The sequence below is a fragment of the Hyalella azteca genome, unplaced genomic scaffold, assembly GCF_000764305.2.
Source record: "Hyalella azteca isolate HAZT.00-mixed unplaced genomic scaffold, Hazt_2.0.2 contig12164, whole genome shotgun sequence".
NCBI classification, from domain to species: domain Eukaryota; kingdom Metazoa; phylum Arthropoda; class Malacostraca; order Amphipoda; family Hyalellidae; genus Hyalella; species Hyalella azteca.
The window spans coordinates 566,028-638,116 of NW_025942128.1; the positions used below are offsets into that span (position 1 = coordinate 566,028).

Consider the following 72,089-nt stretch of genomic DNA (forward strand, 5'->3'; position numbering starts at 1 on the left):
AGCGGTAGCGGTAGCGCCCGTTACAATCTAGTGGGTGTAGCGGTAGCGGTAGCGTGCGCTACATTTAGAGCATGTAGCGGTAGCGGTAGCGCCGTTACATTTCCAAGTAATGCTGCCCAGCTCTGCTCGTAAGACCAAGTGGACTGAAATGTCGCGTTTAAATTTTTTTTTCAATAAACAATTTTCAATATACTAAACTCATCTTTAACCCACTTAGTCACCATATTAACAAGAAACTACCGAAAAAAAATTTTTTGCTTGCTTTAAAAAATGTGGTCCATAAAGGGTTAAAGTTGGTGCGGGGAGATGACTCGGTTACCTACAGCTTCTTGGGCGTGAGCTGAGTTTAGTTATTGTATTTTAGGGTGGGCGTTGGCGCTAGGGCTTGTTTACGAGCTAAATTTGTGGTGCAGGGCTGCCCTCCCATGTATTTCTATGATCTTCCTATCAGCCTGTTTATCAATTTTTTTTTGTTTGAATGAATACCATGTGAACTCAATGAATACCGTGGGAATTTTGAATGCATACCGCGTGAATTTTGAATGAATACTGTGTGCGTGTTTGTTCATTTTTTGTTCTATTAAATTCATTTATCAAATCTCCTGGGACATACTAGTTTAAAGTTTAAACTTTAAAACGTACAATTTCCAATCTAATTTCATTCCAATTTAATATTTCCAATTTAAATGGTAGTTTAAAGTGAGGTATATAACATAATTGTTTTCCATAAGTCATTGACATTAATTCGTAATTTAAGTCTTTTATATCTCAATTTCTTAAGCAGCAAAGCCTACATCTTCCAAAATGGAAATTTTTTTCTATTTTTACAACACTTCTCTTTAACTTCACTTCTTGTCTGTTTGTTTGTTTGTTTGTTTGTCTGTCTGTCTGTCTGTCTGTCTGCTACAAATCTTGTAATCCAAATTTAATACACTTCTACTTATCCTATCGATCTGAAATTTTGCCCACTTGTGTAAAGTTGGAGACAATGCATGAATCAAATGTCAAAATAAATGATTTTAGAAATTAAAAAAATTCTTTTCAATATTAAAAAAATTGTAGCTGACAAAAATAATGATTTTGTCAGCTACAAATCTTATAACTGATATTTGACACACTTTTACCTGTCTAATTGATCTGAAATTTTGCACACTTGTGTGAAGTCAGAGGCAATGCACGAATCAATTAACAGAATAAATAATTTAAAAAAATTATATATTAAAAAAAGTTATATATATTTAAAAAATTTAAAAGGTATTTTTTTAAATTTTCGAAAATTAGATGAGAAATTCATTGTACATCTGTACGATTGGATTGGGTTCTTTGGGAGTGCTGTTTTTAAAAAGTAGTTTTTAAACGTATAGTATTACAACACTTCTCTTTAACTTCACTTCTTGTTGTTTGTCTGTCTGCTACAAATCTTATAATCGATATTTAACACGCTTCTACCTGTCCAATCGATCTGAAATTTTGCACACTTGCGTAAAGTTGGAGACAAAGCATGAATCAATTGACAGAATAAGTAATTTTATAAATTAAATTTTTTTTTCATCATTAAAAAAAGTTAAAAATAATTTCGTCTGCTACAAATCTTATAATCCATATATGACACAATTTGACCTGTCCAATCGATTTGAAATTTTGCACAATTGCATAAAGTCAGAGACAATACATGAATCAGTTGACAGAATAAATAATTGTGATAATTTACAAAAATTTTGATATCTGAAAAAATTTTGAGAAATAATTTTTTCAATATTTAAAAAATAAACAAATTTTGAAATATAATTTTTATCAATATTTTAAAATAAAATTAGAAATTCATTGTACATGTGTAACATCCAAGACACTGGATTGTTCAGAAGTGTTGTCTTTGAAAATTAATTTTTAAACGCATATTATTTTACAACACTTCTCTTTAACATCACTTCTTGTCTGTCTGTCTGTCTGCTACAAATCTTATAATCAAAATTAACACACTTCTACTTATCATATCGATCTGAAATTTTGCATACTTGCGTAAAGTTGGAGACAATACATGAATCAAATAACAAAATAAATGATATTATAAATTATTTTTTTTCCAATATTAAAAAAATGGAAAAAATAATTTTTTCACCTACAAATCTTCTAACTGATATTTGACACACTTTTACCTGTCCAATTGATCTGAAATTTTGCACACTTGTGTGAAGTCAAAGGCAATGCACGAGTCAATTGACAGAATAAATAATTTTGAAAGAAAATTTTATACCAAAAAAATTCGAAAAATTAATTTTTTTAATATTCGAAAATAAAATGAGAAATTCTTTGTACATCTTTAACATTGGAGACACTGGAGTCTTTAGAAATGTTGTCTTTAAAAAGTAATTTTTAAACGTATATTATTCTAGTCCAACTTCTCACTCCTCAAACTGATTTCCACTATTTTCTTCAAATTATCCTAAACCAAAAGTGTTTAACCACCATGGGCTTAAATTTACGGGTTTGTGCTTTTTTACTGAAATTATCCCGTATATTTGTTGTCTAATATCTGATTATTTAACCCATAAGAAATATATCTGTTTTTAATTTAAATCCATTTCTTCTCCTGTATCCTGTCATCCTGCTGTGTATACTGGCTTTCTCAACTTCTTAATTTCACCGCATAGATACACCTTATTATCTAGACAAGATATCAACCTCCGACATGCAACATTTTTGGACGTTTCGTGTGCATTCTAATTAGCATTCGGCTGTTGAAACGAAACATTTTTTTAAAGCATTTGAAAATACTTCAATCTGCCTTACCCCTATACCGCCAATCTCGCTGATCAAATTCCAAAACTTTGTGAATTTAAATTGAAATGAAAGATGCCATTGAATTCCTATTTCTATAACCTTACGATTGTGCGAAATTCAGCGGAGATTGTAAAAGCGTGATTACTAATTAACTATCGACTTGCTCGTGCTTTGCAAGTGTGCTCTGTATGAGAATTGCATGTATCAATCACATCAGTTGAAGAATTTCACCATGAAGCACTTCACTTCAAGCATTAACATTACCCTTCTTCATCAGAGTGTCCACCCTACTCATGACGCTATATACTTTTTAGAATACAAAGATGTAACTGATGAGATATAATTCAAATATGATCCGGAGAATAATTAATAGATATTAATATATATGTATATAATTTTCATTTTCTTGCCCATTTTAAATGCTCTCATTCATGTTTAAATTGCTCTTCTGAACTAAGGAAACCTCGGGAATACACTTCTTTCTGCATATATGAATTCGATAATACTAAGGTGGAAGGATCAAAAGAATCATTTGCAGTAAATATATTATATTTGAGGATCAGGCAGAATTAAATAAGATAAAAAGCAATAATCAGTACTTTAACAAAGTGAACTGAGGTAACAGAACGTGGAATTGAGAAATTTACATTGCAAGACAGCGTAACGCTTTATATTGATACAAACACAAATGTAATCAGCAGGCGTTCATGAAGACACGTTGGTCTTTTAATATAACCCTGCTTTGCCTGCTAAAGTAGAACTAAAACAAACAGACAGACTACGTCACTTTGGTTACGGTCAAGTTACGTACTAAGTAGTAAACGTTGCGTTAAGTCAAGGCATATTCAAATTAAACTTTATTAAGTAGATTAGATAAAATATGCTCGGAGGAACAGCTGGTAAGTAGAATACGTCGATATTTAACGATAAGTTTTCCTGCAACAATTTTGATCGCTATAAATAAGTCTCAAAAGAAGAAATAAAATAATATATTAAAATGAGAACAGAACTAAACAAAAGGCAACTACCTGATCAACTCATACAATGTCTACTCTAACGAAATCATCATGCATCAGACTGCACCTCAACAACATCGCTGAAAATGAGACTCATTTTCAAAAGGCGTATGCATCGTAAAGTGGGTTTACAGAGAAAATCTGCAGTATTTTCAAAAATTGATTGCATAGGAGGCCCTGTGGAAATTTTCATTAATTATTTCAAAGATTAATTATGATTTCCATTTTTTTAATAATATCATAGTTGATCATGCGATATGAAATAAGTTGAAAATGAGCCCAAAGAAAGATATTTGCTAGTGATTTGAATTCAAAACTGAAACCATTAAATTTCATCTGAAGAAATTTCGGTAGTTGTAAACCATTAATAACCGGAAAAACTAAGATGATTTTCTCTCTGCCGTTGACCAAGTAAAGACTGCGACTCAGAAATAATAATATACTCCCTTCAAAGATCAATTTCCTTCAGGTTTACGATTCGGCTCGATCGATTGCATCAGTTAGCCTACCCAACGAGCACCTACGTACGACATACATGCAATGTCGTATATATCCATGGGGTATCTACCCTGAAACGTGTACACAGATCTGCTACTAACTCATGAGACGGCATCCTATTTAAGCCTCTATAGAAAACTTGGGATTATTATGGACGACCTCTAGGGACTGTCACATCAGCCAGGTTGCTCCACCGAGTGGCAGGGCAGAGGCTTCGTTTGGGTGTAAGGCAAAACAGGTTTGGACAATCCTAAGAAGGGCACTTAATGATAATAATAATAATAATTATTATAATGATAACATACCGAGAATAGAAAGTTGAACATTGCCACAAAGTCTAACAGCATATGCAATATAAACTATCTCTAGTCTTAATGGCTATGCTCCCTAACGGCTATTGTAGGGTCGTCAGTTGAAACATTTAGATATATCGTCTCCTATGAATACACTTTCTGCAACAGACCACAAAAGCCTTGTAAGGGGCTAAAAAACTCAATATTTTATTAATCCAAACAATTTGAACAAAAGTTCGAGTCGCGACAGCAATTTGCCCTAAAGCGAGTCTCGTCCGAAGAATAAAGTGTGTGGACATCATAAAGGTGCCGAGGACATAGATTCGCCCTCTTGGTCCACAGCTTCAATTAAGGTAGTAGATATTCGTTAGTTTGCAGTAAGCAACACACTCACCTAAGTTTTATCTCATCTATGATATGCACTACAGGGAACCGATCTGTTGAGCGCTGCTACTTAGAGATTCAAAAATGGACGGAGAAACACAGAGCGGCTACCCAGGAGAATCAATTCATCGTGTTGAATTACAACTTCGAATTCAACTTGGTACGGTTGAGCGCAAACTGGGACGGAAAGTTCGAATGTCTGTTAAGATATTCAAGCATTTCTTGAAACAACTGAAGAACAGTTTATAATTAGGTTTGATTTTAGGTCGTTTGTCTGCTCTAGTTAGACGTCTTCACAATCATTTAGACCAACCGGAGAATTATGCATTTCATTTTAAAAACCTATGAATTTAAAGTGAAAAATGAAACAGGACGTTTCAATAGAATACAGAGTTATTTTAAGGCATTGTTGATTACACGTAATTGGCAAGGGAATTCGTGTTCCAAATAGATTGGTTTTAATTTATAATTAATGGTATTCAACCGTCCAGGAATTGATTCTCCTCGAGCGCTCCACCATTTAATTCTAAGTTTGTTGCTGACGTTTGGAAAGTAGGTATCCTCGAAATGGATTTCACCAAAGTTATTTGCTACACATGTTTTGCAAATACCAAGAAAAAATCATTATATTTTCGTTTTACACATTAAATTTCGTATTATTCCAACAAGGTATATGGTCAAATTTCCAAACGTCGGCAACACATGATATCGTAAATTAAAATTATTACACATAAATACATAGGATATGACCAAACAGATATGTATTGTACAAGCTAATATAACACAGAACCAACACTCAAGCGGGACAATTGTCATGAATTCTTTTATACTTTCACGACTCATCGACCAACCAACCAACCAGTCGATAACCTAAGTTATTTCTCAACACATCTTCGGGCTTGGGCAACGTCAGGAAGTTTGATGTAGAAGGTGACAACTACCATCAAATTGTATGTTAAGACAAACTCTAAGTTTCTTATTAACATGAATAAAATTAAGTGTAATCAAATTTTATGACATTATCTTACACTCTGTTGAGCTAAATTTTACCTCTATTTGCGCAACTTCCTTCGGTGAAAGTTACAACTCTGACACCCATCCCTCAAAGATGGCGGCCACTACCCTCGAGGGCCCTTACAAAAAAAATAAAACCTGGCGGTATCACCTTCCACAACAAACTTTCTTGGGTGAACTAGAACTTTTGAAAGGCTCCTGTGTGATCCGAACTCCCAGATTCGGCGTTTATTGCTCTCAATGACCGTGTCTTCAACAGTACTGAACTGTTATTGATATGATAATGTTAAGGTCTACTCCTTAGGCTTAGTCTTATGCTGGGTGTCTTCGTATGTATAAATGGTGACGAAAACCTTCGAGGCAGCGCGTCTATAGCGATTGACGTCATTTTACCCCACTGGACGATATTGATTAGAATGAGCAATACAATAAAACATTGAGCTCTTTTTCCAGAGCTGTTAATTGGTTAGGCGTGTGATTTGCAGCACAAATTCTAAATTTTAACGCATTGCCTTTCATTTAGCATGAAAAATTGAACCTTAATTGAGTTACCAATCAGTTTGAAATTCTGTCATAAGATATTGAGTTTAAGACTTTTACCTCTAGATGGAATGATTTGTGAAATTCAACTTTGATTTGAAAGTTAACATTTTGAATTCATTTTGAACATTCGCGGCATCAGATGAACTCTTCCTGCAATCAGCGTATTAAATGGACATCTCCTACAGACATGATAACAGACTGACACCTCCAACACTCAGTTATCAATATACACCTTAGGGAAGGTATCAGATTGACAGCTCCTAAAGTTCTCAATGTCTTTTCAAAGCTTTGCACTTCCTAATGATAAGAAGTCGAGAGTTCTAGGCACAATGCTTGTAGAAAAAAAGTTCTTTCTAATACGAACGACAATGGAAATTCACCAGCAGACCAATAACCACCTTAAAATAAGCTCAATTGACAACTGTCTGGCTATCACTACACGCGTACATCACAATATTGAAGCATTAAACTGTCTTTTCTCAATGGTATGCATCATACCAGTTATTTTAATGAAAACTTAGTGTGTATCAAGTTCTAGAACTCAATCCTCCAACCACAAATTAATAATAAACTAATATAGTTATAATATTAAATAATAATTGTGTATAATATATCAAGCCGCATATATCAAAGTATTACGTTTATCATTAGAACCTTGTTCTTTAATTTGAAAGCCACCAAACTAGCCTTGAAAAAATGTGCGGTCAATAATGTGTCATTGATTAATTTGGGAATCGTCGTTCATCAAATCAACCTGAAATTAACTTGGACGCAGTTTTTTTTAATCGACCATATCTCTAAGTCAACAGACCGGAATGTTCAATAATGGAATGCCTTGTCTAATTGGTTTGTCACTAGTCAATTCGATAACTCCTTGACTTTTCTCTCTAGCTCATCAACGTAAGTTACAGTCAGCCAGAGCGACGGCGAGGTAACAAAAGTTCTACGTACTTAATGTAATGCATTAATATCAGAGATTGAGTTTACATTTTAGAATAATATACAGACACGAATTTTCATATGTCCTTGTTTTTATACTGACGATGTAGAAATTTTAACCATTTAAATAAAATATATAAATTTCATTGATATTTTAAGTCCCAATTTAAGCCGTTTAATTGATAAAACTAATCTTAATAAAGGAGTCAATTTTAAGGATAGATCGAGCTAGGAGTCGAAGCTCGTGATTCAGCCCCGTACAGACTATCTAATCAGCCAGTTTTAACTTCAAACTTATCTTTAGTTTACTTTATCAGTTTCATTTCGTTGACGTCCAAACCCTACAACAATGAAGGTGGGTATACAAAGCGACTTTTTCAGCAGGATGAAGGGACACTTCGACGAAAAGCACAATTTAAACAAGCCAACCACAAACACAATTCTAATCCGTTGCTGTTTTAAAATAATTTTTTACTCCTTCCAACCGGCGCGTAGGTGATCTTTACCGTAGGTGCATTCCTGATCCTAAGGTTGCAGTAATTTTGACTCATTCCAACCGGCGCGTGGGTGATTTTTACCGTAGGTGCATTCCTGATCCTAAGGTTGCTGTAAATTTGACTCATTCCAACCGGCGCGTGGGTGATTTTTATCGTAGGTGCATTTTTGATCCTAAGGTTGCTGTAAATTTGACTCATTCCAACCGGCGCGTGGGTGATTTTTATCGTAGGTGCATTCCTGATCCTAAGGTCGCAGTAATTTTGACTCATTCCAACCGGCGCGTGGGTGATTTTTACCGTAGGTGCATTCCTGATCCTAAGGTTGCTGTAAATTTGACTCTTCCAAACGGCGCGTGGGTGATCTTTACCGTAGGTGCATTCCTGATCCTAAGGTTGCTGTAAATTTGACTCCTTCCGCACAGTGCGAGGATGATTTTGTTGTAGGTGAATATCTTGTTCTTAAGTTGCAATGCGCTCGATGTGCGGGCCGGGGCGCTGCTCGATCAACTTAATTCTCGTGTCCCTGTAATAACAACAAACCTATTAGTTCTACTTAAACAATTAAAAAACATGTGATCCAAGTGTAGACTAAATAACAACCTGTTAGTTCTACTTAAATAGTTAAAGAACATGTGATCCAATTATATATTATAAACTGTTGGTCAATTTCATTTTTAGCAGTTCACAAATTTACTAATAAATGTTATATTTAGATAATTCAAAGAATTTATAGCCAGATTTATAATAAAATTTATATCAATTTTTCAACCAAAGAATAATCACAATTTTGATAATGTTTGAATTCGCACTATTCAGAGATCTGTGCGTTCGTTTTGCATTAAAACAATTCGCATCTATTAATTGATCTGTTTCAGTATTCAATCAAATTAACGATATAATCGTTAGAATTTTATTATAGTAAATTCCTACGCCCAAATTTTCCACCCTTGGTACATTTGTTGCGCAAGTCTTTACTCAGTTGGTCGATATCATTAGATTGTTTTCCGTTGATTCATTTTCAAAAATTCATGTCATCCAATGATAAATTTGACATTTTGAATGAATGAATAATAAAAATGCATAATAAAAAATATTAGGCGAAGGAAAAAAGTTCACCATTAACATCAAATGAAGATTTTTTTTTTTTGGACTGAGAATTACATAAATAAATTATTTGGTGATTCCTCGCGAGTACTTCAGTTGAGAATTCAGAAATTATATACATGCTGATGAATGCGTACAATATTTCACAATGAACACTGTAATATTTTCTGCAATATAATGGCAATCTTCAAAATACCTGTAAAGAAAATTATTACTCGTGCGACAATTTGCGTAAAATGTGCCTAAAACGCAAATAACCGTTGAATAAAAGAAATATGTGATCAAAATTCAGTCATTTTCAGTGCATAGAATATTTGGGAGCCTCCTTCACACGTTCATAATCACACCAACTCGGAAAATAGGCAATTTTTGTAATACTTTCTCAAGTTTTCAGGAGGATCAGCGTGAATCTCAGACCAGATCCTCAAAAATAGTTACTCCGTTCTTGACTCCTACACCGATCTTATATTCGAGCTTGTGATCTGCGACTGACTTGAAAGTTGTTTAAACATATATTTTCATATCGGCATTTGTTTGAATCGCGTTACTAGTTTTTGAGAATCAAGTCTGAGGTATCCAACATTCTTCAGTAAGGTATCCCAGTGATATAATGGATTGAATGATTAATAAGTGCACTGAAATTTCATCAGAGTGCACACCCGAGAACCGTGCAAAAAGGAAGCCAACGTGTGAAAATAAGCTCGGCCGAACCTGGGATTTAGCTGAGCCCTTGCGATGCCAGAATACATTTATCTCCTGAAATGTTAATAGAGAAGCATCCGCTGGTTTATAAAATGCATCTACATCTACTCTCATGAGGGAGAATTTCTAGATGGAAGAAATCCATTTCAAGTTTTCTCTCATTTATTCAATAATAAAGAAGCTTTATCACCTCGATCAAGGTGCCATGTGCCTAAATGGTTTATTGAAGGAAATAAATAATATTAATGAATTTATGACAAATATGACAACATTCCAATGTTTCAGTGCATTATTCATCGTCATGCAAGGAAAAGAGGCGGCTGGTTAGCATGCGTCCCTGTAGAATGTTGAAATCATATTTCATATACCACCCTAAGACTATAGATAAAGAATTATGCACTCCAAATTTAACGATTTTACGAAATGTTGTTGTTCATTTGAGGAGAAGAAACACCGTGTACAAAGAAAGCGTGGCTCACGTCTAAAGCTTCGAAAAATGTTATTTGAAGAACAGCGACTCTGTGTTAGCAAATCAAGCCTGGCCTTCTGTGTTGAAACGCATCAAACGGTAAATTTTCGTGAGAGAAACTACGCAATACAGACCTCAATTTCAGAAATTTGGATGAAATCGCCGAAAATTGTAGAGTTGTTAGTGGAAGTTGGTTGTGGCTTTCCCTGAAAAGCGATTATGGCATTAGCCGTTTGAGGCAGATGTAGAAAACTGTATATAGGCTGCGCCAGACTTCCTTCTAGGCATGCATATTCGTGCGTTACCAAGGATGCTAAGGCAAGCAACTAGCAAGGACTCAAAATGATTTGCTACAAATGATATAAGCCTATCCCCTGATAGTGAGGCCTAATTTGGGTCTGAGAGTTAGGCCTGATGATGGTCAAACGTGCGATAAAAATTTTTCCTGCGTGTATCTGAATAAATTTTTAGCTCATTTTACCATTTTTGGAAAAATTGATTGATTGACTCGTCATGTCCGACCGTCCGTCTGTCTGTTTGCCCATCTGTCCCTCTGTTTGTCCTTCCGTGACTTCACGTTTTCGTCGACGAGAAAATGCGCTCTCTGTCACTCACTGCAGTGAGTACTGAGTTATATTTTAGCGCATTTTCTCATTTATAAAAAAAATACACTATTTTGCTCGCCATGTCCGTCTGTCCGTCCGTCTGTCCGTCTGTCTGTCCGTCTGTGTGTCCGTCCGTGACTTCATGTTTTCGTCGACGAGAAAATGCGCTCTCGGTCACTCACTGCAGTGAGTACTGAGTTATATTTTTTCAGCTTATGGGTGACTTGGTAGTGAACTTGGTGTTGCTACATGTATCCCGGAAATCCCACTGGATATCAGGTTTCGTGTGTATTTATAAATTTATATTATCTTATACCGTTTGTAAAATAAAATTGTTGAGAAGAAATGGACAAATCAGTGACGAACAAGCCAAAATTAAGTCATGAATGATAACATGATATTTCTGAAACATAAAATCCTATTGATGTCACCGCAAAATCATATAATAATATTCAATAATGTTTTCATGTTTCTAAGTGCATAAACGACAATTTAATGCGGATGTAAGTAAACGAACCTTCTATGCAAATTAGTAGATGAAAAATTAAACATTCATAAATTAGCGGAATCTAAATATGAATAAATCAGATTCGTGATGGCATGAGAAACTTCATTATCTCCCTTTTGTTAACGCAATTATTTAAATATAAGTTTACAAATTTACACAATTACATCAGAAAGTATGAAGAACTAGATACAACATTTGATAACCAAACAACTGTAGTGATGAGCGAAAAACGTGTACACTGTACACGTTTGTAACACGGTAACAACAAAATGAGCGAAATATTTTAATGTTGAACTAAGTTTCCCAATGTGTTATACTGAGAGCTCAAAGCTAGATTTATTTGAACAGTTTTAGTTTTTATATCTGCAGTGTATTAAGAAATTGAATTTTTTCTCGTTTAGAGAACATATTTTGTTGATATTCAATGAAATTTTATTAAATAGAAATATATAGAATCAATCTTTACGTTGATTCTTAAATCCTCAACACTTTTCCTATTGGCTATAACACAGATTGGAGGCTGGATGTGTGGATATAACGCCTGGTGCAAACACGGCTAATTTCTATGGATACCCAAGTGGACGATCCATTTTTTCACTAAATTTCAAAACCCATTTTTCAATGATCCGTTGGTATTGCGAAAGATATTAAGAGAAACGTGCATTAGTAAACATCGATTTTTGGTGAGCAGGCAATTATATATTATTAAATCTACGAGGCATCAAGTGATAAGCGAAAGGCAATAGAGAAAAAACATTGAATTGATAGTTAAACCAAAATGTACTCGTACAATAACTGGCCCTTGCAGATCATTCATGTCAGGCGGGCGTTAAAAATTCAAAGGACATTCCTCTCTGTGACTTACAAAAAAAAATTAATTGGCTAAAGATGGGCCTTCACATATAGTGAAAAAATATATTTATAATTCATTGCAAAGGAATTTGAAATGAAATTAATAAAATAATTAAGTGCTTAAGGACGACATGCAGAGTGCGTATAGGATGACAACCTGAAGGATAAACGTTAAAAGCTGATAAAGGGACGAAGAATACGTACATGCATTATCACTATTCTAATCTTGTCGCTTAACACAACAAGATTAAAACTAGAACAATTAAATTTGTATTCGTGATCTTGTTTATTTCATTTAACACACACACTTGAAATACAAAATTTGTTTTAGTCTCACCGTGAGAAGATGTCCTTGAGGTCATGTTCTGCCACGCTGGGCCCGAGGTTGGCTATGAAGAGCGTAGAGCACGGCTGGCTTGGGACGGCTTGATGATGATGGTGGTGATGATGCGAGGGCGCTTGGTGACCTGAAGCCGGCGATCCTGCCGGCGTACCCAAGGCTGTGGATGGCATGATGGCTTGGGCGGCGTGCGACACAAGCTGACCGTGCGCTAGCTGCATATGGGGCTGTTGAAATCAAACCCAACGACGTCATTGCAAATTCCGGATACGAACGCGCCAAACCAAGGGAAAATGTCTTCGGGAAATCACAAGGAGGAGTCGGAGACCCAGTGGATGTCATCATAAAGTCGGGAGACGGACCGTGTATTCCCATTGATTGTTTAGGAAATTCAGCAGTCATTGTTGTAAGCACATGCGACGTCTTGGTGAAGTCGGATGCCGAGGACGATGAGCTCATCGGTGGCATGGTGTAGTCGGTAGCCGTCGTAGGCAAACCCAGCGACGTCTTGTTAAATTCACAAGCAATTGGAGGTGGGGCCAGTGTCGTCACGTTCATTTAAAAAGGCGATTTTTTTGTGTGTTTCCAGTGTTGTTGTAGAGGATCGTATGAAATTAATTCAGCATCAGGAACAGTTTTAATGTGGGGTGTAATATGGGATAGTATAATTTTTTGCATTCGTTCCAACCCATCAACAGGATGAGTTGATGTTGTTTAGAATAACAGGTGAAGAGTTGTAATTGGGATTGCCGAATTGTTAGAAGTGAGTGAAATAGATACGTTGAAAGTGTCATGAAAGAGGTCGTAGCAATGATGATATAAGCGCCGTTGAACATTAGGAGCAGTGGTGCAGTGGAACAAAAAGAAAATATTATTAGTTGGGTCGTCTTAATTTGATCGGTTTGAACACAACTAAAAACTTACATAGAAGTGCACTATTAGCAAGTATATGGTGACATTCAAGAAGATAAAATCATGAGTATTAATTAAGATGAATTTAAGTTAAAAATTTTCACGACAGAGGTGAAAAATTAAAAATCTGAAATAATTTTGAGCCGAAATTTGAGCAAAATTAACGCACAAGAAACTTGCATCCTACGTACAACTGAATGTTGCTCTAGAAGCAATCATTGTTTCTCATTAAATGACTGTCAATTTCGAATTGGATCATTAAATTTACAATACATGAATTTCAAAATTTTTTTTAATTTTTCATTTAGTATCCTTCCAAATTTGGCTGAAAAGTTTAGGTTGTCTGTATAACTGAGCAACCGGTCACTATTTATTATTTAAGTGTTCAGATGCAAACACAATGCAACACATTTGTGCTAAAGTAAACATGGAGCACACGAATATTAAAATATAGACACATATATAAAAAATTAGCTTAGAAATTGTGAAAGCCTGAAATTTAAAAATGAACAACAAAACATTTTTACTACAGTCACATAGGTATATATAATTAAATGAACAAAAATGTGCTCAAATTGTAGAAACGAGGTTGATAGTAAAGAATGAATTACGGAAAGAAAGTATCTGTAATATTTCAACTTGGACAGCGTGCTGAAAATTGGATTTGTTATTCAAAAATTATTAAGAAGAATAAAAAGGCAACCCATTCAGGAAGTTTCACATAAATTGTAATGTGTATGTTTCATTAATTTTGTATTCATATACTTGAAGCAAACACACTGAAATAAAAGTTAGATTTTTGTGAGGTTTTAACATCAATAATCTAACCTACAATTTATCAGCATATCATCGACTGGTTCAAAACCGGATTACATCTCCCGCAGAACAAATTATGCCTATTAAGTTTTCAGAATAAGACTTTTATTAGACTTTCAGATGTACATCTTCGATCGTACTTCTACTCGTTACAAGAGAAACATGGCCTCTTGCTCGCTCTTCGCCTTCTCCTTCAACAACCCAAGCAGCCGTGGCAGTCATGTCAGTTGATCGTCCTTCATGATAATTAGTTTTCGAATTTATTTTTAGTGCATTTTCTCATTTATGGAAAAAATGCACTATTGTGCTCGCCATGTCCGTCTGTCTGTCTGTCTGTCCGTCCGTGACCTCAAGTTTTCGTCGACGAGAAAATGCGCTCTCTGTCACTCACTGCAGTGAGTACTGAGTTGTATTTTTTCAATTATTGGTCTTCGAACTAATTCAGGAGCGACCTCTAATGCATAAGATTTTATGCTCTCAATTATGAGTGCATCGAAAATACTACAACCAAGTAAATCTTGATCGAAATAAGTATTCAGTAAAATTTAATTAATTAAGCTTTGGAACGTTTTAGAGCTTTCCACTCTAAAAAGCTTTCGATGACACCAAAATTTTCGTAAATTCCGAAGAAAGGGAGCCCGTGTGGCCAATCAGACAAAAATATAATTAATTGGCATCAATCATTTGATCAAAGAATTTGAATTTCTTAAACTGATTTCGTAATGAATAATTATTTTCATTGAACTCAAAACTGTTTTTAGCTCGTTTGAAAGTTTGCAATTTTTCGTGAATTAGTGTAGGACGAGAAATTCTTAAAACATCTTGTTCACGGTTTGAATGAACCTCAAATAAATGTTTTTAATTAGAGTAATCCAGGAATCCTATCAAAAAAAAAGAACTTTTGGTCAATTCGTAGGATGGAGAAAAATTTTGCCACAACTTAATTAAAGATTGAGATAAGCAATTACGCAAGTAACGAAAATAACTAAAATTTTAAATGAAATCTTCTCAAGGAAAATAAAGAGTGAAGTGCTTGAGACATGGAATCGTGGTTTTGACAGTGCACTTTAAATTATTGATTCCGAAGAAGGAACGGATAGGAATAGCAAATCACATCTAGACTAGCGTGATATCAAAGAGCGAGAAATTCTTGTCAGATGTAAACGATGAAATATTTTAATTAACTCGTATTTTAAATGAAAATTTCTACGTGTGCGTGCCTAATAGTAAGAAAAGTGTCGTGTCACATCAGCGTGCCAGGAGAATTTGTCTGATAGCGTTTTAAACACGCTACTTTTTTTGTTAATTGATCTGAAATTCGCACTGAAAGGCGAAAATTATCTGAGTATGCTGATCCATCATAATGACTTCAAGATAATTTAGTCTTTGCTAAGCAAAAAATATGGCTTATTTTTTAGCAAAGCCAATTGTTTGTGAGATGTATGAGGATAGTTATAATAAAAGAGCACGAGAAGCAAGTCAAAAGATACGTAAAACTGCAACAAACTACAGTCATTCGGCACTGCCGTTAATAAATAAGCAAATTTATGAGCACAGAAGATGCATTAACTTAGGGAGATAAAAGTGCTTTCATTTAGCCAGCCACATGAATATCGAAGCAACTAACGTGTACTTTGCTGTGAGCCTGAGCTATCAGTTGAATGGAGTGAATTAGGTCTCGATTGTGAAGGAGCGAAGCTTCTCCAAGCAGAGACTGACGTGGCTGCTGACTGTCTTGGGTTGGAAGGAGATTGGATGGCTCTGAGGGCGTCATTGGCGAAATCAAAGGCAAATTCGCTTCCTCTTTTGAATCGCAGAGCTTGACTTTGGTGACAGAAGCTAAGCTGGGAGTGGGAAGTGAAATCATTGGGTTGTAAGTTAAGTGGATGTCGCAATGTTTTTCGAAGGCTTGGGTTAAAGGTAGTCAGAGGTAGGAACGTACAGGCACTTGTGCCGCAGCTGCGTGATGTGCAGCCTGCAGAGCTGGGAACAAGGCGTGGTGATGTTGCAAACCCGCGGCACCCGGTAAGTCCGCGGGTGTGTACGCAAAAGGGTGCGGTGGCCAAACGTCGGGTGCACCCGGAAAAAATGCCGGGTTAAGTTCCACTGCTCGAAGAAATCCAACTGGTGAGCGTTTAAATAACGTCAAAGCAAATAAAATTGTCGTACAAATGTCATATAATTAATATATCGGATAAAAATTCAAATAGAATATATATTTCACTATTTCAAAATCCAACGAATTCAAGACAAGTGTTTCGGTATCATTTCAATGTATTCAGAAACAGCAACCAAAAATATATAATAAGCCTTATAACTACTAATTATTATTCATGCATATTACGCATTAATATTCATCATATATTACAAACATAGATATGCGGTACAAAAAATTTACTTACGTCCAGGAAATGGGTGCATCATATGCAAATTACGCATTATTATTCATCATATATTACAAACATAGATATACGGTACAAAAAAATTGACTTACGTCCAGGAAATGGGTGCATCATAGTTGGGTGCGGGGCAGCGGCTGGAGGAAGCTGTTGCTTCGGCTTGCTCACTTTAGTGTTGCTCTTTGCAAACTCAAGACGGATGGTCTGCGGCATGTCTGGATCGAACCTCACTCCTTGCTGTAAAAATCAAACAAATGCACTTTGAAATTTACCATGAAGTTATTCTTACCTTCAATGCACAAACAAAATCCCAGATCGTAGTCATTGTCCAAGTGAGGAACAAACTTTCGGAAAGGTAGAAAGTTTTTTTGTGGAAATTTGTTTACCTTTTGACTCTACTGCTTGTTTGATCATTGGATTATAGTCTGCTCTAATTCATGTATGATCAGACTGGCGCTCGACCATATTTATGTGGGTCTAGGATTCATAACTTTGTGTAGGATTCAGAAGATCAGGGAATGGAAAATAAGAGAAAATGATGGATGATACATGGAAATTATTTTCAGATAATAATGAATGGCAATATGATAATGAGTGTGGAGAGAAACTTTTGATGAAAAATACGTGTAAAATATTCACTAAATAACTAGAAAATCAAGAAACTTTTGAATTCCCCACTCTAAAAATGGTTACGACGATTGCATCATATAAACTATCTCAAAAAAGCTGGAATAGGAATTAACAAAAAAAAAGTTAGGAAGCCAAAGAACCTGAATTTTAAACCCGATAATTTAATTTTTTAATTTAGTTATTTCTTAAATTTAATAGAATTTCAAATAACTGCCGTACAGAAACATGTGCGGTCGAGTGAGCAAAGAATTCAAGTATATACCCTTGAATTCTTGAATATCCTGCTTCGAATTTATTCTGTTTCCAGACAGTTTCATTTCGTCAGTAAGTGACAAAGCTTGCATTATGAATATTGCATAGGTGCTTATATAGGCAAAAATTTATTAAGAATGTAAAACTTTGCTAATTACGATGTGAGCAGCAAACTTAGCTATGTGAGTTTAGGTGCAACTGCTGTATCGTTGCCGCCAAATATTTCGTGTCCCAATTATGATAACAAACTAGTGACTGTGGGGATACATTTTACTTTGATTTTTAAACTTAAATTTATGAATTCAATTAGGAGACAACTCGCACAGATCACGAGTTTTTATTATGAAGCAATTGAATGACCATGCATAATTATAACCTTTTTGAACTGTGATAAAGAATACTGATAAAAACTTTGTAAGAACTGATTTTTCCTTCGATTTATGTGTAACAGATTGACTACACTAAAGTTATTCAATTATTCTTACAGCTACTCTACTGCAAAGTGAACAGTTTTGACGGCTTGGCCTAGAATTGCGGAACAAGTTGTCGACAAGAGGCGTACAAGGCAGAGATTTATTTTATCTCATATGCGCCTTCCTTGGTTATGTCAGAGACAATAATTATTTTATACGAATTTTGTGCGGCGCCAAGACTTGACTCCATGAAATGAATAAATCAAAATACGAGTGAGTGAGAAGAAAGTTGAGGGAGAGGGAAAAAGTGGAGAGTAGGTGGGGTAGAAGTGCAAGTTGAGGTGATTGCCTGTAGGCTTATGAGTGCCAGAGAGGTGGCGTAGTGAGGGTAGAGAGGGCAGGTGGCATCGTGAGGAGAACGAGGGTAGTTAGCAACAAGAGCAATTTACCCTGCAATTTCACCCGCCAACTCCGGAGTGCTGTCGTAAGCGGGCAACGAGTACTGCTGCGATAAGACTCTCAAGCTCCTAAGTCAATATGTTGACGAGTTAACCAGCATCAATATAATCAGAATCGTAGTCGAATATCCATGTGCAAATCAAATTCATCGTCTCACATTTTTTTGCGATGCGATATGGCAATAATTTCGACTAATGCATCACCATTCCGGCCTTTTATGAAGAATATCCAAGTTTAAAATTATTAGCATAAAAGAAATCAATCCATTCCGATTGTAACGATGCTGATTTTCGCCGCTGTCATTGCACGGATCAATGAAATTAGATAACTTCATTGAAATTTTTCCAGATTCTAATATAATCTGGAACGGGCCCGATGATAGAGGGGCCTAAGTGCTGCTCATGGACGCGTTGCTGAAGGAATCACATCGAAAAAAATATTGAAATTTGGGTCACTGTATTTCAATAATTGTCCAACCATATCCACAACTGAAATCTTTAAAAAACTCTGTAATCAGTGGAGGCAAATTTCCTGGTGGTCCATTTTATTGCCGTCGAACTCTCAATGTCTCTCGAATTGCCAAGAACATTCATTTTTAGATGCAATTTTAGGAAGAGCAAGAAGGCCTGTCGTGGTTTGTCCTTTTTAGAACACAAATCTCATTCGCATGAGTTAAAGACTTGATTTGCATATCGTCAAAGCCTCAGTCATTATTTCTGAAGTCCATTGCGGTGCATCAAAGCCTTATTCACTCACGAATTATCATTTTTTGGGGAGCTTAAAAAGTTTCGTAGATTAATCAAGTGTCGACTGCAGGGTGATGGTGGTGGTGAGTATTCAAGTGATAAAGAATAAACCAGTGTCTGAGCCACACTGTGCACTACCCACCCTCGGGTCAAAGTCTGTTCAAGGATTACCATTGCTGAGAGATTCACAGGATCGATTGCACTAGAACGTTGCTTCACTCAGCGCTTGCAAGCAACTGCAGGCATGTCGAATCAAAGAAGTCGAGTAGAAGGTTGCTGCACAGAGATGACGCAGCGACCGAATTACCATCCACAGCTTCCCTTCACCATTTCTTTTATTCGAAATTTGTACACTGCGGTTGATGGAATTTTGTGGCCTGATTGGGTATGTTCCAAAAACTTTCAAATATTTAATGGGGGTTTACCGTTCCTCGAGATAGACTCTCGTCTCATTAATTTCATGTGTTTAAAAGACCGGAATTTTGCCGTAGCAGGACATCTTAATCAAAAAAACAACTAGTAGCTGATTGCGTGTTGCTTAGTAATAGTTTAGAAAAGCAAACTAGAGTCAAAAATGGCATACTGCAGATTAGCGTGTCACTCACCATGTCACCTTCGATCCTTTTAGTGTTTGCAAATGCAGTACAGAAATTGTTACAGATGATCGCAATGGTACAAACAAAGTTAAAAGCCCATCGATGTTGGTACGTAGGAATACTATGAGTCTAGAAAGATATTTAGTACGAATTACGAAAAATTAGATGATGTCGATAGATCTTATTTGTACATCATCCGCATTCAACATTTCTACAAGAGATAGTGCAAGGGGTAACTGTTCAATGATGGATTTCGAAATTGATTTTATTTTATTTTTGGACCGAGATTCAACAAAACATTGTCATAAAAAATGTAATTTTGATACGAAAATACGAGAAGCTCTAGCCGGGTATACCCTTTTTACTAAAAAAATGTACTCTTATACGAAGCCATTTTCTCAATTTCAAAAATAATTGTATAGTTTTGAAATAGTTTTTTAACGAAAATTGAAAAATGTATAGTTTTTAACGACATTTTTTCTAATATTTATTTTGCCATTATCGATCGAAACAAAAATTAATTACTGAAATATTTCCATATAATAACTATTTTTAAAAAAATGAATTTTTAACTAACCTGGAGATCTTGTTTTGCAGCTTCAGCGCCAGCGCGGGTGCTGAAGGTCACAAATCCCACGGGCTGTATAATATAATGGAAGTTTTATGGTAAATATTGCGAGTAAAAATGTATACTGTAATGGATGTTTTATGGTAATAATGCGAGTAAAAATACATAGTGTAATGGAATAAATATTGCGAGTAAAAATGTATAGTGTAATGGAAGTTTTATGATAAATGTTGCGAGTAAAAATATATAGTGTAAAGGAAGTTTTATGGTAAATAATTCGAATAAAAATCTACAGTGAAATGGAAGTTTCATTTATTGCGAGTAAAATATAAATAGTGAAATAAATTTTTTAGAATAAATATTGCGAGTAAAAATTTATGGTATATATCATTCTTATGTTGATAATGCGAGTAAACATATCCAGTTTAATTGAATTTTTATGGTAAATATTGCGAAAAAATAAATGCAGAGTGATGAATTCAGTTTGGAAATGCGTCAAGTAAAACTACTTATGCGAATCACTGGATTGCAAATTATTGAATTCATTTTATGAACTTTGTTAACATTAAATGTTCCAAAAATCCTAATTGAACTCAGTAATAATTTATAGCAAATAACATCATTGGATTTATTCATTTGTAATTTTTTAAGTCTTAGATTTGAGTCTCCATTTTAGCGAATTTAATTACTGTTGCTGCCTCATTTTCTTCTAAAAATATGTCTTTATATGATATATTTTTTATTTTCTCTCTAATTATATTTCACTATTTTTTGGTTGCGTGATGAAAAAAGTTAGACTCACAGAAGCCGTCTTGCCGTTCTTGCTGGTTACTTTGAGGAGCGAGCTCTCGTAGCCCTGAAAATGAAAATTAATAATGAAAAATTATAATATAGTATAATATATGTATGATAATAATAGAAAATCAATAACAGTTTCATAATACAAGCAAAACATTTTTGCTGACAAGTCGACGAATTTAGCCGATTTTTCATCCAAGCCGATTTTTCATCCAAGCCGATTTTTTTTCATCCAAGGAATCAGAAATATGTTTAAATAACGAGTGAACACTAACAAAATTAATGGTCGTAACAACAAAATAGTGACACACTTTTTCTACCACTGCACGTGAAGAGAGCGAACGTAGCACGGATAAAACTTTTTTTAGCCAAATATTTCAGGAGTAAAACATGCATCGCTGCTTCAAAGTCTCACCCATTTATCTAATATATATTGTAATGCAATTATAAATAAGTGTCATCACCTCGTAGGCTCTGAAGAGAAGGTAGAGCTCCCTGGGCTTGGCATCCATGGGCAGACCACTCACGAACAATGTCCGCACCTGAAAAACGGCATCAAATTACACAAAAAAATTTACAGAACTCAATTATTTTTCATTCAGACGTTGAATACGTATTTACCCGTTCTTTTCCTTGTGAAATCCATGAAGCCTTTTATAGATTTATGTAGATTTAACCGGTCATTGCACTTTAAAAGTTTAAGAATATCTGAACATTACATGGCTTACATCGCCAACGCAACCAGAAATGCGCATTCAAGTACGTGACGGATGGGGGGTATGAATAAATCTACGGAAATTACACCTAACATTTAGATTACTTCGCCGGGATGAGGTCAGCAGGATTATTTTTTCTTAACCTGCTAAGAACCAAATAAATTTTGCAAATAAATCTTAGTATTTAAAATTAAGAAGTTTTTAGTCACTCTTTTCGTCATTTTACAACCAAATCGTTCATCGCTCATCGTCATAGATTCATTTACTGAAGCCATGTACTTTTCTTCAAATTTGAAATGACACCTTGCATTAAGAATTTCTATTACTTTACCTTAAATGTAAAGTTTTTTTTACTGTCGGTAATAACATTGAAATAGAAAATTGTATTAGACTAGATGCAATGGTTGATATTTTGATTAAACATCATAGAGGTCTCTCGACATTGCGAGCTTTTCACCGAGTGAGTTAAGTATCACATGATTAACTATCATAAAACGAGGCAAGAAACATTCGTGTAATGAGACCTTGTAGCACAAAACCCCTCATGTGCCGACTCTCATAAGATATCCTCCTTCACGCAAATATGCAGAACTTGCCACTCACTGAGCCACTCTCTGTAATAAGTTGACGCAACACTCGTGCACCAACACTCAATAGAGTGGCCCCCACTCGCCAAGAACTGAGCCACTCTCTGTAATAAGTTGACGCAACACTCGTGCACCAACACTCAATAGAGTGGCCCCCACTCGCCAAGAACTGAGCCACTCTCTGTAATAAGTTGATGCAACACTTGGTCACCAAGGCTCTCTATTGTGACCGCCACTCACCACTCACTGGACCATTCTCTGTAATGAGTTTGACCACTCTCCGTACCACTCTCTGTAATGAGTTGACTTAACACTCGTGCACCAACACTCCATAGAATGGCCCTCACTCACCACTCCCCGTACCACTCTCTATAATAAGTTGACGCAATACTCGTGCACCAACACTCTTAATAGAGTGGTCCCCACTCACCTCTCACTGAACCACTCTCTGTAATGAGTTGACGAAGCCCTTGTGCACTAACACTCTATTGAGTGGCCCCCACTCACCACTCACTGAACCACTCTCTGTAATAAGTTGATGCAACATTTGGTCACCAAGGCTCTCTATTGTGACCGCCACTCAATACTCACTGGACCATTCTCTGTAATGAGTTGGACCACTCTCCGTACCACTCTCTATAATAAGTTGACGCAACACTCGTGCACCAACACTCTTAATAGAGTGGCCCCACTCACCTCTCACTGAACCACTCTCTGTAATAAGTTGACGCCGCACTCATGCACCAACACTCTATAGAGTGGCCCCACTCACCTCTCACTGAACCACTCTCTGTTGTTGACGCAACACTCGTGCACCAACACTCTTAATAGAGTGGCCCCACTCACTTCTCACTGAACCACTCTCTGTAATAAGTTGACGCTACACTCATGCACCAACACTCTTTAGAGTGACCCCCACTCACCACTCACTGAACTACTCTCTATAATAAGTTGACACAACACTCGTGCACCAACACTCTATAGAGTGGCACCCACTCACCACAAGCTGAACGCGACACTCACGTGGACGCCGTACTCATGTACCAACACTCTATAGAGTGGCACCCACTCACCACACACTAAACCACTCTCTATAATAAGTTGACACAACACTCATGTACCAACACTCTATAGAGTGGCACCCACTCACCACTCACTAAACCACTCTCGTTAATAAATTGACACAACACTCGTGCACCAACACTCTAGAGTGGCCCCCACTCACCACTCACTGAACCACTCTCGTTAATAAGCCGACAACGCCCAGGCGAGCGTTGACCTCTAGCCAAAATTCGGACGAATGACTCACGGCACAACCATAGCAATTTGTCCCTGAATTAAAACCTGCATGAAGTTCTCATTTGCTCTCGTTTCGGTTTAATTAGCCGCAGCTTTTGTGTTGGACTGTTTTTTCGGACTGTCTTTCCGGGTTCAGAACTGTCGGACTGTCTTTCCGGGTTCCGGACTGTCTTTCCGACTGTCTCCGATTTTTTTGTTTTTGAACTGTCTTTCCGGGTTCAAAAGAATCGGATGATTCTTGACAAAGAGTCCCATTAATAGCCACTGTCCCAGTACTATAACAATGAAAAATTCCGATAACAACAGATAATAAATACATTTAAACTAAAATAACCTTAATTTTATGGAGAAAATGAGTTCAATCTTTGATCAAAAGTTGAAAATTTCATTTCAGTAAAATATTGAAATTTTCTCTTGGCAAAATTTTCTTTTGTTCCATTAGCCATAGATCAGATTCATTGGTCTGCAGCTGCGATCTGTTATTCGGCTCACAAGGCAAAACAGGTCGAGCATTGAATTCTAATGGCGGTTCTAAAGATAACTGCTTCCCTCGTACCGCAATAGTGACGAATGATAATACGTTCTCAAGTGAAGGCAAATATGGTTCTACAGAAAAGGCAACATTTCTCCTTCCTTCGCAAAAAAATTAGATATTGTAACTCTGAAAAGCTTTTTTTCTATGTTTGTAAGAAGACGCTGGCGTGGTTCTACTGAAAAAATAATTTCATTACGCTTCTCACGTTCGTAAATAAAATCAGGTGCTGTTCTGCTGAAGAGCAGATTTATCTTGCATCCGTGTGAAAAATCAGATACAATTGTAATAAAAATTGTTTCTTCCTTCGTTTTTTAGAAATTAAAATGTTCTGACTTTCGTTCGAAAAACGATTTTGCTGAAAATTTCTAACGATTTTGCTGACAATTTCTAACGATTTTGCTGACATTTTCTAACGATTTTGCTGACAATTTCTAACGATTTTGCTGACAATTTATAACGATTTTGCTGACAATTTCTAACGATTTTGCTGACGATTTCATTATAAAAACGAAACGCTTTTTCTGACATTCGTAGGAAAAAATCATGTGCGACAGGAGGTACGTAGATTGCGTGGTCCGTGGCTGTGTTGCGTGACCCGCAGGTTCTGTGCGAGCGAATATCGAACGCCTCAGATGCCCTCATGCGGCACACGCTCGCGTCAACCTGCTATGCCCCAACCGCAGTATAAAAGCCAGCGCCTGCAGCATTCTGCGTCGAACCTTCCTATTCTCATACAGCCATTGCTAATAATATTCTCCCTGTGTCATCTCTTGTATGTGTTGCTTTATTTCGCTGATTATTAGCTTATTTTATGAGGAAAATGAAATTAGTTTCGAGAAACGAGATCGAGACAAGATTTATTAATTCAAATATCCGATTTTCAAAGTACTTTATTCTGCCTGGTAGCCGCAAATCATAATGAGCATCACCAAAATTTTAATTAAAACTTTACGCCTTAATTCTCAAGTTTCCCTTGAAACTTTACGCCTTATTCCCCAAATTTCTCAAATATTCAAGTAGAATTAAATTTTTAAAATTGATTTTTCATGTTCGAATTGTAGCCAAACTTCATTTCGACCCTTGGCAATAAAGTGGCTAATAATGTTAATCAATGATGATGAAGGCTAAAGAATCAATTTTCCTGAAAATCTTTGAATGTATCATTTCCGTATCCCAACAATAGGAAAACAATTCAGGTTCTGGTTTTGGTTTTGGTAAGAATTTTTTATGCACAAGCTAAAGCAGCGAGACCGAGGAAGTTGAAGCTGGAACTGAATAAAGCAGTACCTCTGCGCAGCTCTAGATAGACGATCTCCCGCCCCGCTTGCGTCTAGCCTGAGGGACTTGGAAAGTAATGAGGAAACCTACGAATAAAACGGATTATAACTATAATGTTTGGGGACTATGTTTAAATGCTGGTATTCCCATTGTAAATTCAATAAATTGGTTGCAACTTTTGAAGCTCGAACAATGAAATTTGCAGTATTTTTGCTTTATTTTTAACTCTTTAATTAATGATCTTATCCGGCCGTTCCCCGCTGTCAATTTAGTTCTTTTCCAAGGCAGTGCCGCCGGGGCAAGTAGAGAAAACAACATCTTTGCTGTACGTTAATGGGCAGCCAAAAGTTTCTACCCGAAGGGAGTTACAACCTTCCAAGAAAAATAAATAAAAAGTAGGCAGAAGATTCGCAAATCCGTTGCGAGTTTGTGGGGCCCGGAAGACTGGCGAGGTTTCGTTTTCCGGTTCGCAGCCACTCCTCTGGCCCTCTAGGTGCCTTATTATTTAACATTACGATCAAACCAGTGGCACGTGACAGCTTCGCTTCATCTTCGGTCATTGAATTCGCCAAATGATATTCACTGTGACGTTGCCAGTGGAGAGGAAAATGTTAAGAGAGAAGATTCACAATTTGTAAATTTCTCAAATTTGTTAATAACAATTTTAACCTTTTGTTATGCTCTGGTCATCAAATTCGATATATGAACGTTTATTTTCCTTGCCACGAACTAAATGAATCAATGAATCTTGTTTGCAAATTTCTTTTCTAAGCTGTTCCATCTCGACTTTGCATCATCGGTTTGTGCATCGCAAATAAAAAAAACTTTTTTCGCGTTCGAAATCGTTAAAAATGTTAAATTTTATATTATTTAGATGATTTACAAATACTTGTCAAGGCACTGCGACGGCCTCTGTCCCAGTCCATCATGAGCTGAATTTGTGTAAAGCTAATGAAACCCTGATAATCAAATATCTATGATGTCAAAAACCACACAACCATTTTCATTTCATTATACACATCTCAAGGCAACTTTGTGATCATTAATTTTATTTTTAATCCTAAAAAATAATTTGCTTGTAGGAAATTTAAACGATATCTTGTAAAAGTTGAAAACAGCAAGATTTTGAAAGCGATGTGCAGGTATATATACAAGTGTCGTGCACTTCCAAGAACTCACATGATGGATCTATTTGCTGGTGCATTCGCTCATTATTTCAGTTTTATACGGTCAGACCCAAAAGCAAGCGAGTGCATTTGTAAACCAAAGTAATGTATTTGTTGTAAACTAAAGTACAAGTATTGTACTTATATAGAGAAAGTTATGTAAGAATAAGTCATGAAGTAAATAATATAATACCAGCGCGTATAACAGACAGAATAATCTTTGGGGAAAAAACTTCAATAATTACCTAGCAACGAGTACCGGCAAGGCAGTAATCTACTTCATTATTAGCTGTAGAAGCAAGTGTCGATTCATATTATTTATCCTTTCGTAATATAATACACCCAGGAAGTGAGCCACACAATAAATTTAAAAGATGTACTTCTCAGTTCTTTTCTGACATGAAGTGTTGACTATGAAATGATTTTTTTAATGGTAATGTCCCAATTGCTGCAAATATTCCAGCTTTCGTGCTATACACTTGAAATAATCATCCTTACATAACCAAAGGTGCTTACTTAAATAACGCAAGGGGCGGAGCTATTGCATTTGCCTTACTTTCATAGCCGCCAACGCAAGTTATTCATGCGCGATCTCGATGAATTAGGAATGAAATGATGTACGAAACTGAAGCGGCGTTTGTTTTGCGATACGGAACAAATTTAAACTTCACGAAATGGCAGCACTTAGATATGTAAGAGATTCACTTATTCAAAGTTTTATTAATTTCGACGTGCAGGTCGGGCAAATACAGTATACATTATAGTCACCGACCACAATTCAATATGTATGTAGTCAGTGTAATTTTGTATTGACTCTGAGCAGCATGTAGTTGTTCCTTATACTATTAGCTTACGTGTCTCATACGTTATAGCTGTCTCTAATACTGTTAGCTTACGTGTCTAATACGTTATGGCTGTCTCTTATACTGTTAGCTTACGTGTCTCATACGTTATGGTTGTCTCTTATACTGTTAGCTTACGTGTCTCATACGTTATGGTTGTCTCTTATACTGTTAGCTTACGTGTCTGATACGTTATGGCTTCTTATCCTGTTAGCTGACGTGTCTCATACGTTATTATTTTTGGAGCTTCGTCGAGTATAATAAGATTTAACGTACATGCAAATTATGAGCGTTCTTAAAATGTTAATTTTTGTTTGTTGTATTACTTTTTTTTGCAAATTAAAAATATCTGGACCTTTCAACAGAAATATTTCAGGACTTGCAAAAATTATAAATACAAATGTGAGTAAACTACAAATTATTGTGTTATTTTTAATATTTCATTTCAACTGTATAATGACAGAGCTTCAATACTGAATCAATTCATTGAAATTTATATTGATGAATTTAAAGAATGAAAATTTAAGAATCAAATTTTTTGTTTAGCAAACCCAACATTCTAGATGACTCTATTACAATTGAAAGGTTGCATTTTCATTTAAAAGTGTGTGCACAAAAATAAATTTCAAATCGAATGTAATGAAACAAAAAATGAATAATTTTAATCTTTATATCCTTCATTTTCCTGATTTGCTTCACTATTTGACGAATATATAAATTGGCTTGATGTATGCGGTAAAACACGCGTGATATATGTGACAAGACACGTACGTGATATATGCGAAAATACGCGAGTAATGTATACGACACGACACTCTTTATAACTACTGGTGATTTAAGTGAGTGTTCTCGTCGAAGTTGTTGAATAAAAGTGAGGCTGTCATTCGAACTTGAACCAATTTACCGATATGTTATATCTCTGTACTATTGGGATCTTAATTATTTCATTTAAATATTTCTGCTTCATTTCTTACCTAGGTTAGCTTATTAATCCAATTTACTCGTATGTTATAGAACGTTTGCTTTAGGTTTCGATCGTGCGTTGAACGAGTAGGTTTAAAGCCTGGCAGAAATATAGAGGCTATTCGGACGTGTATCCTCAATAAATAATGTGTCCCGAAATTACCTGAGCCTGACATTTAACTTATATTGACGGATTCGTGAGGTATTGACTTTTCAATACCTCACTGGTGCGGTCAATACCTCGTGAGGTATTGACTTTTCAATACCTCACACTTCAATACCTCATACTGACTGGTGCGAGCTAGGCTGTATTGAAAGATTTTAGAAAAAGTCATCAACTCCGTAAATTTGAATATTTGATTTAAATAATCCTAGCAGCTTTTTTCACAGCATAACCAACTTTAGTAATTTAAGCTATGTACCTACTTGCAGTGAAACTTTTACGTAGTTTATACCGTCTAGCGCACAGGCTAGTAGAGACCGAAAGTATAGTGTTCGATACTTTTAAGAGGTTTGTACAATATAGCGCGCTGGCTAGTGCAGGAAGCGGTGGTATTAGTCTTTTTTTTTTTTGTTTGCGAGAGGAAATTGGTGCAGTATTTCACATTCAGTACAATTTTAAGCGTCATAACGTATTAAATTTAATGACGTGATTATGCATAATTCTATTTGGGTACAGCATATTCTTCTTTGCTATTAAATTGAATTTATTAGCACAATTAGGAAGAAAATTTCGGTGTTATTTCTCGGTGCCAATTTAGCCGTGAATTTTGGTGAAGATTTATAATTGACATATTTTCTTGCTCCACGGACGTTACATTTTGTATAAAATGTGAGTGCTTATTTTTGATGGTGCGTTCCGGTGCTCTATTGTGAAGTTGTGTGGGATTAACACATGTCAAGTGCAACTCTAGCGTGAAGTTGCTAACACCAACTAGTTTGATCTAGTGAGTGTTAGTTTTTTCTTGAGTGGTCCTCATCATAAACGGATATTTGTTACATTGTTTGTTTAGCGTTACCTCAGCCGCAGGAGTCTCCTCGGCCGGTACGACGTCCATACGGTGAGGGGAAGTTGGGCGTCTCACCTGTAAAAAAAAGAATAAATCTTTTGAATAGATAAAAAATAAACTTCACCAGGTAAATAAATCTTTTAAATAATTAAAAAACAAACTTCACCAGGTAAATAAACCTTTTAAAATTAATTTTTTGTTTGAAGTGGTGGTAAATAAATCTTTTAAATAATTAAAAAACAAACTTCACCAGGTAAATAAACCTTTTAAATAATTAAAAAAATAAATTTCACCAGGTGATATATTGAATGATATTTAATCAGTATTGTTTAAATTCTATTTTACTGCTACTATGAATATATTTTAACTCGTTTGTAGTCAGTAGCCGAATAATCGAGCATCGCATGAGGAGCTTTCACTTATTTTTTGGAGTAATTTAGACGGTATATTTTTAATTAACTTAGACTTGTGACAATGATGAATATTATTATTAGTAGTATTCAATATTGTTAATAATATTATTATTATCAGTAAATATTATTCCAATACAAAATTCTCTTTTAGCTCAAACAATAAGTGTTAGCTCTAAATTTAGTATTATTTGTTCCTTTTACTAAAGAAAATTGGTGATATTACAGCATGTGTTCTGAGTAAAGATCGTTGTGCAATTGGTCGTAATTCAGAGATCCATAATGAAGTATTACACATTTTTCAGCACTTCCTACGCTAAAGCTTTGTTCAGAACATTGGCTTTGTTGACCAGGTCCTTTCAAGTGTCCTTTTAGGATTGATGAACTGGCCGATACCTTAAATTGAGATCGATGCCAACTGCTTTTTTTTCAACCAAGAAATGAATGACGCGTTTCATCACTAACGATAAGTCTACATAACTCATGTTGTGTCCGCCATTACCATGTCCGTACTCATCGATTCGCTGAATGTTCATTCCTTACCTCTAAAAAATATTACCTCGGGGCATCGTGAGTCATTTAATAGCCAGCGATTGACTGCCGTAATTTTCATGAGGGTACATTGCGCTTGGAAATCATGATTAGGCTACGAAAATATTCATAAGTGTTCAGAGAAGCTCGAGGCACCGCGATGGCTACATGGCATGTATTGACCGGGCCGCGTGATCGCTTATGCGCACGAAAAAGAAACTCAAGCCTTTAATGTCATAGTTAATGAATTACCATAGTGTAATGTTAGAACGAGGTAAACGTGGCCAATAAAGTTAGAAGTCATGGCAGCACGTTTTGTGACCATTGAAACAGAACAAATATTTATTTTTTTTATATTGGATGGACGTGTTCAGCGATGATGTCGGCCAGTTTTTTTATCGACGCAATAAATTTCTTTGCAAAACATGGAAGATTTTGGTCCTAGAAAAAGTATTGGGAACGCCACAACGATTGTGCGAATAATACACGTAAAAAAACTTCTGTTAACAAGTGATGTAGTGAACATACATCAGATTAAGCGGACATTAATGTATTGTAATTCACATGCAATGAAGACTGCTTATGAGACGCTGACCATATGCATTTTTATTGCGACGGATTTTTGCGTGAGTTTACATTATTTTCTTCTTTTTACAACGTTGTTAATAAGGACTAGAAGGGACGATTTAATTAATATGTAACAAAGAAAATCATAGATAAAAACACATTGATATGAAAATTTATTCAATATGCATATTTTCATTAATATCATTCAATATTTCATTCAAGATATTCAACATTTTCATTCATTCCATGCAACATTTCATCCAACAACTATATCTCACGTTACATAATCTTCACTCAGCGGTAATATAATCAACCATGAAGGTGTGCGTGTTTTCTAGCACGCGTGAGTGAGTGTTTCTCGGTATTGCGGATGAGGGCAAACCAGTATACCAGAGGGGGCATTGAGTGAGGGGTACGGTGACCGAGGACCGGCAGTTTGAGTTCACTAACTGAGGGGGTTTATGCAGGGGCTCAGGTTGCCTTGACTACGCCGGTTCAACAAACATGGGCTCGTCGCTGGGTGCGGCATTACAGCTCTAGACGAAATGTTTTCGGGCTCTGATTCTTTATAATTACGGAGAATTTCATGCGCAATGCTTCGTTACCCTTCCGGATAATTGATCCGTGAAGGAACAATTCGAGCAATAATCTTTCGATGAAAATTTCGTTTTCTTGAATTCATCATTAATTTTTGTTCGTTTGAAATTAGGAGGATAGTTTAGTAAATTTTGCTTCACTGTACATCCAAATTTTAAATTTTTAACACAATGATGAATTACAGCAATCGTATCCCATGTAAATTCTCTAGAGTTATATCAATTATGCTCAGATAAAATCATAAATATGAAAAAACGACATTTCAACATGCTTCAAGTAGACAGAACATCAAAATATTTTCTTTCCTATCGGACTGTCAGAAATTTTCTAATATTTTTCCGACCGTTGTTGAGTTAATGAAGTAAATTACTATCCCAATGAAGTTTTAGATTCCTCTGTCTGCAAGGGCCAGATGTTTCACTCGACAATAAATCTATACGAATTGTTTGCAGCTAAGTAAATTTCCCGTTGTCATGCCTATGGCAGTACAGCGATCCAGTTTCTACAACATAAACTTGTCATCGTTGGTCCTGCAATTGCCGTTAGATTTTGACTGTGCGTGTTGATGGCTGTTTCTCATAAGATAGTGTCAATAGGATATCGTTTTCACGAACTCATCTTATCATTGTTTGTCACTTTTTAATATCTTACATCGGGCACTTGCGGGACTACAACTTCTTGTTTCAAATATGTCCTTTAGCTGATCAATAGATTCAATTATTAAAATTAAACATGACATTTCTTTTGACCAAGCATGAGCTGAAGCCAAGCCCTACAGCCACAGTAGGTCCGTGACAGGCTATCGATCAGACGCAAAGCGCTCACTTCGAAGCCAGTTTATAGAGTGCCGAACAGCGCGCGTGCATACTTCGTCTAAAAGGTCTATCGAGCGTCCAGGGCTCTTTACCATTACCATCTGCAATGCTCACCACAGCTCTTCTGCAACACTGCTACTTGCTCACCACAGCTATTCTGCAACACTGTTCCTTGCTCACCACAGTTTTCGTGAAATACTTCCCTGTACTCACCACAGCTTTTCTGCAACACTGCTTCTTGCTCACCACAGCTATTCTGCAACACTGTTCCTTGCTCACCACAGTTTTCGTGAAATACTTCCCTGTGCTCACCACAGCTCTTCTGCAACACTGCTTCTTGCTCACCACAGTTATCATGAAATACTTCCCTAAATTCATCACTGGTCGACTGGAACACTACTCAGTTTTCACCACATTTCAACGCTCAGTCCATTGAAATAAATATCAACTTGCAGATGCCTCATGAGCGGCCAAGTTGTAAAGGACTAAATTTGCCTTGGACTTAATCTGTATGCGCCTTGCTAACGCCGAAAATTTCTCAGAAATTTACTCCCGAAGTTGAATTTTCTAGGGAACTTCAACAATGTAAACAATGCACAAACAATGGATTGTTAAACAAGCCAAAGTTCCTCTTGCAAAATCCCTTTGATACCGACGCTCAATTATACTGTGTTAGTGTGCCTATTTTTCTTCTCGTTGATTTCCAAATTGGCGGGAATCAACGTTAGAAATTGGGAATAATTGAAAATCAAACACACTTATCACTTTGTTGTAAGTGCTTTATAATTCTACGAGGCATTAACGATATTTTGTTAATTATCAATGAATAGCTTCTAGGCTTGATAAAGAATATCAATATTACTAAGTTATCCTCAGTGACCGAATACCCCATGCAGCGTTGCTTATCTTCAGTCAAAATAATGAAGGAAACCATTGCAAATTAACTTGAATTACAGAAATATTTCTGTTTCTGAAAGTTTCCGAACAAAATAAAAACGGTGAAGAAATTTCGAATATTCGAGAAAGTGTTTCGCACGAGTCTATTACAAAAATTATAATTCATGCTCATGTTATTTTTTTTGGAACTCTCAAAATGAAGCCTTGGAATTTCGAGAAAAATTACTTGAATGAGACTGTTTGAACCTCAATGGTTATCTTTATGTGATTTTTAATTGCGTCGAACACACTGCAAAGGAGATAAGAACGACCCGCTGACCTCAGGTCATGTGATGGAGAACGTGAGTGTCTGATAACAAGGCAGGTTATAACATCATCGCCTGCCTGATACCGGCCATGCAATCAGGGTTGACTTTCACAATTTTATAGGCGTAATGTCACAGTTTTATCATCCGTTGAAACAATTCCTTTGAATTCCAAGGCTCTTTTAAAAAATAAAGTTGGCGGAAACGCCTTTAAAATTCGTGATGTAATTTTCTGTTAACGATAATTTTACCCCATACGATAGAGCGTTTTAAAAAATTACGGTTGCAAAAGTCTCAACAATATTCAGCAACTGACATATATGAAAATAAGGATTTCACTATCTCTTCGATACTACTTTTTTCCAAAGTTTCACCCAGGATACTTTTCTCCGCGTAAGTTGATAACTACATCATGAAAATTTCATTGAACCTTGATCGAATCCCCGCTTATTTGAGTGTGGACATTTGCAAACCTACACAGCGGTTGGCTGAGCACCTGAGAAATCTTTAAGCATTGCGTGACTGCTGTAAATTGTCTTGCTTTGTCCACTGCCGAATGACCCACACCCTATCGACGAGTCTGAATAATTCATGCCGCGATGGATTCATCGACTTTTGCTACAGAGTCACTTCCGTGCGACCACAGGCCGAGGACTTTGTTCGGGAACACTACTCATGCCACAGAGTGAACACCGCGCAACACAGCATTATGTTCGGGAACACTACTCATGCCACAGAGTGAACACCGTGTAACACAGCATTATGTTCGGGAACACTACTCATGCCACAGAGTGAACACCGTGCAACACAGCATTATGTTCGAGAACACTAACATTTTTCGCCTAAGGTCTTTGTTCAAGAAAGCAAAAGATGATGGTTGAAAGCATTTTGTTCTGCTTAGGATTAAATTTGTATTTTATGAACTTCGTAAATAGAATTTTTTAAATGTTGTTAGTCTGGATAACAAAATGTTACTGACTTTTGACAGTTCTTGAAGAAGGAATGGAAAACTCAAAATAATGCGTTTTAATTTGTTTATAAAACCAATATCTTTACAAAAAATTTAAAATATATATTTTGGTGAAAATTACGCTCGCATTATATTTTTCTGGAAACATTGGCAGAAATAAAACATTTTTACTTGAACAACCTAAAACGGACTACGTTCAACGAACTGAATTGACAAAATTTAATGTCGGTCAAACATTTTGGGATGAATTAATTTCCGCTTAACCATGAATTGAATGAATTTGCTTGACTCAGTAATGTGCTGGAAATTTTGTCATCGTTTTTCATGAACTGAAACTTTGCGAGCGATTACCGTAGTTTTATTTCATGCCTCTCCTCTTCGTGAGGCAAATTTTTAATGAATCCTTTTAATTTACAGGCAAACCAACCAAAATATTTGCTCAAAGCTGTTCACCTCAGTGACCTCTGAATCAAATTACAATATAATATTTATCAGTGATCAATTAGATAACAAATTAAATTGATTATTTAAATTACATTACCCTTTTGTGTATATTGTAGATACCGTCGTTCACACTATTTGTACATAAAGGCCTGGTACGAAGAGATACCGGCAGTACATGAAAAGTTAATTTCGAGCTCAATTGAAGATAAGTTAGCAATATTTTTATTGCTCGAACAATAAAAAATCGTACATTTGAACTATCATCTGGCGCTTAAATCGAACGCAGTGTAAATCCGAAGCGGCACAAAATGAACTAAAAAATTTTATATCGTGTTTATCGGAGCTTCAAATGAAATTAAATGGCTTTTTAATCCTAACTTCATTTATGGTTGATTCAATTTAAAGCAAAGAGTTACCATATATGATCTCTTTTATGTTCAACATGAACTTATAATACATATTCTTTAATGCCTCCAATATCAACTTACAATACATGATCTTTAATGCATTCAACATGAACTTATAATAAATATTCTTTAATGCAATCAACATGATCTTAAAATACATATTCTTTAATGCCTTCAACATAAACTTATAAAAATATTTTTCCTATATTTATAACTTATATATTACAAGATTAAATTTTTTTGTTTACTTACAACGAGCGCATCCATCTCGAGGTTAACCGTACGTAGAAGGTTAAGCGGAGACAGCTTGGACGGTGCCAAAGGTTCGAAGAGAATAAAAATTAAACTGAAGATTAAAGAGCACGTGAATTTTAAGAGGAAAAAATTACCACTTAATGGATCATCGTTTGAAAGAACCTGTTGTCACATGCAACGAAGAAATTCAATGTTAACATAGAATAAAAATAATAACAATGAAACTATTTGAAAATGGTAATAATTCAGTAAAAATTTGTTATGATGGAGTTATCAAAAGATAGTAAATTGTTAGAATAAATTCAAGATTAAGCGCAAGGGCGCAAGGTTAAAAACTGATACTTGATAATCAATTTGGGTGCCCAAAAATGTACTTCGTTTAATGATAACTTGATTAATATATTAAATTTTATGTTAATGAAAACAGAACACCATGAACATTTCTTTACCAGTGAACACAATTTAAAACTGAAAAAAATGCTCAATAATGATGAGGGCTATGCATCAAGCTCAGACACAGAGTGGCTGAAAAAGACACGCACGTCCACCCACGACGGCGCCCGGCGCGCGACTGAATAACTTTCCTCACCTGGGCGGCCGGGGGACCACAGGCGCTCACCTATGCTGTGAACCCCTCCCCTCTTCTGTCCCCTCCCTCTCTCAGCCCTCACTACACCTCCCCTACCCTCCCTTTCTCGACCCTCACTATGCCTCCCCCACCCTCCCTCTCTCAGCCCTCACTACGCCTCCCTTACCCTCCCTTCTCGACCCTCACCACACCTCCCCTACCCTCCCTCTCTCGACCCTCACTACACCTCCCCTACCCTCCCTCTCTCAGCCCTCACTACACCTCCCTCCCTTCCCTCTCTCAACCCTCACTACACCTCCCCTACCCTCCCTCTCTCGACCCTCACTACGCCTCCCCCACTCTCCCTCTCTCGACCCTCACTACGCCTCTTCCAGTCTCCTCCCTTTCTCGACCCTCACTACGCCTCCCCTACCCTCCCTCTCTCGACCCTCACTACGCCTCCCCTAGGGAGGGAGAGAGCTGGGAGTGATGCGGAGGAGATGGGAGGGAGAGAGCTGGGAGCGATGCGGAGGGGATGGGAGGGAGAGAGCTGGGAGTGATGACCTCCTCCAGTCCCCTCCTTCTCTCGACCCTCACTACTGGCTCAACCACCCCCTCACTAAGAGACTAAACCCCCTCCCCTGTCTCCCCATCCTCGACATTCCAACCCACAACCCCCCCAGTTAAACACACATTTTGAAAATTATTTGCCTCACCCTACACTCTTCCCTTCTCCCCTCTCGCATGTTCCAATTCCCTCTTCTCCCATCACCTCCTACCCATTGCCTCATACCTTTCAACCCCTTCAATTATCACCCGTCATCACCCCGCAACACCCTTCATCACCCTTCATCACCCTTCATCGCCTCCCATCACTCCCCTTCACCCCTCATTACACGTCCTCAGGTCAGGAGTATGTCTCCCAAAATTGAAGGGTATAAGCAATTTTTTTCAGTTATGCCCCATAATTGTTCCTAATTACATCCATTCAAGTTATGCGCCTGAAAGTTTAGTGACTCATGGCGCCTGAAAGTTTAGTGACTCATGGCGCCTGAAAGTTTAGTGACTCATGGCGCCTGAAAGTTTAGTGACTCATGGCGCCTGAAAGTTTAGTGACTCATGGCGCCTGAAAGTTTAGTGACTCATGGCGCCTGAAAGTTTAGTGACTCATGGCGCCTGAAAGTTTAGTGACTCATGGCGCCTGAAAGTTTAGTGACTCATGGCGCCTGAAAGTTTAGTGACTCATGGCGCCTGAAAGTTTAGTGACTCATGGCGCCTGAAAGTTTAGTGACTCATGGCGCCTGAAAGTTTAGTGACTCATGGCGCCTGAAAGTTTAGTGACTCATGGCGCCTGAAAGTTTAGTGACTCATGGCGCCTGAAAGTTTAGTGACTCATGGCGCCTGAAAGTTTAGTGACTCATGGCGCCTGAAAGTTTAGTGACTCATGGCGCCTGAAAGTTTAGTGACTCATGGCGCCTGAAAGTTTAGTGACTCATGGCGCCTGAAAGTTTAGTGACTCATGGCGCCTGAAAGTTTAGTGACTCATGGCGCCTGAAAGTTTAGTGNCCAGCTCATCCAGCGTACGCCAGCTCATCCAGCGTACGCCAGCTCATCCAGCGTATGCCAGCTCATCCAGCGTACACCAGCTCATCCAGCGTACGCTGCAATTAAAACTTTCAGCTCGAGTCGCTGAGTGTGTCGCCAGCGTCACGCAGGGGCGAGTCACGAATCTCTCCACGCACTTTCCCCCCGACGCTGCATGATAATTCCAATCATTTCGTGCTGCGTGATAATTCCAATCATTTCGTGCTGCGTGATGACACTAATCGTTTCGTGCGTGCTGTCGAGATGTGATCAAATGTGTGCGTGGACTCAATGCTATATCGCCTATGAAGACAATTAATGTCACGGTTTAGATTCTAGTTAATATATCTTGTTCCAGTGTGAGTTATGCTCTTAACGAGACGACCGATGTTAGCCGTTGTATTCATGAATAAAGTAACCCGGAAAATGCATAATTAATTAAATTATTTATTATTTCGGCTAAATTTTTTTTCTCTGCCTTGCTCCGATAAAGTCGACGAGGTTTTAATTAATTGTTGCGTAAATATCTGTATTCTAAATAAATATATTTTCTATTAACGATCTTATTGTTAAGCAGGTATAGGCAATTATTTAATTTAGGTTTATCATCTATCACAGCATCTAGGGTAAACCTCAATGTTTCCCCAATCTAAAACTCTTAAAATCTGTAGAAATTTTTGCACAAAAATTTTCATTTTACAGGATATTCGCTGCCTTTAGAGCCACGACAGAATTCTGGCAGATGTATTGGATTAAATTAAACAGACGAGAAATCGCATGTATGTGGATTAATAATAATTATCTCAAATCAGTGTGCGCTCATTACTATTGGCAATTTGTGCAGGCTTTTGTGGCCACTGGATGTGTGATTACCAGGTATCAATAAGTCACGTGTTACCAAGTACCAACAAATATCACAGACTGCCGGAGCACATGCTAGGATTGCACGCTCTATATTATGAATTATTCATCGTTATCGAATCGCGTACAGACACCCGACCAGTAACTACCCTCTTAACAGCTACTGACACGGAAGGCTCTCTGTTGAAACAACTGCTTTCTTCTTTTGGCTGTTGCATTGTTGAATATTCCTGATATTATAGAGAAAAACATAAATTGAAGAAAAAATAAATGAATATCAACTAAATTAATTCTTTTCGCTTTTTTTATTTCCCCTTGGAGTTACAGTTGCGGAGGGAAACACGACGCGAATAATTCCAAAAAACTTTTCTATAAAAATTTCTAAAGAATGTCAAAAAAGCAGCGTTGCGCACAAAAATAAATCTTTTCGCTCCCACGTAAGGGCGACATGGAAAGTTGTCTTGTTTACTGATGGTGATACCACCGTGCAGAGCATGTAAATTTTTATATATCAATCACCTTACTATGTACAGAGAATTTTCAAATCAATATTACCAAAGAGTCACAATGAGAATCTCAAGTGAAACAATACGAAAGTTTTTCACATTAAAATTTAGAAAGAGTCACAATGAGAATCTCAAGTGAAACAATACGAAAGTTTTTCACATTAAAATTTCCAAAAAGTCACAATGAGAATCTCGAGCAGATTAATACGACAGCGTTTTCACATTAACATTTCCAAAGAGTCACAATGAGAATTTCGAGCCAAATAATATGAAAGTGTCACAATGAGAATATCAGGTCGAATAATGCCAAAGTGTTTTCTCATTAACATTTCCAAAGAGTCATACGATATTTCGATACGATACGATACGATATAAGAATCTCGAGCCGAATGATATAAAAGTGTTTTCACATTAAAATTTCCTAAAAGTCACAATGAGAATCTCAAGTCGAATGATACGAAAGTGTTTTTACATTAAAATTTCCAAAGAGTCACAATGAGAATCTCAAGTCGAACAATACGAAAGTGTCACAATGAGAATATAAAGTTGAATACAACGGAAGTTTTTGCACATTAAAATTTTCAAAGTCACAATGAGAATCTCTAGCCGAACAATACGAAAGTTTTTCCACATTAAAATTTCCAAAGAGTCGCAATGAGAATCTATTGCCGCAAGATCTCGGAGTTTTTCGTTGGCTGGAGCGCGTATTGCGAGGTATATACAGGGTGCGGCGCGGGAACTTACTTATTTGAATTGCGCGCCACGTGGCGGCCATTAGTCCTAACTTTGTAAAAAAGAAAGAATTAAAACGCTATCTTTAATACTTTTTACTTTGTGATTTTTTTAAAAGAGTAAGTTCCCACGCCGCACCCTGTAGTAAAGCAGCCCCGCCCGGCGCAGCGAGCTGGAGTTCCGCTAACATTCATACATCCTGTGCGCCCGCTTCCGAATCCGTACACTAACGCTGGGGCTGCTCATGCACGAAATTACGTACTTTCCTGCTGGGTGTGCACGAAATTACGTGGTCTGCAGCTGGGTGTGCACGAAATTACGTGCTCTGCCTCTGGGTGTGCACGAAATTGCGTGCTCTGCTACTAGGTGTGCATGAAATTACGTTCTCGGCCACTGGGTGTGCACGAAATTGCGTGCTCTGCCACTGGGTTTGCACGAAATTGCATACTTTCCTGCTGGGTGTGCACGAAATTGCGTGACCTGCCAATGGGTGTGCACGAAGTTACGTGATCTGCCACTGGGTGTGCAGGAAATTACGTTCTCGGCCACTGGGTGTGCACGAAATTGCGTGATCTGCCACTGGGTGTGCACGAAATTGCGTTCTCTGCCACTGGGTGTGCACGAAATTACGTGCTCTGCTGCTGTGTGTGCACGAAATTACGTACGGGAACCGGAAGCTGTTAGGCGTGGACTTTAAATGAGGCTCTTGAAACTCAGTTGATATAAATAATAGAATAACGGCTCTGGCGAATTGCATGCTCCAATAACGGACGATACTTTGCACATACAATGCAATGGAGATGAAATAATTGTCACGGATAGAAATTCTCCCCTAGCAACAAGTGTCATGATTATTAGTTAGGTAATAGGAGTAAGATTGACGCGCGTGACATACTTCACAGTGGAATTATAACCTATACCGATATACGGTTGACGGACGCGACACACTTACGGAAAGGTGTGTCAGCAAGTCGGCTTAATGATGTGGCTAATTCAATAATTGCGTCATCAAAACAATGAGTAAAAGGATGATAAGATGCTGGTTTTAATTGGTGTCTAATGACGCCTTGAGATATAAGAATAAATCTCATGCGGTAAATAGAATTTATATGCTTATTTAACAGCCAATAATGACGAGAAGTAAAATTTGCCCTCAATATTTCGAACTTTTCTTAATAACAAATTTTCTGACATTCTAGCAGTAAGCTACGATGATTTTAATAACGTTTCTCTATTCTTAGCCTCATGCGATCAATTCAAGTTCAAGACAATCACACGAGAATGATCTCATTTAAATATATCATCAATTCCGTCAAGAGTTCAAATTGGTATACATTAAAATCAGGAGTCGAGCGAGCTGGAGGTGGCAAATTAACTTTTCTGACAGTTATAACTTAATATTTATTGCCTCTCGCACCTGCTAACAGCTAGCTTTCCGAGTAATTTAGCCGTTCCATTCATTCATATTCAACTATAAGTGAGTAGGCTTTTGGCCTAATTTTCTCACGCAAGATAATGTTACGATTTTTTTTAATACGAGAATGAGTGCATGGTAATTAAACCTAATTTGAAATAAAGTTTAAAACAAAATTAAATTAATTAACCTAAAAACGAATTGTTGTTTACAAAAACGTCAGATCTTGTGAGGAGTCTTTTTTTGAGAGATGTTCCAAATTTCTTGATCAATTTTCATTTGAAGAATATTTTTGAGTATTGAAGAATATTCATTTCACGCATCAGGCCATATATATTTATTTTTCTTAAGCCAAAATTAATATAAGTACCTTGATAGGCATAAATCGGGGTTTGCTGAATGACCGACGTTTGAACGCCAATAATAGAGTTATAATTTATAAATGGTAACACGATGATTATCTATGTTCAGTATTCATAAAACACTGATTCAGTTGAAATTCCCAAATTCTAGCATTGCTATTCATCAAGCTTCCTCCAAGACAAAAGGATGCATGGAGTCTATGAATATCCTGCAGATAACCAATGACAAAGACATTCTTTTTGTCTCCGAGTTTCCCGTGATTTGCAGGGAACCGCTACGCCACTCGACCCATCCTGTACAGCCTCACAGAAACATTCCCATGTGAAGTAATCCGTATCCTGCCTGCATGAGAATACGGCAGCACCGTTATTTGTTACGTCTCTGCACCGTTATATGTTACGTCTCTGCACCGTTATTTGTTACGTCTCTGCACCATTATTTGTTACGTCTCTGCACCGTTATTTGTTACGTCTCAGTACCGTTATTTGTTACGTCTCTGCACCGTTATTTGTAGTGCAACTGTGTGACACGTTCTATACGTGGAACAGTGGCGACGAGGCGTATCATACAGTATGTGATCTATACGCTCATACATTCGTGTATTACTGCAGACTGGAGGTGTATATTAGCTGGTGTGTTATCGTAGGCTACAGTGATGTTACACCAGTCGATCGTTTCGTGTCTGATTTGTGAAATACATTAAATATTTACCTCAGTCATTGATATGTGTACAAGTGCGTAATATTGAACATGGAAGCGTAATTTTGATACAACAGCGAATTATTCAAACTAAAAGACTGTCATATAAACTTAATAAATGGACTATTATTCCGTTAAACAATTTAATAAAATGATACTGATGATATCTATCCAGTTTAATAAAATTTTTACCCGGTAATACTAAAGTTTTAGTTTTGTTAGAAGCATACCTCAACCAGGCAGATCTCAAAACAATGGAGTTTATGTTACAGTAACTAAGTATCCTCTCGCTTCCGCTCCATATTCAATATTTAAATTTTGTTTTCCGTGCAGTTTCATTTCTATATGTAATATTCAATGAATTATAATGCTCAGTCGCTCGATCACACCCGCCTATATTAGTTCATAACAATGTTAGTTCAACTATATTAGTTTATAACAATGTTAGTTCAAGAACAATGTTAGTTCAGGGAACCATTATTTGCATCTAATTCATGGTACAACAAAAATAAATAGCATAATTTTTTCATATTGTAGTTTCTACTCGCTTACTCGAAATAACGAAAAACACACGCATAAACTACTTAAAGAATTCGTAGTCCAAGCCCCAACCCAATTGTTTTTTCCTTATTGACAGGATTTTCGACTCTAATTTTTTATTCTTTTCTATTTCGATCGTCAACCACGGGTAAAGGATGCTGAACAACCAACAGGTATAGATCGCAGTTAAACAAAATGAAATTCATTAAAATAAATTATTATAATTAAGACACATGAGCTGTAAGAGCAAAAATTTAATGGTATGTAAATTACTGAATGTTTCATCTAAAAACCTGATAATATTAACAGAAGCCACATGAGGTACAATTAAGTCTTTAAATTTAAAATTATTCATAGGCGAATGTTGCAGTTAATAAGTTCATTATAAACAGAGAAATAAATAAAAACATGCAAGCCTTTAAAATGGTATAATTGTGAATGCAGCAGGCAAATGCAAACTTTTAAATGGTATACATGTGAATGCAGCAGGCAAATGCAAACTTTTAAATGGTATAGATGTGAATGCAGCAGGCAAATGCAAACTTTTAAAATGGTATACATGTGAATGCAGCAGGCAAATGCAAACTTTTAAAATGGTATACATGTGAATGCAGCAGGCAAATGCAAACTTTTAAAATGGTATGCATGTGAATGCAGCAGGCAAATGCAAACTTTTAAAATGGTATACATGTGAATGCAGCAGGCAAATGCAAACTTTTAAAATGGTAAGCAGGTGAATGCAACAGTCGGAAGCCAACAGCGGGTTCCTCCTCCGGCATTATGCTACGGTCACTTGCGCTCTTTAAAGATAAGATCTTTTGAGCGACAGCGGTCAGTTGAGGCCTCAATAGAAGGCCCGGTAATTTCTTAAGGCCACGAGGGCGGTGAAGTTGGGCGGAGAGAAGAGAGAAGCTGCAGGCGGGGCGAGAATAAATCCTAGACCACTCCTCCCCTCTAGGCCTTTGAAGGAGTGCGTTGAAATTGCGTCAGACGACTGCGATGCGTCGGTGCTTCGTCATGCCGTCGAGCTTTGGTCCTTGGTCGACTGGTAATTTCCATTATTTCAGGGAGACACAATTGCCGCTCATTACGTTAAATCATAATATTTAATTTGCCGGCAATTGGCAATTTAGTTCGTTTCATGAACAGTCGCGAATAAAACTAGATGAGGGACTCTTTCATCCGCCAGAGCCGAATTTTTTATTCACATCGCGATTTCGTTCATTTTTGCAGTGCCTTGAATAAAACGTCGTTTGAGATGAAAACTTGCATGAACTTTTATCAATTTAAAAAGATTATTGCTCCCTTGAAAATTTTTGCTCGTGCCAATTGTTATTTATATTGGGAATGGCTGATGTGCATTGCAACTTTTTTTTCTTTACAATGTACATCCGTGGTTGTTGTTAATGGCTGTACCGTTATATTTGCTGCACTTTTGATTTGCCTTATATAATTGCGACTTTGTAGTTATTGATTGATGACACTGAGCAGATGTTTTTTGGTTTTCGTAATAATCTCGTATAAAATTACGTCAATGCATCGTCACCGCAATACGGCTATTGTTATTGCACCGGTAAAAGAAGGCTTTCTCTTTGAAACAGAGCATCCTTTTAAAACAAGCAGAGCAAAACGTCTCATAACATTTTTTATATAATGCCTTAGGTGATATTTATCGGTAAATTGTTTGCACGTGTCTATTTACTTTAATTACTTGCTATAACGAAACTACTAAGTTTTTATCGGGACAGGAAAAAGTCGAACTTTTCTAAACCACCAACTAGAAAGTCCTGAGTGCAGAGAAAATTTTTCTGGATACAAAAATTCCAGCCTTCGATTTTAAGGCAGACACATCCTTCTTACGAAACTTTTCAAAGTTTAAACAAAGTTTCTGTCAATGTTCGGCATAAATATTTGAAAAGCTGTTAAATCAAGTTTTATGTCAATAAATTGAATCGGCGAGCCAGACGGACGCTTCAGCAACTTTGAAGGAATAAGTGTTCAGCAAAATATTATTACATGTAAATTGATGCAAGCGCGTACAGAAACTTGGTTAAAGGCTCATTTGAGGAAGCATTTGGATAACTGCAGTTATCTTTTTAGCGCATTTTCTCATTTATGGAAAAAATGCACTATTGTGCTCGCCATGTCCGTCTGTCTGTCCGTCTGTCCGTCTGTCCATGACCTCAAGTTTTCGTCGACGAGAAAATGCGCTCTCTGTCACTCACTGCAGTGAGCACTGAGTTATATTTTTTATTATTGTTGCATGGTTAATCAGTTCTAAACAATAGTACATATTGACATGGACATTGTGAATGAGTGGAAAGTCTTATCTTAAAAAAGTCGTGAGTGAGTGGAAAGTCTTATCTTAATCGCAGAGTTCAAAGTTGTTCACATATTCTAGAGTTCTACTCACATCTTGACTAAACTTACACGATATAATAAACTTCGATGTTGTGTAGTAAAAGATGAAATATAAATTCCTGATTTTCCACCTGCTATAAAAAGCGTATTACTTATTGCAACATACCGCATCACTGAACCACGAAGCTTGATTACCATGCAATATTTGGTTTAAAAATATTATCAAGTAATATTTTATTTTTTTTTTAAACCAAACCATCTCTCTTGATTTGATAAGTGATGTTCGTAATTTTGTTCTTGTATTCTCTTTTTCAGCCAATAATAAGATTATATTTTAATGATTGGACATGCTAAGAGTAATGGAATATTAAGATTATAAATGAATCTTTGGAAGTGCTGAGGGCAATGCAAGAATAAATAAATTACGCTAGCTAAAGAACGACTGTGGATGTGAAAGACGGCGCTCAAGGTAAAAGAAAGAAATATAAAAAATCAATCAACAATTTCTATTTAATCTGGAAAATTTTGAGATGTGCAGATACAGGAACAATTAAGCAGTAATTTTCCACACACGCAAACGGGCTTGAAAATAGGCTTGAGAGAGTGAATGAACGAGATAGAGAGAGAGAAAGACTGAGAGAAAGAGAGAGGTATGAGAAAAAGTATAAGAGAACGATTGAGTGACATAGAAATAAAAGAGGGTGACGAAAAAAAACCAGCGACTGAGGAATTTAAAAAGAATGATAGAGAGGTAGCAAAAGAAAAGATAAGTAGAGAGAAGAAAGAAGAAAGGGAGAAGTTGGAAGAAGTAAAGAGGGAGAGAAAAAGAGAGGGAGAGAAAGAAAGAGGGAGAGAAAGAAAGAGGGAGAGAAAAAGAGAGGGAGAGAAAGAAAAAGGGAAAGAAAAAGAAAGGGAGAGAAAGAAAGAGGGAGAGAAAAAATCACCATAACAGTGAGCTTATAGTGACACATGCATCACTGTCACCATAACAGTGAGCTTATAGTGACACCTGCATCACAACAAGTAATATTGATCAGAAGAACAAGTTATTGATATATACTTAAAATATGTTGATATAAATGAAAAATATACACTTAAAAAATGTGTATATATCCGGTATTAATCAAACATAAATAAAATAATTTTTTTAGTTATGAAAATTCATTGCTGCAAACAGTGCGTGATGCAAGAACAGCAACTGCGATGCCTGCGACTGTAACCAGACTAGCACCTTACGAATATCAACTGCGCCTCACTTAATACGATTAAAACAGACTGGCACCTTACGAATAACAACTGCGCCTCACTTAATACGATTTAAACAGACTGGCACATTACGAATAACAACTGCGCCTCACTTAATACGATAAAAACAGACTAGCACATTACGAATAACAACTGCGCTCCACTTAATACGATTAAGACGCAAGCAAGCAGGCACGCGGGCCGGACAAACACGAAATATGAAATGTATAAAATATTATAAATTAGAACCAGGATAATGATGAATGATTCTTATGACGCGCTCTTTGAATATTGTCTTAATGATAACTATTCTATCTTAGCAAATGGGAATTTGCTAAGATAGAATAGAATAGAATAGAATAGAACTGAAAGAATTGAACTTTCTTCAAGCGTTTTATGTGAATGCTGCTTCATGATAACTAAAATTTTGCAATAAATGGGACGACAGATTATGAAAATGGACTGTAAAACTCTTGATTTGTGAAACTGATCATGAATAAAGCGCTTAGTAAAAGCTACAATATTGATGAATTTCATGAAATGGAATATGAGTCTTTGGAGTTTAAATGGAGTCTTTGTCTCACCAATAAGAAGAACACTGAAAAGTGTGTGGTTTACAATTATATGTGAACACAAAGGCACTTTGAGCTCTTTGAATTGTAAAATACTTTACCGAAAACAAACCAGTTTTAAAATTTCGATGCCTAATGCTGCTGCAATTAGAGTCATTTCAGGATCGCACAAACGATACATTTCTTTCCTTAACATATTCTGTTTAATGAATACAAATCACTATAGAGGTATATTTCTTCTCGAATCGCCGGAGAACTTAGCGATTTAAATATTGTCCGGAAATCTTCTAATAAATTTCACTTTATTTAAAAGCCTGATTAAACACGCACCAAATGTAAACTTAAATAAAGTGACTTTAACAAAACTCTCAGTTCACGGCATCAGTTGCAGTGAGTGGGAGTTTCAAGGTTCATTTCATTTAACAAATGTTAGTAATATCTAGACTAGAGTCATATTTTTAAAATTATAGTCTATCCTTCATGGTGAACAAGTGGCTTCATATCGCTAGCGTCACGTGTACCAAATATATTGATCGTCGTCACGAACGCTTCCATAACGTTAATGCTGTAAATATCGAGCTAATTTCTGGGTAGAAACTTTCACAAGTGCGGCGAAGTACCAACAAGTGTTCATGGAATATCAGAAACGAACACACGTTCACCAGCATAATTCGATGTCTTTTTGGTGAATTGAACATATGAATCGAATACGATTTTTAATATTTTCACGTAAATAAACTGAAATTTGCATGAATCTTCTATTTACAAACGATTGTTCATATTTCCGTATGAATAAACTCTTGCTAGATTTTGTAAAATAAAAGCTGAAATCTTTGTTGCGAGGAAACAGCTTTAGAATGAAATTTTTATCGGACTAAACGAATTCGAGAATTTTTTAAACGTAATTTTGGAACGTGGTCCCATAGGAAGTCGTGTATGTTGCGTGCAAAAAGACGTTCCATGAGCTGTAATGAAATTAAGGAGAATAAGGAGCGTCCAAACGAGGGCATAGTGCCTGGACAACTTTTTCCTTGCAAAACCATTTACATGAATAAAAAACTTGTAGGAACCCCTGAGAATTCTCGCAACTGAAACTCAACGAGTCTGAAGTTTATAACGTTACCATTGAATGCAGTTTTTTCTTCCATTAATTAGTCTTAACTCAAATATAGATGCGCTTGATGTGAATGTTACCGATCGAACGATCAGGTCTAATAGTTCCTAAAAGAAAAGCGATACCAACATATAGATTTTAAATAAAAAATTTGACCTGATTAAATTGATTATGAGCTATATAATGAAACAAATTATCATCTTACTGCATTCATTTATTTAATCGCTATTAAAATCAAATTTTCTTTTTTAATTCCCATTTAAGTAAATAAAAAAACACTAAAGCTAGGAATACAACGTAAATCGAAATTATTACTTTTCTTCTTTTATGATGTCGTTCAAAATAACACGACTAATCTTTTATGCGCTAAAATCAACGTTTATTAAACTTTTGGAGCATTATAATTGACCGTGCTATCGTGTGAGTGGGTTAAATAATAAAATATACAATTTATTCATTATACCAGCGTTTGCGTTTAACTTTGATCAGATAATTTGAAAATTTTATCATTTAGATCAACACTAAATTTCAGTTTTCTAAGTAACAGCAAATCGAATCTCGTCGTAACGTAATTGAATTAGAGCTAAAACGCCCGGCTTACCATCAGTTTCATTACAATCATTAATGACTTTACAATTTTAGTGAATGTCAGAAAGTAAATCTTTGTCACCAATCAAACTTTGAACAAAAATAATTTAGATCATCGGTCAGTGGTGGTCAATCATCGCTCGCCAAAGAAAAAAATTTGAAATTCAATTTGAAACTCATTAATTCAGTTAGGATTTTTAAATATATTCAAACCTGAACCATGAAACAAATAGTTTCTCGTTTGAGCAATGCTTTTAAGAATGTCACATACATTTTTCTCACTAATTTACTTAATTTGTCAGTTAAAGATAAGTGGAGGCTATGGAATTGATCATCAAAACAAGACAAAGACAATCAATGGGCCGATGCTATTGCGGCAATCGGTAGGCTTCAAGTTAATATCCGCCCTCTTCTGTACAGAATATATCTCTTCATGGTCAAAAAGTTGTCATGGCAACGCAACCTGCCATTAATTTCAAAGATCAATCGAACTTCCGTTAAAGAATTCAATGCGACGAACGTTTCTTAATGGGATTGTTCCGCCCTGTCCAAATTTGAGTGGCAAATTAGCTTAACAACAGTGATGGGAAAATTGAAGCCGGTTTGATTATTAAGCGGAGATGATTGATTTCAATATGAATTACGGAGGTTAAGGCTTTCCATACAATAGTGCAATTTAATCTTTCATTCAATGATCTTGTAAAAAAATAACTTATAAGAAGGTAATATATACACTGGTGGCATAACTCAGTTGTAAGCCACTGCTTGAGGGAGAAAAATGTGTAAATAAATTCATATTGAAAGACTTTTTCATGATCATAGTATGATCAAATTTATTACCTTAAGGGAAAAACGCGACGCGCGTTAAAAAAATGAATTAGCAGCAACAGAACAAAGCTTCAATGTCGTTACGAAACATTGACCATAACTGTGGGCTTGAAAGTTTTAATTCTTATATATTTTATTACAATCTAAAGGCTGTCGGATATAATACTTTTGAATGACATAGATTTTTATAACTGACAATGAACTTATATTTCACAAATGAGACAATGAATCTTCAAGTCAGATGGCGAATTGTGATTTACCCCTATTTTTATAACAAGGAAATTGAGCTACACAACTTTTAGAAGCTTGTAGTAAACCTGAACCTAAAACATTTGCTGCCAACGTCAGCCAACATTTGGCCGGATATTCATTTTAATTTCCACTTAGCCGTCGGCGATGCCGAGCCGCGGATCCTTTTACTTGAGCTTCCTCTGGCGACGTCGTCCTCCGGCTCGTCGGCTGCTCATTTACCTAATTTCCGCCCTGCTGGGATACCCGAGCTTGCGTTCTCCCAACCCTGCCCTTTCCCGGCTGTTGCAAGCTTGAAATTTGTCTACCCACGCTTTTGCAAGCTATATACAGTACGTACTGTACTAGTATATCCCCGCTGTTGTAAGCTAGATACTAGTTTATCCGGCTGTTGAAAGCTAGATACTTGTCTATCCCTGCTGCTGCAAGTTATATGCGTACTGTACTAATATATCCCCGCTGTTGTATGCTAGATACTTGTCTATCCCTGCTGTTGTAAGCTAGATACTTGTCTGTCCCCGCTGCTGCAAGCTATATGCGTACTGTACTAATATATCCCCGCTCTTGTAAGCTAGATACTTGTCTATCCCCGGTGCTGCAAGTGCAAGCTATATATACAGTACGTACTGTACTAGTATATCCCCGCTTTTGCAAGCTAGATACTAGTTTATCCCCGCTGTTGCAAGCTAGATACTAGTCTATCCCCTCTGTTGCAAGCTTGATACTTGTCTATCCCCACTGTTGCAAGCTAGACACTAGTCTATCCCCGCTGTTGCAAGCTAGATACTAGTCTATCCCCGCTGTTGCAAGCTAGATACTAGTCTATCCACGCTGTTGCAAGCTAGATACTTGTCTATCCCCGCTGTTGCAAGCTAGATACTAGTCTATCCCCGCTGTTGCAAGCTAGATACTAGTCTATCCTCACTGACGCAAGCAAAAAAGCCTACCCTCACAGTGGTAAGCTAGAAACTTGCCTACTCCCAACTGTCGCTAGCTAAAAACTTGTCAAAGCATAATATTATCAACAAATATAATATTTCGGCTTTCGTACGTGTACATGAAATTTTCAATAATCGTAACCACAGATCTGTCATGCTGAATTATTCTGTTTTCCTAATCGAGGATGAAAATTTTCTTTTTAAACTCAGCATGCGTATAATGCCTCACCCAGTGCCCCCCCCCCCCCTTTGTGTGCCCCCACTGTGCCCCAAGTTAATGTCACTCACTAATACGCTTATATATACGCACAGGATTTAATTAATTGCAGGATTTCTTCCTCGTACTTAGAATTGAAGGACTAGCATGTCTGATATTTCAAACGAGTGATATTGTCATATATTTATCATGCAGTTTATCTTCATATCATTTACTCCAATCCTTCCAAGGGATTGGAAGGATCCAATCCATAAGTCCGATGTCATCTTTAAAACTAAGTGATACAAAAATTCAGATCTTGTCTAATTTCAATAAAATTTATAGTGTAATGTTATCCTTACTAGTTTTTTACATTTTCAGCTTACAAATCAAGACCTTTCCGTCAATCGCCTTTTATTATGACCACGAATATGGCACAAATTACATCTGTAAAAACATTCTCAAAATACAAAATAAAATCATTTTAATTTTTAAATTATTAGCTGAATTTTATACAAAACAATAATTCATACGTAAAATCATTTATAATGGCTTTGCAAACGACAGCTTGAGTATCTCGCATGCTCTTACCAAGCAAAATTCACGTAGTGCCGGCAATCGAATATTTATGATTGAATTGTCGAACATTTTATTTTCTGTACTATACATCTTCTTATTATTATGTTTATATGTTTTTAATCTAATATTATTTTCATGATACATTCATGATATTCTTATAGTGGTTATACTACAATAACATTTATACCATTAATCGACATGTTTATGTTGCATCGGTATATTTCTAGGTTGTCACTTCATAAGATAATGTTTTTGAAGTTAATTCATTTAGACACGCGACTGAATGGACTGGATTGTTCGCACGCTTTATTTTTTATATTTTATTTAATCTCCAACATGTCCCTCAACCCACGTCACACGCACCCCACCACGTCACACGCACCCCACCACGTCACACGCACCCCACCACGTCACACGCAAGTCACACGCACCCCACCCATTTCATGAACACTCCGCCAAATTAATGAAGCTAGCGACAAATTAACTCGCAAACATGCCACCCCTCTCACCCCACGAACCCCGGGAGGGGTTATACCTATACAGTACACAGCCTCGGTCCCCTCATGAAATCGTATGCAATGTCCATCCATACTCTGTCCCCTCTTGAGCCCTGAACCTTCCAGGTTCAGTAAGACCCTGAAAATGTATTTATCCATTCAAAATCAACTATTTAACCATATAAACCATTTCTATCCAACCACCGTCTCTTTTTGGATTAGAAGCTGGAAAGTTTTATTTCAACCTCTCGTACGTGTAACATCTCGGTGATTTATGAAATTATTCGATGTCAAGTTTGTGGGATTCGCGGAGTAGCTAAACGCGCGCAATAACAAACGAACTTTTTCGTAACAAACTAAAAAATAATTGACAACTAACAAGCAGTAACATTTTCATCTCAATCAAGATTTTCATCTCAATCTGTAGACGGAATTCCTAGAAATTGTTGGACTATGTCTCCCTCTTTTCCCTAACCGTTGCTCTATTCGATGTTAGGCTCATTCGGCATACCTACTTTTATAACTATAATGTTAAGATTATAATGTACTGTATATCACGTGCAATGCTCGTATCTGATATTTAATTTTGGCTTTGCTACAATACTCCAGCTTATTTCTTTTCCTACACTACGCTTCCTAATCCTCCTCTATTACTAATCCAATGCTACAAACGTGCTTCCAACTTCTACTCAGTTTGGTCTTAAAAACCCCTCACACAACTCATACAAATATGAATGCTTTTTTCACCATGATTTTCATTTTTCACCGTGACAGCTAACTAACTTCATGGGAAAATGAGCTCTCGAGAACTTATTTCGTAGCATTCTACCTAAATATTGAGGAAGTTAGTCATGGAATAGTGAGGTAGATTGAACATTAAATAGTTAAATAGTGCGAGAAATTAGTCACTGAATTGTGAGGGAAAGTAATTATTAAATAGTGGAAAAAATAGTTATTAAATAGTGTGGTAAATTAATCATTAACTAATGAGATAAATTAGTCATTAAACAGTGGGGAAATTAATCATTGACTAGTGAGAGAGATCAATTATGAAATAGTGAGGAAATTATTAATTGAATAGCGAGGAAAATTTTTCATTAAATAGTGAGGGAACTTTAATAGTAAGGCAGATTTAATAGTGAGGGAGATTATTCATTAAATATTGAGGGAAATTGGTCATTTAATAATGATGAAGATTTTTCATTAAAAAGTGATGGAAATTAGTCATTTAATAGTGAGGGAGATTAATAAATAAATAGTGAGGGAGAATAGTCACTGACTTCTCGTGCGCTCCCTGGCGACAATGAAGTCTGAAGAAAAACTACAGAGCCGCTTCTTTTTCTTCACTTTGCCACGCAGGCAATCGGCGTTCGTTCGCTGCAATGGAAAGCTTGTAATGTGACAACAGAAGCAACGATGCCGCTGATGGCGAATTAATCCTGTCCAGGCAGGGCTACTCAATCGAACGAAGCTCAATTTCCCTTATTTAGCTCGAAAAAGCCGACGGAAAGTGAAGCTATGAGGTTTTAATTCATCATATTTTACTGCATTTAATCAATTCAGCTGAACTGAGCTGTGTTTAAACGATTCTTCTGTGATGGTAGAATAGTTCAGATTTTTTGTCCGAATGAAAATTTTTTATTTTACATCATTTTTCCTGAAATCGATTTAGATAGTTACATGCAAAGTAGTTGTTCTACAGGTCTTGATGAGAGTTTCGACAAATTTAGTAGGGATATTGGGATGATTTCGAATTGTTCTCTTTCACGGGAAAAATTTCATATCGCAAAACTAACGCAAGAAACCGGTTGGATATGGCGGAGCATTTGCTCTTTAGCTCAATAATAATCACATTTGAGTTTGGAATATTGTTAAGAATCACTTGAAAATTGAGGAAAAACTAAAATACAATCATACATTTGCAGCTCAATTAAGTCATATCTTGTAATTAAATTCTAACCTATATTCTTCATTCTCTATCACTTATTCATTAATGAAACAACTGAAATCGGCTGTCACGTAGGCTGTTAGAAAAAACGGTGAAAAAACTGTCCCACTGGCATTCTAGTGGCCGGTCGCCCCGTGAAAATAAACTGTTTTTCCGTTTTTGTCAGATGTTTTACTGGTTTCTAATGTTTAATTAGAATAAAAACGGCGACACGGTGTTTCTTTTCACGTGCCGACCGGCCACTGAAACGCCGGTAATACCGTTAACGGTAATTTTTCTAACAGTGTACGTTTTCTGTACATCGCTGTGATGCCGCTAGCTCATGCCACTGTAGGAGTTACGACTAAGAAGCTTACGACAGAAGTTGGCAATTACGTCAACACGGGATTACCACGAGGGCCGTGAAGCAAGGCTATCCGATGCACACGAAGAGCCGAATTGTTGTCTCTTCAAAGCCGCAACTTCCATGTTGATGAAACTCACTTTGCTCGTGCAATTTTTCTAGAAGATTCACATGCCACGAGAGAATTAAACTTGTGTAAATTTATTCATTGCGTTTAGGTTAATGAGATGGAAATATTGAGGACGACGTATTTATAAATATTTTTGAACGCTTTAATGGAGGATAGAAGTGACGTATTTTCGGCACTGGTACCAGAAGACAGTCCGCTCATATTTATCCAAACTTGAATGTTTTCTGTATACATTGTTGAGGCATCATGTATTAGTGAATTTGGTCACTGCGATTCATTTACGAGTTAAAACTATTAATGTATCAGCAATTAATAAGACCTAATTGGATTTTATATTTGTAAAAAAGAAATTAGGTTTATTTAAACCTATAAAATGCTTCAAGCTGTAACTAATAATGATGTAAATAGACATTCGATATTTAAAGTAATATCAGACCCGAGACACCGTCGACTTTTGGAACTGTCGGTAACTTGAGAAAAGTCCGCTATCGCTAATTTTCAAATTCCAGGCAATGCTAATATTGCTTACAAAGGGAATATTGAGGTAATGAACGTCTGCCTTACTCACATTAATATTGTTCACAAACAATATTGCAGCAATCAGTGAAAAAAATTGATACATAAATTTTCTGTGTCTGCGTTGCAGTAATTTCAATTTCCAACTAATTTCGCTAATACTCAGCAACACCTTACTAAGTTTGAAAAATTATTATTTCCGTCGTTTTATAATCCTAGTGAACATTCTCACGCCAATTTTATCTAATGAGGAGAGCGATGTGAGAAAGACGAGTCTCTTATAACACGAATTGACGCCATGAGCGCAACCTGCACAGTGCAGAAACTTTTGCACAGTGCACAAACTTCTGCACATTGCACAAACTTCTGCACAGTGCACAAACTTCTGCACAGTCAACAAATTTCTGCACAGTGCACAAATTTCTGTACAGTGTACAAACTTCTGCACATTGGACAAACTACTGCTCAGTGCACAAACTTCTGCACAGTCAACAAATTTCTACACAGTGCACAAACTTCTGCACAGTGCACAACGTCTGCACTGTGCACAACTTCTGCACAGTGCACAAACTTCTACACAGTGCACAAACTTCTGCACAGTGCAGCAACTTCTGCACAGTGCACAACTTCTGCACAGTCAACAGACTTCTGCACAGTGTACAACTTCTGCACAGCCAACAAACTTCTACACAGAGCACAAACTTCTGCTCAGTGCACAAACTTTTGCACAATCTTGATGAGGCGAAGGAAGGCAATCAATTATTCTGGTAGCGCACTAACTAGAAACTAAATGACTCGGTGATCTAAAAATCTAGCTTAGAAAATTATCTCAAAGTTTCAGACGACATGCAAATTTAAGATGTGCAGTCGTCGATATAAGTAAATTGATTCGGGATTCTAAGTCGTGTAGAACTATAATTGGTTGCAGTGAATAAAACTGCAATTATGTTTTCAGACTAGATTCCACATTAAAAATATTTGAGAATTTATATGATGTTGAAAATTTGAAATACATATTCTTTTCTTATTTAGTTATTCATATATTTAGTTGAATAGGGACCGGACAACAGGTTGCACGTAGAACGAGATCTCTAACATAGTTTACGAATTGCCAAATACATTGTTTGACTTAAAAAATTTGACTCTGTTCAAAATTTCTTAATATTTGCTCGCTCAATTGAAGCTTAGTGTTGCATAATTACCTCTGTGAGCCCAAAATCTCTTGCAGCCTTGAAGAACTTGCACCAGTAATTTGCTTCAATAAATACTACAGAGAATACGCTCTGAAAAATTAAGCTGTGAACTGATTCTAGGCGTCGCATCTATCCAGCGAGCATCGTACGCTATTCTAGCAAACCTAACGTGATAATAGAAAAGTTAGCCGTCACATAAAGATCGTTAGGGCGATTTGCATAATGTATTATAAGTAAGGTTGTGCAGCTTCTGGTCTTCCTGTTAGTGAATCTTATCAACATTTGCATATGAAGTCTTTCACATATCTTATTCACGCCACTAATTTTCAAGTGCACATCAACGTCATGCACTTTGCCATGAGCATATCTAGCGAATAAATGAAACAAAAATTTCTGATTTAAATTTCAATATCATAACTCTTAAATAAAATTCACTTCTCGTATATTTTAAAAAGTTATGTGGCGTGACTATGAAATTTCTCATGATTTTAGAACCTAAATCTCCAGAAACCTTGAGCCAAAACATCTTAAATAATGCATTACTTGATGCTTGTATGATTGAATCATGAAAGCAAATGTGCATTGCCTTGAAAAACGCAGCTTCCGTGAACATCTGCCATGCAAGGCCGATCGGTCAGTCCTCGCACTCTGTCCATCAAACGCGTCGGAAAAGCAATTGTAAATCACCACCTGAGGTGAGCCAAGCCGCTTTCTTCCTAAAGGGTACTAAAAATTCAATGATCTTCAACCGTTTCAAGAAGAAATATGAAAAATTAAATTTTATGCTCAGAAGTTTACGAATTACATAAAATCTATGCGAATAGCATTATAACACTTGAATCATTTTGTTTATCAAAAGTACTTGGCACTCATTTAATATTTGCTCGAGATATTTGGTCAGTGTTACGCATACCGAAGCACCGTGTTACGGACAAGAAAGAAGATCTTCGCTTTTTGGGCGATCCTCATAATTATCAGACCACTAATGAACAGCAGATTTTTCAGGGAGGTCGGCCATAGATCACTGGCAATAAGCTATCGAAGCTCTGTTAATACCTCCATCAAAGTTGGCGAACGCGTAAAAGTAACGAGAAAACTCGAGTGGTCGCGGAAAACAGACCTGGGCTGTGTTGCGACCCCGGTCACGACTCGTGGTGGATCGCGCGCTAATCTGACGGACTAGCTGCCGAGAGGGCTGGGCTGGATCATATCTAGGCTACACGCAGGATGCGCTGCGTATCCTTAGCTTTTCTTGACGTCGAACCCTATATCTTTGCAGGGTTTCAGGATAACCTGCTTATCCGTTCGTTCGAGTGTTTCAATCTATACTTTATCGAACCTGCATCTAATGTAAAAGAGAGATAACTAAGCTACACGCAGGATGCGCTCCGTATCTTCATCTGTTTCTTGATGTCGAACCCATGCCTTTGCAGTGTTTCAGGAAAAACTGCTTACCCGTTCGTTGTTCCAACCGAACGTTCGTTGTTCCAATCTATACTAATTCAAACCAGTATCTAATGTAAAAGGGCAGAATAAGTTTCAGTCTTTATTACTTCCGTTATGATTAATGGAAGTCTCGCGTTTCTCTTTGGTAGAAACACGAGTCGTCGAGCCACGCAATGCGGTCGATCAATCAAGACGGACGGTAAAAGAAGCTCTGCTTGGAACGACGCTGGTCGATACCTGGAGCTTGATTGGAAAAATAATCGAACCGTCTTGATCGAGGCGCTCTGGAGTTGCTGTATGCACGACAAAGCAACGTGGAAATCTCCCCAAAAATTGTCATTTCTTTGTGATGAATGGGCGCTTAATCGGGAGGAAGAAGGTTAATAAAAACATGCAGTGAAATTCACATTGCACGAGTTGTATCTCGAATAAATTCGCCGGTTTTTTCCTATAAAATACTGTGTATTTAATAGAAATTTTATTTATGTACATTTGAGTGATATTCCGTTAAATCTAATAACGCGTTAGTTTTGATTTATTATTAGCATTAATGTTTTGTATTATTATTAGCATTGCGTAACCATCATCCTATTGCTCTAGAAATTTTTTTTACTTCTCCTCCTGAGATTCGCGCAGCTGCATCTTTTCGCCATCACATCGGTTTTCCAGAAAAATTTGTAAATGCTTCTCCCTGCGTCATCCCCGCTGCTCCATAAAATTTTACTGCTGTTTCTTCAAGCATCAGTACCGAGATTCAGAAAAGTCTGTTTATTGTCACGAAGGAAATTTGTGGCTGTTTCTCCAATAACTACCCAGATTTTTCTAAAAAGATCGTGGTTGCTTCTCCATGGATCACCTAGATGATCCAGAAAAATTGGTTCACTGTTTCTACATGGATCAACCCGGTGCTCCAGAAAAGTTTATTCACTGCTTCTCCATTCATTCACCAGGGTGCTCCAGAAAAGTTTGTTCACTGCTTCTCCATGGACCACCCCGGTGCTCCAGTAAAGTTTGTTCTCTGCTTCTACATGGATCCACCCCGATGCTCCAGAAAAGTTTGTTCACTGCTTCTCCATACATCCACCAGGGTGCTCCAGAAAAGTTTGTTCGCTGCTCCGTTGGAGATTTGTGGTTGCTGCTCCGAAAATCCGTTGTTGGGAGCCTCAGGCTCTTCTCAGTAATCCGCTGTTGGGCCGGCGTCGGCACCCCTCGCCTAATTTGCATTAGTTATTGCAGGGCGCAAATAAAGCCTTGTACATCACAATAGACGCGTCCTCGTATCGCCATGTACGGAAAACGTGCGAGCGAAGAGAGCAAACATGGGAATAATTCGTCACGAAGTGGATTTATGATTCAACATGGATCATGAGGTAGTTAATGCTGTTCATGTTCCATTATGAAGGTTCTCATTTTGTGCTTTTGCGATAAATAGATTATTTTTATAAAATTTTGATCAAGTTAAGATATCTGACCCTAGAATATAACTTTGATCAAAATCCGCTACTATTTGAATAACGTTTGAAATAACGAGCTACTCAAATTTTTAACCTGGATAAAATGCTTTTTTATTTACAATTTTATTTGAAGCAATGTTATGAAATGAGATTTGATTTAGCGTCATCAACAAAATTTACGATTTTTTCTCTACAACTCTTATTATTTCATCATATAAAGAACTCTGCTCACTTTGGAGTAATTCATTGTTTCCGGAACATGAAATCGCTTCTTTAATTTGAAGCAACAAATCGAGAAACATAATAATGATATTTACGTGAGTCATTCACGAAGCTGCTTCCAATTAATTGAATATGCCAATTAGGAACAAGTCTTTATCATAATTTTTTATTTATCATAACTATATGCGAATTATATAGTATATAGCTGCAGCATTATAATAATTAATTATATATATTAAACACAACTGTTTTAATAATGATACCACAGTGTCCTATGAACCCTTTGAAGGATTTCAGTTGAGAATGTCGTTTTCTGATCATCGAGACGAACATGAAATCGCTTAGGAACTTTTCCAGTAAATTGGCCAGAGGACGAGCCAGCGTCAGCATGCAGGCGCTGGCGCTCGTCTGGAATACCGATGAGCGGGAGCCGCGACAGCACAAATTCGAAGATTTGTAGCCTCTCTTTGAAATTTTATCAATAAATCTATTCTCGCGATTGATGATAATATCTTGGGCTATCGTATTTAATTCAAAATGAAGTTATTCGTACGTATAATTTGAAGGTTGGCGGCTGTAATCATAAAATAATCGGATAAACCTGCTTCTTTGCTACGGAGGTAAACGCTCACTTCTACATTTTAAACTTTAGAGCCAGTTTTCGCTGAACGCTTAAGCATTACATGCATCGCTGCAAGTACAAAAGCTGCGCTAATATATCGCTTGGATGGACCAAAGAAAAATTTACATTTCTAACAAATTAAGTAATTAAAGCTTGTGATATTATTACGTCCTTATTTTCTTTGATACAAAAGTTCTACCTTGTTTTAAATCATTATTTTACTCATTAGGTCGTTATATAATTGCTGAAAAGAATGTTTCAATTTATCTTGACTAACTGAGGGCTAATAGAAAATAAGTAAAAAATTAAAATTAGGTTGCGAAATATGATTAACGCAAATGGTTTTTGAATTTCATGAACAGGTGCAGCATAAGAGCAATACGTACGCTGCCCTTGGTTTGCCAATCCCGCTTCACAGTCATCCGTTGAAATGTGAAAGGTCAGACCGCGCTCGAACAGCTCTCATTGAAAGAGGGCATGGACGTTTGGAAAGGGGAAAATTGTTCAAAAATAACAAACTGGAAAGTATTGCGAATTATGAGAGGGTAAATTGAAAAAGAGAAAATAAGATCTGAGAGAGCATTTTGAAAGATGGGAGGTAAGAGCTGGGAGTTTGAGTTGGAAGAGAGAATGTTGGAGCTCGAAGTGCGAGTTTAAAGAGAAAATGAAAAATATATATAGGTTGATATGAAACAGAGAAAGTACGGGATAATAGTTTTCTGAAACAAGTATATAAGAGCTATGCTTTTAAATTTAAACAGAGAGCTGAAAATTTACAATTCTTTTTGGCGCTTGGATTTGGAGGTAGGTTTATTTAATCACGTATCAAAGATTATTGCTTCTCGGAAGCCGTCCGAAATTAAGTGGTGAAGAATTGAAAATGATTTTGAAGAGAGGATCACTTAAGTAAACCACGAATTATCAAATTAATTGCCTTACATAAACAAATGACAATCTTGCGTTTAATTATAAAAATTCTAATTTTGGGAAAAAGATATTCTCAAGGGGAATTAAATGCGAGATGCGTTATAGCTGCCGGAAAATTTTAATATTAGGCATGGCATAAAAATCACACACACGCTTGCAGCAGACAAGAAGATGGTCTGAAGGAAGCATTAACATAAATGGCCTGAAGGGATGAAGGGAGAGGAAGAAAAGAGGGACTGTCTGAGAGAAGAAGAGAGCAAGAGAGAGCGGGAGAGAGAGGAGAGCTGTGCTGCTTTCAGAGGTGTGGTGGGTGTTGGTAAAATCAATACCGCCCCGCCCTATACCTCGCCCTGCCGCCCTATACCTCGCCCTGCCGCCCTATACCTCGCCCTGCCGCCCTATACCTCGCCCTGCCGCCCTATACCTCGCCCTGTCCACCTCTACCTATACCTCGCCCTGTCCTCTACCTATACCTCGACCTGTCCTCTACCTATACCTCGCCCTGTCCTCTACCTATACCTCGCCCTGTCCTCTACCTATACCTCTCCCTGTCCTCTACCTATACCTCGCCCTGACCTCTACCTATACCTCGCCCTGTGCTCTACCTACACCTCGCCCTGTTCTCTACCTATACCTCGCCATGTCCTCTACCAAAACCTCGCCCTGTGCTCTACCTATACCTTGCCCTATCCTCTATCTATACCTATCCGCAAATACCTCTCAACAAGATGTTCAACTTTCCTGATCCACAGTAATCCTTAATTGCTCTGCCCTTGCCTTGTTTTGGCCCTGCACTAAATATGCTCTGCCTTGCCCTGCTCTGCCTTGCCCTGCTCTGCCTTGCCTTATTGCGTCCCTCTGCTTTGCTCTGCATTCTGCGTTGCTCTGACGCCTTCCTCCAGGCGACCCTTGTGACCCTGAGTCTCTGTCATGTCTCTGATTTACTGCTCATCAAATCTCTGTTCACACTTTCCTCCATTAACAACACCGATATTTGCTAAATCCAGGGAAATGTGTTCATTCTGCCATTTTTAACCATTGAGACTTATTTCTTTTCTAAGCGCTGGTGTTTATGAATCAAATTCATTATATTTTTTCTGGACTTTTAATAGAAATACGTTTTATCTACAAATTCGGTGCTTGGTAAGGCTTCTGTCGGCTGCATATTCTTGACAAGTATTTTTTGAATTGTTTAAAACGCAACAGATTCTTCGGCTTTTTATGCTGGTACAAAGTTTTTTTTTTTTTTCCTGCATCTCTCTCTGAGTTTTATTTTTATGCAACATATTGTTTACTTTTGTTTCAAAGAAAATTTCCCATTTATTCCGAAGCTGCAATCTGGTATCAGATTTTCACCGACATGTTACCAAACAACAAGCGAAAAAATCTGATTTAGCAGATAAGGGAAATTTAATTATTTATTTTGGAGTCAAATGAAGTGTCATGTGATCCTCATAAGCATCGCAGAGCGGAACCTTTTACACTTTATATTAAAGCCGAAATGCACAAGGCTGCCTTTACTGTCTTCAATTTTCCTCCTAGCTTTCAAATTGAGAGAAGTCTTGCTTGCAATTACGTTATAGATTAGATTCTTTGAAAATATATTCCCTATTTAATTGGGTGAATAGAGAATATATGCGTTAATACCAGTGTATTCCATTTGAATAAATTATTAGAATTTTGGAATTTAAGAAGAATTTGAATGTACGAATTTCAATAACATCAGACAAAAAATTTTTATTCATGGGTCAACGCATGAAATTTTTGTTGCGTCAATAGAATCTATCCAAAACTTGAATAAGTTGTTGATGAATAAGTTGTTAATAGCGTTGGAATGAAAATCATGCTAATGTTTATTATGATTTTCGTGAGGTTGATTCAATATGCTCGAAAAATCGTAAATGTTCAACATAAAAAAATTATTATTATCATTTTCCTCGTTTAGTTTTCACTTTTTAACTTCTAACATTTTCAACTTTTTCCGCGTTAGTTTTATTCTTAATAAATAGAGCCCGTGATGTGGCAGCTGAGCTGGAAATTCATGATGGATTTCTGGCTTGAATGGAATAGTGAAAATGGAATTTAGCTTTGATGTTAGATCACAACGCCCGTAGCTTTATTCTCATCCTTTGCGCCTTCGCAACGCTAAATGTTTTAAACAAAACCCGCTATGGGTTCAAAAAAACTTCAGCGTTTCTTATCATTTCAACACACTGAAACAAATATGCAGTAATATATTATTAACAACACTTTTATTTCATTAAAGTCGTAGAGATTGGGTATTCGTTTACCTAAAACTCAAATTTAACTGAAAAAAGACAAATTACTGTTAACGATCCCATCAGTAATATATGTTCCCGCGCAATGTTGTCATTGTCTTGACAAATTTGGTGCTGATGGTTACATTACACACATACAATGTGAAATAATATCACAATTTTATTCAAAATTTAATACTTAATTTGAAGTTAAGATATTTTCCAATTTGAACTCACGGCAGCACCTTGCGTACACTGCAACATAACCTTATAGGTGCAACCACCACGTAACCTCAGTACAACCTAAAGTTGATTAAAGTTCTCCGACATGATTGAACTAAGTGCATTTCTCTTGCTTATTTCATGAACTTGCTACAATTGAGCAAACCAAGGCACTTTAGATTTGTCGTCCTGTTCCATAATCTCTGTAGAGATAACTAGGTTAGTCCTTCACGAGCATACTGGATTATCCCTGATATGTGTACCCGAACTGTTGAAAATGTTGGTGATGAATTATAATGTATGACGCCCATTTGTGAGATAAGAATAAAAGTGTAGCAGGTAAATATTTTAAAAACTTGAAAATTCTTTAGCTTACACGAAAACTCATGGAGATTTTTCAATGAATTTTGAACTAAATGCAGTCACTTTGGGTCATTGCGAAACCACAATACATTTAATATAGTTTCAGTTTGGTTAGTTATTTGATAAATTTATTTATATCAGATTCATTGGTGAACTTTTACCATGTGTAATATCTTAGTTGTATATATTTATTTTCGATTACAGTGATATTTTTGCCACGGAAAAATATCACTAGTTACATTCTCATCGGGTCTTCTGACCAATAAATAGTAAAACATTCAAAATTTTTCTACCTCATTTTAACTTGGAATCCTGGAGGCTATGATCACTGGACTCAAACTTTAAAGTCCGAGGTCAAAATAATGATACAAACTATTGGGATTTCGCGTAGTCTATTTACAAAGTTCATGAACGTTCAAGAAGTGTGTTATAAATATGGTAAGAATAATAGCGTTAAGGTAAGCGCAAAAACAGCGAGGGAGCAGCAGTCGCTTCGGTCCAGTGCAGTTCCTCTTTAAAGAGGATGCGCAAAGAACTAAGAGGAGCATAGATGTTGCTGTGGCATCACATGAATAAATTAACAGAGCTACAACCATCGTAATTATAACCAGGTAAATAAATAATATTAAAGTGGAAGTGATTATAATGGAAAATCTCGGTCTAAAGTGCGGTGAGTGCCGATGTATAAAAAGGAAATTACCACTTACACAAAGTTTTAGAAAATCTAGATATATCTTGTAACTCTTTTCATTGCAGGCTGATGCCTTAGACGAGTAAGATTTACAATATTATTCAGTTACCATTACCTGTCCTTACCTAGTTACCATTTTTATAATGTTCACCTCGTAAATTTGTATTATAGATTACACCATTATAAAACTATTTGATTAAATTTGTACTCAAGATTAGACCATTATAAAACTATTGGATTAAAGTTGTACTCTAGAATAGACAATTATAAAACCATTAGATTAAATCTGTACCCTAGATTAGACCATTATAAAACTATTGGATTAAATTTGTACTCTAGAATAGACAATTATAAAACCATTAGATTAAATTTGTACTTTAGATTAGAACATTATAAAACCATTAGATTAAATTTGTACTCTAGATTAAACCATTATAAAACCATTAGATTAATTTGTACTCTAGATTAGAACATTATGAAACTACTAGATTAAATTTATACTCTAGATTAGACTATTATAAAACAATTAGGTTAAATTTGTACTCTAGATTGGACCATTATAAAACTACTAGATTGAATTTGTACTCTAGATTAGAACATTATAAAACTACTAGAATAAATTTATACTCTAGATTAGACAATTATAAAACCATTAAATTAAATTTTTACTCTAGATTAGACCATTATAAAACCATTAGATTAAATTTATACACTGTACATACCAGTTCATTGCAGTGAACGACAACAGGTATTAGGTCTCGAATCCAACGTACCTGCCGAAGGAAATAAAATCTCATGGTAAAATAATGATCAGTTTTATAGAGTTTTCTGAAAAACATAAAAGCTCAAGCTTCGAATTTTAATTTAAATCTTTTTTAAGTAAATCATGGTATACCTACAACGCGTGATCTACTGGTGGCTAAAAGGTGGCTAAATTAGATATTTGTGTTGTTTCCTACGCATGATCAATGGAAATCTACGCAATTTACTCCTATTATTTGAGTATGAATTCACCAACCTCATGAAAAACCATTGACACAACGGGAAAAAAAATCAATGAAATGCATGTCATTTTTACATCCATTTTTGTCAATTGAGGCTTAACGCTTACGTAACGTGAATTTGAATGAATATATAAACATTAATTTTATAAGTTGCACTTTTATATCTGAAAACAGTCTAAAAGAACATATATATTTACAGTTTAAGATTTCATGAGAGATTTCATAAGAGATTTTCTGGAGTTTCATGAGAGGTTAATAGTTCTCATTTTGATTGTCATAAGCTTAGCTTCATTTTCAAGCTGGAATGTGAAAGAATTATATAAGATGCATGCCAGTTGCGCCTATGCAACATTATAGCACATCACGGCGATTCTTGTCCATTGTTTCATTCAGGAGATATATGAAAACAAATGGAAAAATACGTTTGGGACCAATTTCCAGACTTATTATTTTGATATCTACAGTAGTGAATTATCTCTCGAAATTATATTGAATAGCCAAAAAATTAGTCACATAAATAAGCTCATGTTTTTAATCTTGATCCTTCTCGCGTTAGACACAATAAAGCATTTCCAGGGAAATATTTACGTAATATCAGTATAGTTTAGGCATCATAAAATTCTAGAAATAACTATTGCTGGCATTGTGAATTTTTTTCAAAATTTACTACCTAGAATTTCCTTAAATCCAGCAACCAATAGCAGAACAATTTTACATCAACACACAGTTCACTTTTTAATTTACAAAAAATTGCTCATAAACATGCATTTGTTTATTTTTTCATTTGAATCAAACATAAAAATCAATAGGAATTCTGTGAAATTTTAATGGTAAAATTTTCATTGACGATAGAAAATTGTGACAAATCTTGCAATATTTCACTGTCTATTTTTATCCACACTAGAAGATCGTTGCAAACCTTGTAAATTATAACCACCCCATTTTTATTAACAGTAAAAAATCGTGCAAAAAAATATCCCCTTCATCTACTATGCCATTTTCACCAACAATAAAAATGTCACAAACTCGTCCGGAACAAGCGACGATCGTGACGCGCGCAACATCGGCTTCGCTCGATCGCGTGTCAGCATTCCGGCGTGTCGGTGTTTGTTGAATGTGCGTGAGCGTGTACACCTGCCGTGTGTGCGCAGGGAAGGTGTGTACGTGTATCATCGCGTGTGTGTGCGTGTGTACAGTCGCTGTGTGTATGTTAGTGAGCGGCAAGCCTGAGATCAATAACAAGGCGTGTCCGTATTTTGGATCGCTGCACCACACCCTTCCTACCCCCCTTCACTGTACTCCCTTCACGCTACGCACCACTCACGCTACGGACCTGTCACCCAGTGAACCCTTCACAGTACGCACCCTTCACGTTACGCACCCTTCACATTACGCACCCTTCACATTACGCACCCTTCACATTACGCACCCTTCACATTAACATTACGCACCCTTCACATCACGCTCCCTTCACATTACACACCCCTTCACATTACGCACCCTTCGCATTACGCACCTTTCACATTGCGCACCCTTCACACTACGCGCCCTTCACATTACGCACCCTTCACATTACGAACCACTTCACCTTACGCACCCCTTCACATTACGAGTCCTTCACATCACGAACCCCTTCACATTACGCACCCTTCACATTGCGCACCCTTCACATTACGCACCCTTCACGTTACGCACCCTTCACATTACGCGCCCTTCACATGCACCCTTCACCTTACCCACTGCGCATCATTCTCACTACGCACTTTTCACATTATAAACCCTTCTCACAACGCACTCTTCAAACTATTACCCTTTCCCACTGCGCATCTTTCTCACTACGCACTAAGCCGTTTACGCAGTAACCTTCAGACAACGCAACCTTCTCACTACGAACCCTCCCAAACATTTTGCACTCTACGCCGTTTAGCCCGCAACATTATGTCCTTATGTGAAATTTTGGACGTTCGCAACCACGCGTGGCCATGCTGATGCACCACCTTCGTCATTCACCATTCTCTCGGCATCACCCCATCAACGGGGCTCCAAATTAACGTATTAACGTATTATGTGCATAACATGCAGCTGACCTCCATTTAGCTGTGGCCAAACTTTCAGAACTCGCTAAGTGAACGTAAGTACTTACGCTCTATTTTCATGCCTACGATTGGTAGATTTTGCTTGAATGGCTATCAATGATTGGCTGATGAACTTACGATCTCTTAACTTTTTTTGAAAGTATAGGCCCTGATGCAGATGTGGTTGCTTGATTCTCGCTAATCGTAGTAGCAGAGACGGGCGATCCGGGACTGTGCTCAAAAATGTAACGGGGAGGCTCCGATCACAAACAGGAATGACCTCCTCTTGGATTCAGTTCAATCGGCAAAGCAATGGAAGGGCTCGGTCACACCACGAAAAAAAATTGTTTTCTGCAAAGTGTGAACTTTGACTACAGCTCGGTTGTTCGATAGAGATATTCTTAAGAGTTTTCCTCTCCTTCTACAGTGAACTGTCACTACCTTGGAGGTGTAATGAAGTCTTACACTTCATCGGGTTCGCTACTCGGGTGTAACAAACATCAGCCACCAAAACTAATTTATTAAACAAGAACAATAATAAAACGGTATTGCTAGAAACAATAGAATGATCATACAAGCTGAGTGCTCAATCAAATAGGTCACAATGGATGACAGAAGTCGTGGCACGTCCCTGTTCCAGGGAGCACGTGATGATCCGTCCAAACAAGTACTTGGAATACACGGTCCCGGAGGCAGCCCACTCTCGTGACCCACAACCCTATATTGGAAATAAATACTTTCACACTGACTGATATTACTCACTAAATCACTCGCATAACAGATTCTATATATGATCACTTTTTAACCAATTTACTTGAAACAGAAATAGCTAATTTATTGCTAGGGTACATTTGGTCTAATATAGCAGCTCACCAATAAAGGCAGTGTAAGTTGACTCCAGGCACAGCAAGAGAGTGGCTCAATAGGTCAACTAGGCCTAGAAATGGGTTGCTCACGGTACGACCTTCTCTTGACGACTGACCTAACGCACGGTATAGTCTCGTAAGAACGCTTTCCTTTTGGCGTCTTCTAATTTGTAACTAACAACCTTACATATCTTCCCCCTCCAAGAAAAATATACTACTATATTTTTTCATAGTAACACAGTTCACAATAGAATATGCAGCACGCTAAACCTAGGCATCTACAGGATTTCTTGAAAACATATCTGCCAAGAAGTTGTCACATCCACGGATATAATGGATTGAAAAGTCGTAAGCTTGAAGAGCTAACGCCCAACGCATTAATCTCGAGCTTTTATCTTTGTTTTGACGTAACCAAGTAAGTGGAGCATGATCAGTTTGAATAACAAAACTATTACCATACAAGTAATCATGAAAGTAACCTACAGCCCACTTAATGGCTAAACATTCCAATTCAATTACAGAGTAATTACGCTCGGCTTTGGACAAATTTCGACTAATGAAGCACACAGGTTTAAAATTATCATCCACAATTTGTCCTAAGACAGCACCCAAACCATGCAGACAAGCATCTGTTTGCACAACGAATGGTACATCGGGTTTCGGTATCGTGAGGATCACGTCGCGCGACACTAAGTTTAGCGACTCCTCGAAACAATTATTACTCTCATTAGTCCAAGCTAGTTTATCAGGGCATGTTTTCTTCAACATTTCCGTCAATAATACCGTATGTCGGGCTAAATTGGGCACAAATCTCCTATAGAAATTCAGGAACCCTAGGTATGATCTCAACTGTTTCTTGCGCTCTGGCCTCGGAAAATTCCTAAGCGCCTCTACCTTCGTAGGATCTGGTCTGATTTCACCTTGACCGACAATAAATCCTAAGAATTTCACAGTAGTTTGAGCAAATGAACACTTGCGCAAATTCAAAGTTACTCCACTTGCCCTTAATACACTGAAAATTTTTTTCAAATCTCGTACATGATCATCCCACGAGTTTGAATACACAATTAAATCATCTACAAAACTAGTTACCACGGTTAGATTTAGAAAATCTATTACCACGGTTAGATTTAGGTAATGGTCCTATTATATCGAGAGCTACTCTAGAAAAAGGTTTTCCAATAACCGGCAAATTTATCAAAGGCGCCTTGGGTGGCTTAACGGAACATTTCTGACATTTCACACATGATTGACAATACCTACGAACATCATCGAAAATTCCAGGCCAATAGAAATGACTCATCAATCGGTCTCTAGTCTTAGCAGTGCCTAAATGTCCAGACATCAAAGTATCGTGCGCAAGTCCAAGAAATTTGACACGTAATTTAGTAGGTACAACAATTTGGAAAATTATATCTTTAGTTGACTTTGTCCTATTGCTCACACGAATTAAAATGCCATTTTTCTTTACAAATTTTGGATAGGAATTAGTTACCTCATTAGACTTCTCAAAACAAGACTTCAACGTCGGATCGTCGCTCTGCATCTGAATCAAGGCCTCTTTCGTCAGCTCGTTCATGTCGAGCGTGAGTGCGCTGCTTGACAAAATGCTTGAGACTTCAGGTACATTCTCAGCAAGTTTCTGAGCACGCGTTTCCACGGCCATCATAGAAATTTCGCTCACGCCTTCCCGATCATCTAAGTCGGTGTCAAAATCTTCACAGTACAGACTACTTTGGACATTACCAGCTTTACATGCACAAATAGAACCAGGCACATTGCCTACCAAAACATCAAAAGGTAAATTGGGAATGCACACTGCATCAATGTCACCCTTAAAGTAAGCACATTGCAGTGACACAGGAACTTTCTTGGCCATGATAGTGTGACCATCAGCGAATTTGACACGCACAGAAGGATTAGTTGAATGACAAACATCCGCAACAGCTTCCCGCACCAGAACACATGTGGCACCAGTATCCCTCAACACATTAACTGGTTTACCATTACATTTGCCCTTCACAATCGGTAAGTTCAATTGTCTCGCATTTCGAGTAAATGACACAGCCACAGTTTCATTTTTGGACTCATTCGGCAAGTGGCATTTTTGTTCGGTATTGGACACAGAGATAGGATTTACATATCGAGAACGTTTCTTATCTGGACACATTTTCGCGACATGACCTGGCTTTGTACAGTTGAAACACGTAATTTGAGGACGAGACACTACATTTACAGAATTTGATCCAGCACCCTTCCCAGAATCTCTTTCCAAATCAGCATACGAACAAACTTTGGTTCTACTTTCACCTGGACAAAATCGAGATATATGACCTGACTGATTACATTTATAGCAAGTCCTATTTTCATTTGGTTTGACATCGGTCTCCTTAGTCTTAAATTTGAAATCCATTTTCCTTCTAACATCAACACGACCATGAATTGCTTGAAAATTATCTGCTAAATGCACAACATCAAGCACGTCCCTGTTCCAGGGAGCACGTGATGATCCGTCCAAACAAGTACTTGGAATACACGGTCCCGGAGGCAGCCCACTCTCGTGACCCGCAACCCTATATTGGAAATAAATACTTTCATACTGACTGATATTACTCACTTAATCACTCGCATAACAGATTCTATATATTATCACTTTTTAACCAATTTACTTGAAACAGACATAGCTAATTTATTGCTAGGGTACATTTGGTCTAAAATAGCAGCTCACCAACAAAGGCAGTGTAAGTTGACTCAAGGCACAGCAAGAGAGTGGCTCAATAGGTCAACTAGGCCTAGAAATGGGTTGCTCACGGTACGACCTTCTCTTGACGACTGACCTAACGCACGGTATAGTCTCGTAAGAACGCTTTCCTTTTGGCGTCTTCTAATTTGTAACTAACAACCTTACATACTTATTGACACTAACATTTTCAAAAATTTAGTTATAACAAAAAAATCGCATTTATATATAAAATCGAAGTTCTTACCAGCCACAAAATCGTGATCCAAGATCATGTTCCTCCGAAGCCTCTGTATAAAATCAAGCCTACTGCACACAAAACAGAATTGTAAGAATTCATGAGAATTGGGACCATCACAATAATTCATAAGAATTGGAACCATCACCAGCACGGCAGCTAAAGATAATTTCCATTCGTTTCCTTGTTTATTAATTCATTGGGTGAAGAAGCGACAGAGAAACGCAGCCCTGGGTGTGACATGAGGTCTATTCTTCGTCCGAATATATCTGAGAATTTCTTTGTGCACACAGCGATCACAAAAACCTTGGACCGTCCTAGCCTCCAGGCACGAAATCCCACACCAGAAAAAGATAGTGAGATGCAGAGCTCGAAATGATAGTGCTGGGTGCAGGGCTCGAAATGAGGGTTTTTTATTCAAGGTTCAGAATGATAATGTTATATGCAGAGCTAGAAATTATAGTGCTGGGTGTAGGGCTCAAAAAGTTTTGTATTCAAGGTTCGAAATGATAATGTTGGATGCAGAGCTCGAAATGATAGTGCTGGGTGCAGGACTCGAAATGATGGTTTTGTATTCAAGGTTCAGAATGATAATGTTATATGTAGAGCTAGAAATGATACTGCTGGGTGTAGGGCTCAAAAAGTTTTGTATTCAAGGTTCGAAATGCT

At 37.0% G+C, this 72,089-nt stretch overlaps 1 protein-coding gene across 10 annotated transcripts; it reads right to left on the reverse strand.

Moving 5' to 3' along the window:
* Positions 1–8,304: 8,304 nt before the first annotated feature.
* LOC108680574 (protein couch potato) lies at positions 8,305–35,896 on the reverse strand. 10 transcript variants are annotated; one of them, XM_018169442.2, is made up of 11 exons: positions 35,726–35,896; positions 29,540–29,605; positions 21,599–21,676; positions 21,139–21,192; positions 20,346–20,408; positions 16,768–16,909; positions 16,216–16,397; positions 12,543–12,772; positions 10,375–10,446; positions 9,781–9,825; positions 8,429–8,488 (listed from the first exon to the last, which is right to left on the reverse strand). In XM_018169442.2, the coding sequence occupies exons 1-10, from the start codon at positions 35,738–35,740 to the stop codon at positions 9,819–9,821; spliced, it is 909 nt and encodes a 302-aa protein (XP_018024931.1). In that variant the 5' UTR covers positions 35,741–35,896; the 3' UTR covers positions 8,429–8,488; positions 9,781–9,818. The 10 variants fall into 10 exon arrangements, 7 of the variants coding, with proteins under 7 accessions (XP_047739116.1, XP_018024930.1, XP_018024932.1 ...); XM_047883160.1 differs by lacking the exon at positions 9,781–9,825 and having other exon boundaries at positions 8,305–8,488; positions 16,216–16,379; XM_018169441.2 differs by lacking the exon at positions 9,781–9,825 and having other exon boundaries at positions 8,305–8,488.
* Positions 35,897–72,089: the final 36,193 nt, after the last annotated feature.

Coding starts and splice junctions, on each gene's coding strand:
- LOC108680574 (XM_018169438.2), bottom strand. Junction 16,398..16,767: donor GATGCACCCATTTCCTGGAC/GTAAGTCAATTT, acceptor AACGCTCACCAG/TTGGATTTCTTCGAGCAGTG. Junction 13,053..16,215: donor CAGCTGCGGCACAAGTGCCT/GTACGTTCCTAC, acceptor GAATTTAACAAG/ACGTCGCTGGGTTTGCCTAC.